We start from the raw sequence: 72,089 nt of genomic DNA on the forward strand, positions 1-72,089 counted from the left end.
TTCTTTAGAAAGTGTTGTTAAGAATTATTTTAGTGTACTTGCTTATATCAAATATTTTTGTTTGTTTTTGTTTCTAAATGTAAAAAAAACAAACAGAAATTAATATTAAGACATATAATAAGTGTATGGTGGTGTTATTTAGAGTTAATTATCTTCAATGAACAATTCCCAATAAAATTGGATAAATGAAACAGATGCAATGTTTTTGAGTTTTGCGGTCGGTCATTTCCAATTTATAAGGTATTAATGAAGAAACGTGCAAAACTACTTAGTACTTATTTATATATATATATATATGTATTAATAATATGATGCAATATATATATATATATAAAGAGAGAGAGAGACGAACTAATAACAGTGACAATTGTTAAAATCTTCTATGTCAGTTGTGTTAAAAGTACCTTTTAAAGTTAACTGAATGGTGTTTGTGGAATAATTTGATGTTGTTTTGATTTTATATATTAAATATAAATAAAAAATATACATAGAAAACCTGTGATAACAGTTTCTATTTAACTCATTGTTCTCTAACGCATTTTTTCATAAAATAGTGATTGTCATAATTCAAAATATTTATTATAATCTACATAAATGATATATCATATTACCTCAGTCGAAGAAATACGCATAACTTTAATTTGACATACGCTTCTTCGCAAATTTAAATTGACTTTATTTGGTAGAAAACAACTTTAATTTTGTGATTATACAGTTTTCTAAACTTGTAAAATGTCTAAAATATTCAATTTATGATTCACAATTGGTCTGCCATTTATTTTTTTCCACTACTCTAGATTTTAAAGATATTTAGCTATTTATGTTACGAAGGATGAAAAATAATTTTGCATGTTATTTGCATTAGCATAAGGTTTCGTCCACGGTTTAGTTCACGTTCGGTTTTGCTTTGAGTGGTTTCTCGGTTTACTGATTTTAACAATGGAGATGTATGTTATAACAACAACTTTTACAGACATTTAATATCTGCAGCGTAATATTATGTGTATTCAAAGTTTACTAGTTTCAACAATGAAGATGTGTTATTTTCACAGCTTGTTATTAAGGGTATTCGGAGTTTACTAATTTGGATAATGGGAAATATGTGTTACAACAATAACAACTTTTACATGTCTTTTACATGTCAATTAATTTCTACAAAAGAAATAATATTTATTTACGTGGAGGTAACTTGTAAAATAATAGTATAACACAAAATGACCAATGCATATGATATACAGTTTCTATTGTAGTATATCTGAGAAAATGATAAAACCTTTTGGTAGTTTTGTGCAGTAATTAAGTCCATCAAATTTTAAAAAAGCATTGTTATTACAAATTCTTTACTCTTGCACTGATTTCCGTTGTATGACATTGAAAGTTTAAAGAAAAAGTGTTCTCTTCAGAATTAAACGTATTTTAACTAAGAGACCATGCGAACTTCATATTAAACATTATCACTTTCCACGGTTTTCAAATATTCTTTATTAATCGAAAGAAAAAAGGAAACGGCAAAGAATTTTTATTTACTTTAAAGTTGTTTTTTTTCAAATGTTTGTCATTTCGTGAAAAACATACAATAAAAAGAATATGTGAAAATATCCTAAAACATGTATAAGACTAATAGTACAAGTTGGATTGAAGACTACGTTTTGATCTATTAGCATATATTGGAATCAGAAGATCTTCTTTAACAGATCAGTATGCTATTCGAAGATCTCGATTAACGGATCAATAAGGCCTAGATTAACATGTTAGCATGCTAATTAAAGACCTGGGTTAACAGATCAGTCAGGCCTAGATTAACATGTTGGTACGTTGATTAAAGATCTGAGTCAATGAATCAGTAAGGCTTAGATTAACATGTTAGTATGCTGATTGAAGACCTGGTTCAACGGATCAGTATGATGATCGAAACCTTGCGTTAACAAATCACATGTACTTCCAAATAATCTCAAGAAGCTAGAGAAAACCTGTTTAACAATCTACAATAAATCTCAATCTTCCACCGAAGAATCGTTCTAGTAATGGAAAGAAATACCCCCCTCCTACTTAAAACAAGGGGAATTAAATAAATACTTTTTATGCAATGAAAGGGAATGCCATCTCTTCCCTGAGAATTAAAGAACTTGTCCCTTATTCTGGCTAACTTAATGAAATATCGGATCTTTTTTTTTATTTATTTACAAACCTCTTGAAGAGGCCTCATAATCACATATATTACATACAAAACAAGTACAAAAATCAAATACACAGTTATATACAATTGAACGCACCTAATACTGTATATTATTGCTCATATCAAAGGATCCACAATAACGTAACGTTGTGAACAAGGACGAACAAGTTTAGAATAAAATTGAAAAAAAGAATTGACATCATTACGAATAACATACCTGAAATAATCAAAACTTATTTTCTTTCTTAACTGACCCTTATGAAATGACAACAGATTTAAATGGATATTTTTGGCTAAAAAAGTTTTTCTAACAGTCATAATACAATATTTAGCTAATGTAATCAAAAACATACATTGTAGGCTGTCATTTTTTCTTAATCCTTCTAGGAAGCCCTGTACAAGAATTCGCCGTTTCTGATTCATTGGTATTGATTTTTGAATGATAAAGGAAATAGTGTCGAAAACTAACGTTCATAAGGGTTGAACCATTGGACACAGGCAATATAAATGTCTCACTGTTTCAGTGTCTTTATCACAAAGCGTACATAAGCCAGTATCATGTTTTTGCATACGAGGGCTGTTCAAAAAATACGCGGACTGTTTGAATTGCGCGGCTCCAGTTGGTTCCAGGGAAATCCGCTTGGTGACGCTAGGTTCGCAAAGATCAGCTGATTACGACGCCATTTCCCGATTGCAGATATCTTCATTTGTGTATTAGCTACGCGGTTTTAAGTGAAGTGCGATTTTTTTCGTTTGGCGGATTTCAGAATGAATGACCTGAAGGAGCAACGACTTGTTGTGAAATTTTGTGTTAAACTTGGAAAATCTGCGACTGAAACTTTTGCTATGCTTAACACGGCTTACGATGATGTTGCTATGAAGCGTACGGCATGTTTCAAGTAACATGAACGTTTTAAGGATGGTCGACAGTCCATTGAAGATGATGAGCATCCTGGACGTCCTTCCACGTCAACTGACGACCCACACGTCGACAAAATCAACACCCTGGTGCGGGCAAATCGACGTCTGACTGTCAGGGAGCTTGCTGAAGAGTGTGGGATATCAGTTGGATCTTGTTACGAGATTTTGACCGAAAAATTGAAGATGCACTGCGTTGTTGCGAAATTCAGCCCTCAGAACTCGTGAGTTTTTGGCCAAACACTCGATCACTGTTCTTCCCCACCCACCCCTACTCACCTGACCTTGCTCCTTACGATTTTTTCTTGTTCCCCAAACTCAAAAGACCCTTGAAAGGAAGAAGATTTGAGACGATTCCCGAGATTAAGGCAAATGCGACGAAGGAGCTGGAGGACATTACAAAAGAAGCGTACCAGGACTGTTTCAACAAGTGGAAACACCGTTGCGATAAGTGTGTGCGTTGGGAAGGAGAGTACTTTGAAGGAGTCCCAGACCTGTAACTTTTAAATAAAGTACATTTTGTTTTATGACGTCAGTCCACGTATTTTTTTGAACAGCCCTCGTATGAACAAGTTTATTGTTCGTCATTAAAGCATTGTGATAAAATAAATAATCCACATCAGCAAAGACAAAGCTTTTAAATGGGTGATAAATATATTTATGTATTATTTTCCAGTTAGTATCTCTTAAAATATCTTTCCATGCAGTAATTTCTTCAGTAGCGAAAATGGAGTTTTGGTATATTAATTTAATCAGTTTTTTTAACAGGAAGATCATTTAAGTGGATAACATTTTCGCCATCTGAATCACACATCTCAAAAATAAATTTTGTCCTACCTGTAATTGGGGAAATTTCTCTTTCAACCAAGTCTTTCCATTCTTCTGGAATACCATCATATAACTTTTTGTAATACTGTCTGACTTGAACAGGTATCACACTTTCAGATACATCCTGACATAACTCAATAAAAGTTTTTGATGGAACCCAACGAGGGACAAATTCGTAAGCGAATTAGTCCCGCGCTAATAAAATTTTTATTATAGAATGTGCTTAATCCCATAGTGGGAACAAAAACATTGAGAAACAGTGGTAGCCGGAAAACAATTTCTGTGTTATTTGGGATCTTTTTGGTTTTCATTGAAGAATTGTATGAACTTTGCCAATCACCTTAATCACGATATTAGCAACGTGACTAAATCGTAATTAATTTATGATGGATTTCTCATAATATTTCTTTACGAAACTAAAATTTAATTAGATTTAAGTCAAATTTAAATACATTAGTTTTGGTAGGAAAAATATTTTGTGTAATCCTAATAGTGTAATTACTCAATTTTTAACGTTGTTATAATGTCCAGAAATGGGAAAGTGGTCGTATAAAGGCTAGGCGCGCGTATAAAAAAAATTAATATAAACGAAAGTTTGCTCTCGAATGTTGCTCTGGAAGGAAACATCGCTTGATGAAGTACATCTAATATTTTTATCATGAGGAACAAAAGAAAGCGATAGATCTAATACAATATCAACAAACTGGTTTTTGAATTTATTTTTATAATTAGAAAAAAGGGGACAAAAGATGAAATGATAGTGAATGTGTTTATATACGTGTGTGGGAGCGTTTTTAGAGTAGAGGCAAATGGGCTATCTGTTGTGTTCACTGTGGGAAATCGAACTCTGGATTTTAGCGTTGCAAGTTTGTAAATTTAACGCTGTTCCATCGGAACACATAAAAGAGTGATATTTATATATAAGCAAAAAATAAAAAGCCCATTAATAACTGTTTCTTAGCAATTGATACCCACATGTTTATCGAAATAGCTTGGGTTAAGTTTCTGTTCATGACTGCAGTACATTTACTGGATTCACTGTACATAATACATTTGCAAATATTATAATGTCAGTATTTAACTCTACCGTCCTACTATTTCTTTAATTTTATATCCAGCTAATACGAGGAATATTTCTTCTATGCAATAACAAAAGCTAATTTAATCTGTAAATTATACTTAAAGAGTTACGAAACGAGATGGATTTCTTTGATTATTTGAATGGTAGTTTTATTTGATTGTATTTGTTAGCATATATCTTAGACCAATGCAATATATTATTTGTTATATCTAGTTTTATATTAATGGGCCTTTTTTGTTGCTGTTATTGTTACAAAATTAATCCAACTTATTTTGAATCATTTATTAAAGTAAAGAACTGAATTTTAAGTTATACAAGTAAATATAGAACAAGAATATGTTTAATGATGTTGCTGGGCATACAAAATATCCAGCCAATTTTTTTTTCAGCCAAAAGCAATGTGACGAATATAGTTATCTTTCTGCATTGTTTAACTTTCTAGCATAGTGGTTTTGTAGAAAGGAGATATATTGGTTTTTACATCAAATCTATGTGTTTACTGTTAACTTGAGTTTCAAATTTGCACATGAAAATCTTGGTAAATTTACCACAAAGTACTGTTTTTGCTATTGTGTTTAGGTGGTCAACGCGTGGCACTATATAAAGCTGTTATTTGTACGTGTCTTCTATTACATGCCATTTAAGTGGTACTAACTTTTGAGAACACATCCGAACAATAAGGATCTCGTTCGGGTTAAAAATATTGTGTCCCTACTGGCTCAGAAGAAAATATGTAGGATTAAGAAGTTTAAAATTGGTTTATGATACCCATGGTGAGAAAAGCACAGATACGCCCATTGTGTTGCTTTGTGCTTAACAGCAACCAAACAAAAAATACAACGATGCAATGAATGGGCATCATACTAAGTATTAAATTATAATGATGTCATTTCCTGTTCTCATAGGACGTGATATTAAAATTTGAAAGCAAAAACTGTAGTATACCCTAATTTTGTTTTGTAATTTTAAATTAAGTTGTTTCTAGTTTATGACAAGTCATCACGCTGTATATCTAATGATAAAAATACAGTGAAAACGATACTCGTTTTACGGGCTACAAAATATTAACGATTTAAACATACTTTATAAACGATTTAAGAATGACATTTTTCTTGTGAAAAGTTACAAAATACAAAGTATTTGAAAAAAAAATTGGAGGTGCTGTAATCGCGCAGAACAATGTGAAAAAATAATCTAAATTTACAGAAATATCAGATCAATCAGAATCTATGTTTTTTGTTTGCCTGGCACGTGTTATGAAAGCATTATAATACTATTCGAGGAGTGTCTGCGCTATCCGTCCCTAATTTAGTAGTGGTAGACTAAAGGGAAGAGACCAACTGGTCATCACCACCCACTACTAACTGTTGGGCTATCTTCTATACCAACGAAAGATGAGATTTACCGTGACTTATACGACTCCACGGCTGAAAGAGCAATCATGTTCAGTGACGGGATTCGAATTCGCGACTTGTAGGTTGTGAGTCGAGTGCTCTTAACTACAAATTCATACTGGGATCCTCTTATTGATAAAAGAAAAATAAAGAGCAGAAGTATAATTAACGACAGTTTAAGGGAAAGACGATTTATGTATGTGGAATAATACTGTTTTGAAACGCCATGTAGTATGTAAAATATTTCTGAAATAAAGCACGTGATTTTCAACATGATGCTGCTGAAACTCTGTTCTCAGGAGTTGTTGGTTTTTTGATACAATCGTTTTAAATGAGCAATCCATTTCACAATCACTCTGCACTATACTGCTTATATCGCGTATGATTTTTGCTTTAAACCAGACAGCAAACATCTATTTGTTTTTGTCAGAGTCACAGATAAGTTGCTGATAAGGAGAGGTGTAATTAAAGTTGCCTTTAAAGCATTATGTTTCGGATGCTCTTAAAAAATGAGTTTTTTTTTCTAAGAAACGTGATTTACCTCTCTACAGCAATAGGTAAATTCAATTTAAAGAGCAATATAAATATTTATATAATGAATTTCCTGACTTGTTGTGTAAATGCCTTTTGTTATAACGTTCACGAAAATGACCTGAATTCTTACTAGTGTAATAATAGGTATACATTTTATGATTTATTTCTAAAGCATTTGATTAAGTAAATGTTACTCATTAACCTGCTAAAATTGATATCTACTAGTGAACTCAAAGCAACACTAGATTTTATGGTATTTTATAAAGAAGCTAAAAATCAAGTTCTACTTGTTTTAGTTTTATTCCCTCAAAGCTCATCAGATTACTATTATCAGGTGCTATCGCTTTGAGTGGAGTGCTTAATTATTTCACGAAAGAAGAACTGTCAAATTTGTGAAATGCTACTCTCGCTATCCAGATGTATAGAAATGTTTTACTTGCTAGGACCTATACTTTGAGGTGGTAAGACTCGAAAATCGAAGTTAAAATGATCGGAAGTGGCGCCGCGATCAGTGTACTCGAACTGTGAAGCCGATGACTGGTTTGTGGTAAAAACGTAATCTGCACTTGGGAGTAATGGGTGCGCTTTTGGAATGTCGGGCAGATCCCACTATTTGATCAGACAAGAGTAGCCTAAAAGGTAGCGGTAGGTAATGTTAACTACCTTCCTTTCTTCTTGTCTACCAGTTAAAATAATGGACTGCTATGCGCAGCTAGCCCTCGTGTAGTTTTGAGCTTAGTTCTGAAACAATCAAAGAAGTAAAATTATATGGAAAAATCTAAAGAAGTGAAGGATTTATTACTGCTAGACACTGTGGTTAATTAATACATAACTGTTTATTTATTTTCGATAGTACAGTTCTCATGTCTTTCAGAAACAAACTCCAGCAAAGTTAAAACCAAGGTGATTATCACATTTTACAAAGTAAACTAAGATTTATCACTAACAAACATCCGAAATTAAGTTTGGTATTTGTAATAATAGAGTTAGTAGCAGTCCAAATATATTCCCTATATCTGACAACTGATAATATGTTAATTATCGTTATATACACATATTTATTTATTAGTAAAAGAATACATTATGGTTTATAAACCTTTTTACGCCAAGAGACTGCTTGCACATATCAATTAACTAATGGTATATAACGTCAAAAATTGCCCAGTATGTATTTCACAATTCTTGCTGAATATTAATATCTATATATTTGATACATTTCACAATATTTGGTCTCGTCTAGTAACTGTTGTATCAGGTGGAGCTTACGATCACGTATTAGTTATCTGGAAGTAACAGATAACGGGAAGTCTATGATAATTGGAGAAGAGGCCAATATTGATTAAATGTTTAGTAAAAAACGGAAGTTAAGCCAGCGATTAAAATTTTCTGTTCTATCCTAATATATGAACTTTAGAAGAAAGCTAAAATCATTGCTTTTTACGATAATAGATGGGTAGAAGGGTACGATTATCTGCTAAGAAGGTAACAGTCTGTTGAAGTGAGGCTCAAGACGAATAAATCTGTATATAATTGAACCAAGACTAACTGTTTGAACGGCAAAGTGTATCTGATCTGAGTGGAACAGATCCCGAAAATTAAGAGTTTACGAATATTTGCTACAATAAAAGTATCACTTTATTGGACCCTAAGATCAACATATTAAAATAAGGCAGTTAAGTGATGCTTAAGGTCACTTCTTTGAAGATAAAGTCAGTTGAAATAAAATATCTTCTTAGACGATAATATTATCTGAACTGGGAGTTAATATTTCATTCTTTGGGAATTAACATTTAGATGAGGTGAAAGCTATGATCTTCTTTCTGGCAGGTTACAGTTAAGTAAGGTAGAAAGTTACGCTTTCTTAAGTAGAGATAAATAACAGCAGAGGTGAAAATTAAGATTTTATTATTGTTAACAGTTAAGGTTAAGATAATCTTCTTAGAGGTTAACAAAGATGAAATCAAAATTCCTACCTGGAAGTTGCAATTACAAAAGGAGTCGCTAAATCCAAAATACACTGAATTGAAGGAAACTAAAAACTTGAGAATCTGCAACAACGATAGGATTTGTTTTATTTCTATTTCATCATGAGGTACATAAAATACTATTCGTTGCTCTAAATTTATCTCTTGACCAAAGTTACCAAAACTGCACGTAGTTAAATGGACATAAATGTAACGCTGAGCATTTAACATTTATTCAGTTTTTGGACACCCAGAATCAAAGTAGCGTGATTTAAATGTTATAATATTAATCTAAATATAACAAGACTGAACTATGTCTCAAGCGTTATCGTATCAGTACAAGTTTAATATGTATGTTTTATCACTTCACACATGTGCACTCATAGTTATGTGTGATAACATTAATGTTAATGTGATAAGCCTGAATTGTGTCTTAAATATTATCAAATCAGTCCAAATTTAAGTCTAAGCTATGTCTTAAATGTTGCATTATCAATTCAACTTTAGTAAACCTGAAGTGTGTCTTAAATGTTTTTGCTGTCAGTTAAACTTTACTAAACCTGAACTGTGTCTTAAATATCATACTATCAATTAAACTTTAGTAAGCCTAAAATGTATCTTGAATGTTATGTAATCCAGTTAGTGGACTCGAAGTGTGTATTAAATGTGATACTATCAGTTTAGCTCTAGTAAACCTAAGTGTATCTTGAATGTTATTCTATCAGTTAAACTTTAGTAAACTCTAAGTGTGTATTAAATATATTACAATTTCAAATAACCGGAAATTTGAACTTAAAGTTAAGTAAATATTAATACGTATTACATATATAATATTTACCGACAGAACTGATACACACAATTTTCTTTTTTTAACACAAATACATTTTAATATACAAAAAACAATGTAATTTATAATAAAGGTTATTATTAATAGTTATTACAAATGATGGTTTGAATTTCGCGCAAAGCTACACGAGTGCTATCTGCGCTAGCCGCCCTAATTTTGCAGTGCAAGACTAGAGGGAAGGCAACTAGTCATTACCACCTACCGCCAACTCTTGGGCTACTCTTTTACCAGCGAATAGTGGCATTAACCTTACCATTATAACGCCCCACGGTTGAAAGGGCGAGCATGTTTGCTGCAACGGTGATTCGAACCCGCGACCCTCAGATTACGAGTCGAATGCTTTAACCAACTGGTCATGCGGGGCTACAAATTATGGTTCATATACAAGAGTTTTACTAGCTTACAAACAATACTGAGTCTTATATCTGGTCTAGAACTAAATATTTTATCGACAATCGAGCTCCACGACGAGTAAATTAATTCTGAGTTGATACTGTGACAACTCGCTTAAGCTAGTTAGTTCGGTTGGCCTAATGCCGCTTATAAACTGATTTTTACCAATGAAGACATTTAACATATTTGTAGAAATACTAACGTCCGAATTTACTGCACTGAAGTTGAACGGTTTGTAATGTTCTAAATCCATAAACGTTAATGGTTACGTTCTATAGTTTTCCGATTAATAGGCGTTAATTTCGAGGCTTATAGCACACTGACTATATAACTGACCAATAATGTTTTTCTGCTGTCTTTCGCTTATCTGGTTTTATACGAATCACGCGAAACCCTAAAACGTTCAGCAAAGTTCAAACACGCTAGCGTTTTCGTAAACCAAATATTGTTGATTCTTACTCTCAAGAATCTTTCACTGTTTACATCCAACAACAGACGTCACAAAAAAAGAAAACTATACTGAAACAAGCGTAAGTATTAAAATAAACGTATAACGGTAAATCCGTTACAGATGTTATACTGTCAGTTTAATTCAATAAACATGAAGTGTGTCTTAAAGGTTAAACTACCAGTTCAAGTGACAGTTCACATGAGGTATACCTTTCATGCTATCTTGTTGCGTACTACATAGTACCTGAACTCTGGTTTAAATACTATATATCAGTTCACCTACAGAAAACTTTGAGCTCCGATTTAAATGTTATAATAACAATTCATGTATAGAAACTTTGAACTCTAATTTGAGCATTATACTATTGTAGGAAGTCTGAGGTTCGTTTTAAATGTTACGTCAACTTGAGGTCTAACACAATGTACAAATGGCATATCAGTTCAATCATACTAAGTTTGATGTAATGTTTAATATATGTGCTGGTATAAAAATGTAGTGAATGAATGAATTTTATGCGAACTTTAACACCTATGATTACAGTTTTCATTCCGACTTCCACTGAGATACTGCGGTTTTTCTACAATGTACTGTCTTCTAATAGTTCTGTAATGGACTTAGCTCGTTGCTGCATGTTTTATAGTTCAATTGTACTGCGTTTTTTTACGTGCTTTAGAATAATCTCAAAAGTTACCGAGTTTTTACAATAAGCACCATTGCTACTGTTTTGTTTTTTTTTCTTTTTCTTCTTTGTGTTACAATTTCGTATTTCTTTCACAGGCGTATTCACCTTTTAACTTTATAAAATGCACTTAACTCGTACAAGACCATACCTGGGGTAAAATATCAAATCTACCATACATCTATTGCGAGGTCGTAAGAACAGAGTTTTGATCGCAAAGCATAAGATTTGCACAGTGATAATTATTTTTTAGAACATGTTCATTTACATAAAAATATATATTACTTTCTAAAAAATATGTACACATGATTCAAATGCAAAGTATACATTTTTTTCCATTTTATGTATTTAGTTTCACCAGATAAAAGCAAAGGTATTGTTGATGAGTTTGGATTATTTTCAAATATTTTTGGTAAAAAACACATAGCCACTAAATACCGATTTGTCAGTTCTTGCCAAACTTTTCCGGAGATGAATGGAGGGAAACAAATATTGAAGGTGAGGTAAATTTTAACTTTATGTATTACTTAATAATAAAGTTCGTAGGAAAACCTGAATTTCGTCCGTTCGTCACACAATAATGTATCATTTCTACTTAATTGTCACCGTAAATATTATACCTCATGACTCAGGTCAGCCAGCTACTCAGCTGTTACTTTATGCAATTGCAATTATGCAAAGAGAATCTTTTCTTTTTATGTTAGACTGACACATATGCCATCTAGTATAAAATCAAATGTGATTCTTACAAATCGAAATATACGTTCTCACTTGGTAAGGCCAGACATGGCCAAGCGGTTAAGGCAATATACTCGTTCGAATCCTCTTCACACCAAACATGGTTGCCTTAACAGCTGTGGGGGCGTTATTATGTTACGGTCAACCGCACTACTTGTTGGTAAAAGAGTAGTTCAAGAGTTGGCGGTGAGTAGTGATGACTAGCTGCCTTCCCTGTAGTCTTACACTGCTAAATCAGGGAGGGATAGCGCAGATAGCCCTCATGTAACTTTGCGTGAAATCCAAAACGAATCAAACCAAATCAACAGAAGAATATAGACGTATCTGAGAGTATTATTCGCGTTTTTTTTTTGCCCCACTAGAAAATTCTTGTCAAGCAGAAAGGTCTTTTTGTGCATAACATGCTCATGCTGTAACTATTATTTTATAGTTGTAAAGATAGACAAAACGATCAAAGATATTTTCATAAAACAATGTATTATGTTTTAGCGTAAGTTACTTATCATGAAGAATGATTGACATATACCACTTTTTATTAAGTGCTAAAAATAAGAAAACAATAATTGACTTTAGTTTGTAAAGAGCGCAAATTGTGTATCATTGTGCTAAAAAACAACAAAAACTTAGTCAAATCTATTGAAAATTGTAACATTAAAAAACGTGTTTTTTTTCTACTGAGAGTCATTCTTTTGTCGGCTAACTTGTATTTCGTAGTTTTTATAACTAAATATTTACTGAAACTTTAAGTTTAGCAAGAAAAAAAAGGTTGGTCGATAAAGATTTAAATAATTACCGTTTGAAAAGTATTCCAAGTCAGAACCATAATTATCAGGTTGTGAAAAATCATGCATTATAAATTACGCAGTAATTCTTTGTTCCTAATAAAAGTTGAATGATTTTAACACCATTTTGCCCGGGAAGTAGATTTTCGGGTTCTAATTCTACTCGATCATAAGTTTTTTTAAATAAAAAGAAATATTATAATTCAGTCTTAAACTCATTTTACTACGAAATAAAATAAACGCATTTGATAATAACGAACGTAATTATGGAGCTCAACAGGTGATTCAGTTTAAGTTTCGAAAAAGAAAGTCAAGTGATAATACCTGGAAAACTTAAATTGTGTTTGCAAACATAGTTAGTGATGACGAGGAAACCCACTTGTAGAGAAATATATATGTAAAAACGGCTGGTTTGGGTTGAGAAAATTTTTATGTAGAGGAGCAAGCAACGTTTCTACCTTCTTCGGTCATGAACATAGCTAGCTTTTCTTATCGTACTTAAGTCTGAAGCTATGAATATAGTTCCTATGTCTCACGGTGGATCATCGTTAAGCTGTCAAGCATATGATGCTAAAATTCACGGTCTGATTTGCGGGGGGGGGAGAACGTACATAATTCAAATAATCCATTGTGGGATTCTGCGCTCAAACAAACAACAACCAGTGTGTATTACTTCATTTTACACATACGTTGGCATATACATCTTTGATTTGAAAATTATATTGTATGTTGTATATGTATATATATATATACACACACATACACTGATTTAAGCATTAATATGTGTACATCGAATTAGGTTATCGTAGTTCAGTTCCTCCCCCCCCCCTTTGGACTTATAATTATGAGTTCGAGACTAGCCTACAGCGTGACATTTTGTTATTGAGAAAGACATTTGTTCCAGTCTTCTCAGCTGTATAACGAGTACCAGATATTAGCAGGGGCTAATGATGGACTACCATACTGTCTAAGAGAGATGGGTCACCATCCTTATTTGTTTCTGCTACTTGTAAACTTGTAATTGGAGTTTGAAGGTACCGGTCCCGTATGTGCTTTGCAAAGGCACAGCAAGGATTTAACACTAACTTTTTAAATATATATATATATATACACTGCTGGCCAAAATCTTAAGGTCAATGAACATAAAGAAAAAATATGCATTTGGCGCTGATAGACTCAACCACTTATTTGAGTAGAGCTTCGAAAGATGAAAATAAGAAAAGAGAAAATAAAAATAAAAAAACGTTTTTCGCATTTAATAGAGAAAATGTGAATACTATGAAATTAGCCTAAATACTAGCTGGTCAAAAGTTAAAGACCATACCAAAAAGAAGTTCTAAACAAGGTAGGAAATGCCCAACAAGAGATCTCAATAGTGAGTTGCATGGCCGTCATTGGAAATAACTGCAAACATTCGCTTTGGCATGGTCGATATAAGCGTTTGCAGAAGGCTGGTTGGAATGTTTTTCCAAGTGGTGAAGACGGCTTCATGCACTGTTTGGAATTGACGTCCATTTCAATAGACTTCCCTTGCCATCCACCCCCAAACATTTTCAATGGGATTCAGTTCGGGCGAACACGCTGGATGGTCCAAAATATTCACGTTATTCACCATGAAAAAGTCCTTTGTCCTTTGGGGCATTATGGGTTGCAACGTTGTCCTGCTGAACGATCCAGTCATTTCCACACAAGCGAGGGCCTTCAGTCAATAAGGATGCACTCTCCAACATGCCAGTGTAGCCAACTGCTGTTTGACGCCCCTGTATAACCTGAAGCTCAATTGTTCCATGGAAGGAGAAAGCACCCCAGATCATGATGGAACCTTCTCCACTGTGTCGTGCAGAAAATGTCTCCGGTTGGATATCCTTGTCGTGCCAGTAACGTTGAAAGCTATCTGGACCATCCAGGTTAAATTTTTTCTCATCAAAGAACAAAATCTTCTTCCACTTTTCTGCGTCCCATGTTTGGTGCTTCTCAGCAAAGTTTAACCGAGCTGTTTCGTGGTGTGAAAGGAGGCGTGGCCTTTGAAGACGTTTACGGTTCTTAAACCCTTTCTCTCGTAGTTGCCGTCTTATTGTTCTTGAGCTGCATTCTGAGTCCGTAAGGGCCTTAATCTGATTCGACGATCGGTTGGTGTTTTGCCGAACAAACCGTCGAATCCTTCTGCTCAACGCCGACGAGATTTTCATGGCCCGACCACTTGAAATTCTCGTTTCGTATCCTTCTAGTCTTTTAAGAAATTTGCAACGCCAGTTTTACTACGCCAAATCTCACCAGCGATGGCACGTTGAGAGAGACCTTACTTCTGCAGCTCGACAATTTTGCCACGTTCAAGATCTGTCAACTTTTTAGCCTTTGCCATGTTTTTACCCAATGCAACACAGGAGATGTCAGTGGGAGATGTTGACAACGCTAATACTTGAACACAAATGACTAAATTTTGTTACGTGTTTACCGATTAACGCTTCGTTTCAGTATGGTCTTAAACTTTTGACCATACTATTTAGGCTAATTTCATAGCGTTCACATCTTCCCTATTAAATGCTATTTTTTTTATTTTCCCTTTTCTTATTTTCATTTTTCGAAGCTCTACTCAAATAAGCGGTTGAGTCTAACAACTCAAATTCATATTTTGTTTTCTTTATATTCATTAGCCTTAAGATTCTGACCAGCAGTGTATGTATACTGGGAACCAAATGTAGTTTCTTCATGGAGATGATCGTTAATGTATATATATATATGTGTGTGTGTGTGTGTGTGTGTGTGTGTGTGTGTTAGTAAAATTAAATAATTACATCCAAATGAAATCAAATGAATGAACAAAATCATGAGGAAGGACTGCGTTTGAAACAGCAAATCCCAACCACTGATTAATTATATTATAACAATAAATGTTTAAGCCATAAACAAACCACATTAACATGAAACAAAATAAGCTGCATATTTTTAAAAAGGATCCTATGGTACAAGCTGTAACGTGGGATTATAAAGTGTTTCCTAGGTTTTGGAGGTGACTGATAATGTAGGACCAACATTCAGTCTATCAGTCTTAACCTCTAATTCGCTAATCCCAGATAAGATGATTAGAAATTGGGAGAGCAAGATGTGGGTGCTCAAGTCCACAACGTCTATATCACTCTTCACTGCCTGCAAATAGTGGTGGGAAGGTGACTGCTCTCCCAGTATAAAATAAGAAAAAGTGAAACATAAAAAGATGAAAAATAAAAAATAAAATCAAATAAATGAAAAATGAAAATAATGTTTCATGTCAATGAGTTTTGTTCATGGCTTAAAATTTATGGTTATACTAACATATGCTTATGGGGATGTCGTTTAAAACAAAAAAGTCTTTCTTTAGTTCTGATCTCTGAATCAGAGCTGATGAAATAACAAACCTGACAGGCTGTTTACAGAGAAAGTTATTTTCATCTTAATATGTGGAATATCTCTCACCCAGATAGAGCCCCCTTCCCTCAGCTGTAAGTCTGAGGGGTTACAACGCTAAAAACTGAGTTTTGATACTTGTGTCAGAGCATAGAACATCCGTGATGTCGAGTAAACCCACTTGTAGAGAAATATATATGTAAAAACGGCTCGTTTGGGTTGAGAAATTTTTTTACGTAGGAGAGTGAACAACGTTTCTACCTTCAGCTATCGTCAGGTTCACAAAGAAAGAAAGAGGTAACTGACCGGAAGCTGACCGCATACTTATACAACAACTTAAGCCCAAAATAAACCAATACGAAAGAACACCTTTATAGCTATATTAAAAAATAATATAAATAATAATAATAAAATAAATAATATAAAATTATATATTCAAACATCTAAGCCCGGCCTCTATATTCCGACACTCAGTTACACAACCTCTTTCAAACATGTGGTCAGCTTCTGGTCAGTTACCTCTTTCTTTCTTTGTGAACCTGACGATGACCGAAGAAGGTCTAAACGTTGTTCACTCCTCTACGTAAAATTATTCTCAACCCAAACGAGCCGTTTTTACATATATATAGCATAAAACATCGTTGTTTTAATTTCTTTTATACCAAACGTAATTCCAAGACTGGTCATACTGGGCTTCTGTGTGAGATCAGTTAGCCAAAAAAAGTAACCATGTTTAAACATCTTCTAACTATCTATGCTTCTAAATATAGCAATGTTGAATAATTATTACAATTTTATTCTTAAGTTTGTATCACTGCCTTGTTATTATATTCTATTAAGTCCGAGGTATAATACATTTTATTTTATAGTGATTTATCTTATCTTTTCATTTTGCTAGCAATAGCAAAATTACATTACAAAGGATATGTTGTCCATTTCATTTACTATCCATCAGAAGGTTTTATTATCGCAGCATTTCCCTATATGTAATAATTTTTTGAAAAAAGAAGTATTTTTAAAGTTTCTTGGAATTATTTTTAATTTTGTGATGATCATTTTATCTGAGTAATTACAGTCTTTTAAACTTTTAAAGTGAATATCAGCTGATGACGAGCAAAAATGTGCTTAATCAATAAATATTTGAAAGATATTACAGTTACATTTTACAAAACTCTTGCATGTGCAAGTAAAATCATATTTTCAATGTTTACAGTATTTCTATAAATGAAATGCGTCCAAAACAACTGAATTTATTTATGATGTATAAATGATGCATCAACCGTGATTTTGATAACAAGGTCAAACATAGGTCAGAGTTGGAAAAAATGCTGAACCAATTGTAAGCAAAATGTTAGAGACAGATTTCAGTACAGTGTTAAAAGATTAATTCCTTAAAATACACATTAGAATATTTAAATATCGATTCGATCACGAACAATATGATGAAAGATTGATCAAAGCATTATTAAGATGTTGGCAACCTGACCTCATTATTATAAAGGTGATTCGAAATAAATACGAGTACAAAAACTGTTTTAAAATATTGATCAATTTAATAAAAATAGAGAAAATATGAGTTCATGTGTGTGAAAGATTTTTATAAATGGATCCGGGTGTGTTAGAGGTGTTGAAACATAGAACCAGGTATTGATAATGTTTAAAAAAAATGAATCCAGGAATTATAAATATTGTTGTATTTATAAGTTTAATATATTGATTTAGATGTTTGTTTGCTACACGAGAGCTAATTATGATGACAATGTGTAATGGTCCAAAAATATTGTGTATTAAGTACAGAATAAGAGTGAGAGAATCTGGAGTATTCACTGTATGAATGAGTACTCAACGAGTGCATCATCGCTTTGTCACTTGGTTTGTTTTATATTCAGTTAATAAGCTAAACAATAATTTAGCTAGAGTGCTTGTAATCGTTGGATTAACGAGGAAATTCTACGAATAAGTTTATTTGTGAGATAGGCGTATATTCGTTCAGAAATTTCTATTGAAACGTTGTTAGTGAAGGTAGATCTACACGTAAACATTCTTTATAACGAACGTTATTGGCGATCTAAGTTAATTCGTTGTAAGTGTATGAACACAGCAATAATATGATATATTAGAAGATACATGTAAATATGAGGAATGTATGTGAAAAATAGTCCAAGTATAAAATAACATAAATATCTACTGAATCAAAAGCAAAACGTTCAAGCATGATCAATGATAGGAATAAGATGTTGAAAGTTAATCCAGACGTACAAAAATATATGAAAACAAATTAAACATGAACACAAATGCGAGCTTGTGTTAAAAATCAAGATATGAGCAATATGTTAAATGCTATGTTTATATAAAAATTATTTAAAATTCATTAATATGTGAGGGAAATATTAAAACATAGATTAATGGCATGAAACAAGACATTAAAAAAAAATTCATGTGAGAAAAATGTCAAAATGTTCAGATGTTAATAATATACAAAAATTTAGATCAATGATTTAGGAATATTTACGTAGATTTGAAAATATATATATATTAAAATAAATATATATGGGGTGGACAAAAAGTATCTCCCTTGAAAATGTTGTTAATGGGTTATATATTTATTAGATAACAGAAAAATATGTAAAACTGTATTTTTTAGGACGAAGGTGCATAACACTTTCTGTGAGATTATATAACTAAAATAATTTAAAGTTCAGGTATTTACGAAAGTCAGTGATAAAATTATATTTGAACAGATCTCACTGAGTGTGAAACTCCTAATTTTCAAAATTTAGTTTTCCACAATATTTATACTTATTTGAAGCCTTCAGTTTCTACTTTTAGCTATTCTGTTATATGTATATTGTTTTCATGTGATGCATATATGTACATTGTTAACAAGTGATTTTGATTGTATTCCTGTACGTCAGTCAGTTTTCTTCTTGATCGAAACTTTTTCATGAGATATTAACTTTTGATTATGGGTCCTTGTTGTGGACAAACAGGTAATTTTTTTCCATAGAAAATAAACAGATCAAGATTGTCATGGAGATTATTTTCGCTTTTTAAGAAAGATGTTTCTGGTCCTTTGTTTGATGGCCTAAATGAGGGTTTTCAAGGCATTTTGTTCATTGTTATATATATTAAAGTAATATTTGTGTTTATATTTTTCTGGTTTTGTTCTCAATATATATCAATCTATTACATGGTTAGAAGTACCAGACATTTAATGATAGATATATTTATATATAGTTCAATAATAAGCCATTTAGATTTTCCACACAGATTAGATGTTTCTTTGCACATCCCAGAGATGGTACTCAAAATAAACAGAACATCTAACGAAACGTTCCATGATTCATTCGGGAATATTTACAATTCCATTCCGGAGCTAGAATGCTATTTAAGCGACATCAGTGGTAAAAAATCAGGTTAGAAATATTCTGTGTTCTTTCTATGTCGCAGTATGTTAGTAGCCATTTAATAAAATAAACAATCGAAAGTATCCGTAAATGTGAATTTTGTGTTTGTTCAATACTTTGCCATTTCGGCTTATTCGGGAGCAGCTCAAATGTATTCGTTGCGCAGTACCTGAAGAGCTCAAAATGGCGGATAATCGAGGAAAAGAATTTTTTACTTTCGAAATTGAAGGATTATTCTCAAGTAAAATACTTATAACTATTATTCTTTCCTTTTTTCTGTTTTCTTAGTTGACAAAGTTTTTTTTCTATAAACGTTTCTTAATTAATGTGAATCAACAAGATACAATGAGAAAATATGGTTAGGTATATGTATTCTTATGTAATTGTTTTCAAAGTTTGTATATATTGTACGATTATAGTATGCCTTCAGGCGTCGTAGTGACAGTACTATCAGTGTCTACAAGATACAAAACTGGTCAGGTATTGATCAATATGTTAAAAATATTCGAATGTGGGATTTTTTGTGATTCTATAAGCAGTTTAAGGTTTGTGTTCAGAATGGCTCTTATAAACAATTTATAATATAGTTGGCCCCTTAACGTAACATCTACAAATAAGTGAGCATAATATACTGAAGTTCTGCATATTTAATTCACTTGATGCTCTTAACACATACAAAAGCGGCTTTCGCTCTCGTCTGTTTGGAAAGGGATAAAAGAGAGACTGGGCATATCTGCAGAAATATGTTACTAATAAAATGTTGTGAAACAGAACATTTCACTTAATTTGAGAGTAAATTTCAAATGTTTAGAGACTTAACAAAACGGTAGGCAAAAAATAAATCAATAATTAATTAATAAATAAAAATTACTAAGAAACTATAACCATATTCGAGTTTATTAATTTTTGTTTTTCCATATAAAACTAAAAACATTTTATTTAAATGGTACAATTTTTTTTAAAAAATACACAATAATCCAATTGTCAAATCACTTAATGCAGGGTTTGTTTTTTCCGCTTCACTAATGAACTAAGAACCAGTTTAAATAAGCAACTGCATCGATTCGTTAATTGTTTTTATTAATAAAAGTTCGACAATTTATCAAATGCCCACCAGGTTCCATTAGAAGCTTTTAGCTAGTCTCTTCCAGCTGTTCTAAAATATGTTTCTCTTAGAATATCGGGTAATTCAACTCAGCCCTAATTGCTAAAGCAGTTATGAAAACTAGTAAAATATTTTCAATTTGCTGGTTGTTCTTCAAAGGAAAACATAAGGTTTGTTGACCACGCATTTCAATCAGTATTTATTCAAGATCGTTTTACCTTTAATATTTCTGTACAAATAAATTCACTTGACGTGTTCACATCTGGAACTCTGGTATTGCTGTGTGTTGAGCAATCACTTTCTATATCACGTTCTACCCTGCTAGTAAACAAAATTTACCAAAAGTGTATCAACTTCTCCTACACATGTTTTCTTTCTTCATATATAAACCTATAACCTGTTGAGGATTCTATATTAGAAAAAATAGACAAGTTTTGATTTTGATGACAGCTCAATACATCGTCAATCGATTTTTAACATGATTATTTCGTAACAAATATTTCGGTAAAAACGCTGAATCAAAAGTTATAAAAAACGTGAATTTATTAGTTAATTTTGGAAGTAGAAAAACAATCATTTGCAGCTAAGATAAGTATTCGCAGTGTGTGTAAACGAATTTTGGTAAAATTGTACTTGTCAACTTCAAATAGCTATCAAGATGAAACACTTCTTTCCATACTGTACTTTAGACCTGCATTGATATTGAATAAAATATTAAATATTTATTTAAATGATATTATTATTTTTGAGAAAATATTTTACACTTTTTTATTAAAAAGAGAAACAAATGTGAAATTAGAATCCAAAAGAGATTTTTTAGAATCCTTACAAGTATTATAAGAAAACAGATATGTCCGAATAGACGAGAAATCATCACTTATAACTAGATGTAACAAATGTGATTTAATTTATTCAAAAATATATTTCCCAAACGCTAAAAGATCTTGTAAATGAATATTATTTGGTATCATTAATTGTTCAGAACAAAATCATCTTAAGGAAACATATACAATTATACAAATTTGCAAGGCCCGACATGGCCAGGTGGCTAAGGCACTTGACTCATAATCGAACTCGCAGGTTCGATTCCTCGTCACACCAAACATGCTCGCCCTTTCAGCCGTGGGGGCGTTATAATGTGACGGTAATATAATCTTACTAGTTGTTGGTAAAAGAGTAGCCTAAGAGTTGGCGGTGAGGGGTGATGACTAGCTGCCTTTCCTCTAGTCTTACACTGCTCAATTAGCGACGGCTAGCGCAGATACCCCTCGTGTAGCTTTACGCGAAAATTAAAACAAACAAACAAACAAATTTGCATCAGCAACTGCTGTTAAAGGTAAGAAACATGATTTTATTGAAGTAACGTTGGTGTAAATAACCATAAACATCTGAAAGCTCTTCTCCTAATACAATTACAGATTTCAAAAGTATTCAGTTTGGAAATAAGAAATACAGAGTGATTCCAGGGTAGAATAATGAAACTTTTTTTTCTGGAAAATATTTCTGTTTTCGATAAAGACACCCAACAAATTCAGTTGTATGAAAATTAAGTCACTCTTTAATACGCACATCAAGCCTATACGGATAGAAATAAACTGACCGGTTTAAAACACTTATTGTCAGAACCATCTGACTTTTCATTCTGCAGCTTCCTAGAGAACATGTATAGTCCGTTAACATTGGCATTGATCTGATGGATCACTTCACAAAGATCTTTGGTGAAACAGAAAAAAAAGAATAAATAAATAAATAGAATCGATAGCATCTTACTCATCTCGAGCCCCATTAGGTTTTAAAAGAAACCTATTATTAAAACTGAATCTGGAACTAATAATATTAGATAAAATAGATGAGATAATGTAAGAAAGTTTGTTCATGTTTATTTTCCTAGCTCTGTATTGGTGTAACAGCGCTGAGATACCATGTATGCTCTTAAAATGTTTTGTTGTTGTTGTTGTTGTCAGTAATATTTGAAATACTAGGAGAAATAAAAAAGACATAAATCTATGTTGCTAATTATGAACTTCAAGCTTTACATTATTGCATTTTTATATTACTGATTATATACTTGTTTTTAATGTTCATGTTATGCATAATTTTATTCATATTGTTAGTAATACGTTATTCGTCAGACAAACCTTGAATGTTTATCGTTTATATTAAAGTCTGTTGAATACCATTTTTCACAACACGTAGAAGCTTCTGATCGCACACTTTACATTATAGAAGCGCATGTATTACTTCTGTCACGGTTTCTTTAAATAGTTGATTCTCTACTATCTTGACAGATAACCTGACGTATTTCTGCAGTGCAGTGTGGGACGGAATCTCTTGTTGGCCACCAACACCAGCTGCCCACTTTGTTGAAATACCGTGTTTTGCAGAATTGAACGGTGTGGCTTATGACAAAGGTCGTGAGTAAACTTAGTGTTTTTTCCTGTTTAACCTGTGGTACATTTCTATTGACTGCGATACGTTTCTGCTCTATTTCCTCAATAAAGATATACATTTTCAACCTCTTGTTTCTCACCGGCTACAGATGCTTGCAAACATTCTGAACTTTACTACTTACATGCGAATAAGCGGTCCGGCATGATCAGGTGGGTAGGGCACTTGACTCATAATCTGAAGATCGCGAGTTCGAATCTCTAGTACACATTTTAAAGGAAAATTATTAAAAGATGTTTGGTACTGAGGAAAGACATGAGAACAAGTCACGTGGAAAGTGATGCTGTTATGGTGCAATAAATGGTAAGTGTTACCAGTGAAGAGTCTGATTGTATTAGAGCTATTTCTCCAGTGATGAACGAAACGAATACACAGCATACGAATGTTAACATTTGAGTGACTACAGATAAGCATTCCTTTATCATTTAACCATTTTTTACAGCCAGATATGGCACAATTGCTTACATATGGGTTAACGGAAAAGCTACAGTAGTCATGGGACATCTGAAGGGAAATGCTTTTATCACATCTAGATAACCTGGATGGCAACATGAAAGTCATTTTAAAAGAGACAGATACTTTTGTGACTTTGTGTTATGGTTGCAAGGCCAACAATCGTCATTTTACTGCTCAATTCAAAGTAGTTGTACTTGTGACAATGTCACAAAATAGTCAGCAGTCCAGAAAAGATCCTTTGGATAATTTGCTACGGATGTGGTAAAGAGAGCAACCTTAATCAACCGCCAGATGCCTTGTTGGATATTTTACAAATGCAACAGCTCCAACCGTTGCAACAACGAATGGACGAAGCTGGTCGAATGTCACATGAAGGTGTTGATAAATATGTGTAACAGCGTATTGTGAATGCTGTAAATGTTACAATTTTAATGTCTTTATGAATAAATCGTGTTATTGGTTTTGACAAGTTTAACGCCGGTACTTGGCGAAATTGAACTTTAAGCATTTAATATGCTAGTATGTACCAATGCTGATAACATTTATCTCATGTACAACTGTCATTGACTAACATTACAGTAATGAATCTGTTGTTTTAAAATGTTTTAATGGTGTACCAGAGTGATATAATGTTTCTTATGACATAGAATATTTGTTCCATTGATAGCTTCCCTGAATTGTACTATACCATCAAGGTATTTATTGATCTACAGTATCATATGGAAAAGTGCTGCTACGAATGTTAACTTATTTTGTCCAGAGTAACAAAATACATGAAAATGTAATTTTTATAACACATATATGGGTGCCAGTGTTGATGTGTTATGCATATTATATAATTTTGAATGATCGTATATGTCTGTCTTCTGTGACTTACTCTGATTCAGACAAAGACGTACATAAAGTACTCCATCCTGTAGATTATATAGGATATATAGGTTCAAGTTTTTCTTGATAGTAATTTCAGTTGTTAATATATCATTTTAATTACATTATCACTAATGATGTAATTTCAATTTCAAATTTGAGTTTTTAGGCACCCTAAACCTAGGTCTAGAGGTCAAAATGTCCACTCTATAACTTTTAGAAGGTGAAAAGTTGCCGTTTGGCAGTCTTGTCAGCCATTATAGGGGTCACCTTGAATTTAAAAGACCTCAAGATTGCTGAAATGATATCCTCAGGATTCATAATCAGTACCTTCGAGTTATGTAAAAACTAACAAGAAACTCCAAAATAATTTTCAGCCTTCTTCAGAGTAAATAGAAACGCCGCGACAGACGGGCGCGAAGATGTAAGATCAAAGGGCACTTTTTAACAGGTTTGTTCTAATGTTGATACTTTGAATTTTTGTAGTTACAAAACAGTTTATTGTTTGTAATTAAGCACGAGGCTACACAATTGGTTATCTGTTCTCTGCCCACCACGAGTATCCAAACCCAGTTTTTAGTGTTCTAAATTCGCAGATATACCGCTGTTCCCAACACTGGTACGCATGCTCTTTCGTGCAATTATTCTAGATAATACGCAACTTGCATATAACATATGGGTTTTCTGGTCTTTGCCGAGAGCATTTAAATGATGATTTAACTGATCGAAATGTAATTTCTAAATGCATCTTTCATTTCAAGTCACATTTGTTATAGATTAATAGATTTCATCCAACCTTACAGAAATGCTCTTGTTTCTGTACGTAAAAAATATCAACGTCTAATTTTTGTCTTAATTAGAAATAGGACCCTGGGAGGACAACAGTAACTCTACGGGCTTGCGACGCTAAAATCCCATTGTGGACACAGCAGATAGCCCAATGTGGCTTTGCTCTAAAACAAAGTAGCATTTTAAAAATAATAAACAGAGCTGATTTTAAAATCGTTTGGTTTTTCATAACATCAATCTTAATTAGTGAAACACGCATTGGCTGTCTTCTCTACTTTTCCTTACCTATACATGCTCGTCCTTTTAGCCGCGGGGGCGTTATAATGTTACGGTCAATCCCACTATTCGTTGGTAAAGGAGTAGCCCAAGAGTTGACGGTGGGTGGTGATGAATAGCTGCTTTCCTTCTAGTCTTTCATTACTAAATTAGGAAAGGCTAGCGCAGATTACCTTCGTGTAGCTTTGCGCGAAATTCAAAATAAACCAAACTTACCAATACATTTCAAACAATGCTTAAAAATGGATTTGGATTCTTCTTCGAAATATTGGACAGCAGTCATTTTACAAGGTCTTAAAACATAAATGACACAGAAAATACTGGAATGGTTTTAGAAACGATTTTCATTCATTAGTTTCACAAAAACAGGAATTATCAAACATCCAAAGTCTTGGGGGGCATGTATAAAAAGGAGAATATTTTCAACCATGATGTCATTAATATTTGGTTTTAACTTTATAAGTAAAGTTTTTTTGTTTGTTTTTTTCATTCCAGAGAACGCTACTCGATTCTGCCGAGAAAACAGCACGTGGGCCTCTCGAGCGAATTATTCGCTTTGTCAACCGCTGACTCTTGATGACGAATTTATTCAGGTTTGCTATAATTTGTCTCCGAAATAATATTAAGTAAATAACAAACGTATGTTTTGCCTCTATACATATGCATCAATTACTGTTACAGTTGTATATATGTGTATATATATATATGTATATGCATTAATTGAAGTTACAGTCGTATACTCACGAAGTGAAATCAGTTGTATTACTTGTACCACCATCTTATCATAACAGGCCTTTCTTTGTGTATTTCATTAAACAAATATAAAAAAACATGTAATGTAGTTCAGGAAAATAATGTACTGCAATAACTTATGTTGATTCTTTGCAACAAGACAGAATCACAGAAATGAAGTAATTTGAATATATTTTCACAAAATTCAAATTTAACTTTTTTGAGCACATGCAGTTTTTACATTCGCTAAATTGTATTTAAAATGTATATAAAATATTCACAGTACAAAAGTTTTTCGGTCAAAGACACTGAATGTGCAACGTCATAGAATGAAGCAGCCTGTCCAGTATATTTTGCGTGTGTACATAATTCAGCGTTACACATGTTCACCAATATAATTTCTATTAAATACGTATGTAGGGTCTGGCATGTCTAGGTCACTGTTAAGACACTAATCTTTCAGATAATGACTTCGGGGAACTCGTGCTACCGATGACAGACCATAGATTTGGACTGCGGTTTGTAAAGTCACGTAACCCTGAAGACCGGAAATGACACCATCACATTTAACATGAACTTATCTTAATGAATTATGTTAGAAAGATAAGATCTATCCTTTGGTAATATAACGGGGTAAGAGTTAACAAAAAATAGTTTTGCAATAAATAAGAGTCAAATGGGATGGAGAGGATGGAAATATATTTAATTACTTAAAGTAAAGCTTTGAATAATCAAATATAATAAACAAAAATAAGAAAAAACATTAAAGGTTACAACCAGCAATGTTAATGAGAGAAATAATACAGTATATGTTTTAATTATGGATTGTTTGTTTGGAATTTCACTCAAAGGTACTCGATTTAGCAGTGTAAGACTAGAGGGGAGGCAAGTAGTCAACACCACCCACTGCCAACTCTTCGGCTACTCTTTTACAAATGAATAGTGGAATTGATCGTCACATTTAAACGCCTCCACGGCTGAAGAGGTGAATATGTTTGGTGGAACGGGGATTCGAACCCGCGACCCTCAGATTACGAGTCGAACGCAGAAGTAAAGTTTTATGCAGTTCTTCCTAAAAAATACCCTATGATGTGCACTAATGGATGCTCATTAAATAGCTTCGGTGGTGTAACTTTAGAGAAACAAGACACCTGAGATAAATTACTGTGACATGTTACTATTATGGTGTGGTATCAAGTTACAAAATAAATAGAAACTAATGTTTGTGAAAGTTCAAAATGATAAATAAGAAATTAAGTGAATACCTGAATCGTACAATAAGTGCTGACTTATAATGTTGATATAATGACGTGAAATATAATAGAACAAAAACAGTGAGCTAAACATAATATGATACATGTCTAATACAATTACTCCATCTTCATTTAACGTCTGTGGCCAAACCCCAGTCAACAGAAGTTCCTCTGTTCCACAGCTATAAATCTGATCGCTTATAACGCTAAACTCCAGGTTTCGATACCCGTGGTAGGCGTAGTCCTGATAGCTCACCGTGAAGCTTTGTGCCTAATTACAAAGAAACAGATAACAAGAAACAATAAATAAAATTAAATGGCTTACGTCATCTGTAAAATGCGAAGGCAATAAGCCTTGAGAAAGTTCGATAATAATAATAAGAAGAAAGAAACGTTACAACAGTCATATATACGACAAATAAAATAAATAATAAAACTAATATAACTAATGATGTAACGTCATACTATATACAATAGTGTTATGTAGCGAGTATTAACTGTAGCTAATAAGAGATTAAAATAATACGAAGTAAATGAGATGGTGGTAAGCGTGCTAAAGCGTATTGCTTTGAACAACTTTCAAAATAATTAAAATGTGAACGAGAAAGCTTTGGAAAAGTTGTAATATTCTGTAAAGCTTCTAAACCCTGTAACATGAAAAACTATACCTCTACAAATTTGTATTGGATACTGTTGCGTATTACCTGTTTATTTTGAATTTCGCGCAAAGCTAAACAAGGGCTATCTGCGCTAGCCGTCTCTACTGTAGCAGTGTAAGACTAGAAGTAAGGCAGCTAGGCATCACCACGCACTGCCAACTCTTGGGCTACTATTTTACCAACGAATAACGTGAATGACCGTCAATTTTAAACGTTCGCACGCCGTGAAAGGGCGAACATGTTTCATGTGGCGGGTATTTGAACCTGCGATCCATGAATTAGGAGTCGAGTGCCTTAACTATCTGGCCATGTCGGGCCCTGTTTGTAATTTATTTCAGACGAATGTCTCATTTATTATGTTATGTACGTTACGTATTACTATTTCAAATAACCGGAAATTTGAAGTTAGAAATTAAATAACCAATTATATGTATCAAATCTGTGGTATTGGTCAACAAGATTCATACACACAACTTTCCTTTTTTAATATATAAACAAACAAATATACTATTTATAATAACGATTATCACTAATAATTATTAGAAATGATGGTTTATATACAAGAGTTTTACAAATTTACAAATAAGTTCTGGTCTGGAGCTGCATCTTTTATCAACGGTCAGGGAAACCAAATTAATTATTTGTTGATACGCCTGTACGTTTCTTTTTACGGCTGGCTAAACTAGCAGAACACATAAGTTTCACTGGCGATAATATCTGATCTCCTCGTAGAAATACTAACGTCCGAAGTTAATTCACTGAAGTTCAGATTTGCGATGTTCGAAACTTGTAAACATTCCTTGTCAAATTTTGTAGTTTTCCGATAAATAGACGTCAGTTACACTTATAACCTTCTAGACATATAGCACACTGATTGTAGTTGTCCATTAATAGTAATACTATTTGTCTCTCGGTACGTCGGTCTTTATGTACGGATCAGGCGAGTTTCTAGAACTTCCAACAATGATTTAGCGCGTTTTCGTAAAACAAATATGTTGATCCTCACAGTCTAGAATCCTCTGCAAATTTGGAGAACAGGTGAGACTTGCGCAATACACAATCAAGAATATACGTCACATATAAAAACGAAAACTATACAGCAACAAGCGTAGGAGCTAAAATAAATGTACAATAGTAATTATGTTAAAATACTGTTAGCAGAAATTACCATATTTGAATGTTATGATAAATTAAACTGAAATTACATTTACACTTTTTTAAATATTGTATTTCAACAGCTTCAACTAAGAAGGATATTTTAGCCTAAAACATATAAAATATCTAGATAACTGTACTATAAAAATACACTCTCTGTGACTATATTAGCATTAAAAAGTACAAAAGAATATTTAAGAATGCTTTTATGTCGTTGTTCCCCTTATCAAGTGTACCGTTCAACAGAATTCCTACCTAGTAATGAAAGAATAAAAATATACGCCATAAAAAAAGACTACATATTTGAGCTTAACTAAACCAATAACCCTTCTTTGATCAAGACTCATGTGTAAAGTTCAAGTATCATTATTTTTGTTTTTAGGAAAAGGTTACCCTTTCCTGGAAAAGCTTGTTTTGTATATCTTGATTAACATCAGTGTAATAAGGTAACCTTTAAACGTCTTTCTGTAGAAATGTTAAAGATGTATATCAGTTCATGTATAGGGCAGATATCAGTTTCTTCGATTCATTAAATGAAAGACAAATAACTAAATTATATGACGTAAATGTATTCCATTTAAAAAAACCAAAACCATAAAAGAGAGGAAAAGTTTTAAACGTTTCCTTACTTCAAAGATTAAGATATTTATGCTTAGAAAACAAAATTTGTACATCTTAAGTCATTTACTACAGTTTTTATCTGTCGTTTAAGTCAGTGCTTCAATACCATCATTTATGCAGTAAATCAAACGAATATTTTTTTAATATTAATCCAATGATATGCTATCTACCTTTTCAATAAAATCTGGCATCGCCAGATGATTAGAGCGCTTGGTCGCATCTAATGGGCGCGGGTTCGAATCCCCGTCATAATAAACATGCTTTACTCTTTTAGCCGTGGATTGTCATAACGTGACGGTCAATCCCACTCACTATTCGTTGGTAAAAGAGTAACTCAAAAGTTGGCGGTGGATTGTAATGACTAGTTTCCTTCCCTATAATCTTACAATGCTAAATTTTGTGTAGCTTTACGCGAAATTCAAACACAAAACAAAAACCTTTTTTCAGTCTAGAAAAGGTCCACTAGGTTTATGAAGATGTCTTAAAATACTTGGAATCAAATGGAATAAAGTGTTAGTTCATTCTATGGTTTATGTGCTGGCACATTGCATTTGTAGATAACAAAACGAGGAAAATAAGTGTTGAAATTATACCTTGTTTTATGCATTTCTAAGCATTAAATATTTTACAATGAGCTTTAGGTTAGTGGATTACATATATTTGTAGTTAAAATAAATAACTGCTCCTGTCTTCTAGTTACTTTTAGATATAAATTTTGTTACATAAAATTAACAAAAATCAAAACATCGCAAAAATTGCAATGACGTAGACGTGACTAAATTTAATAGTTTTCAAAAACTTATCATATTTTTTGAAAATACCTTTCTAGAGGTTTCGACCACTGTACACTCGTAATGATGACATCTAAGTTGATCTTCGTCACATCGTTAACATTACGTCATACTTACATATGATACTGACAATGGCCATTGTTTCATTGAATAAATAACATCATGTTTACATTACTGACGATGAGCATTGTTTCATAGAACCAATGACATCATTTTATATTACTGACGATGAGCATTGTGTCATAGAACAAATGACATCATGTTTACACTAGTGACGATGAGCATTGTTTCATAAAACCAATTGGCATTATATTTACACTAACAGCGATAGGCATTGTTTCATTTAATCCATAACATTTTACTTAAACTATCGATAATGAGCATTGTTGTTGTTTTTTTTTAAATCAATGGCATCACATTTAAACTACTGATGACAGGCATTGTTTCATGGAGCCATTGCCTTTACTGGTAACATACCTTGTTTCATAGAATTAATGACATTATATTACACTACTGGTAACAGACATTGTTGCAAAGAACCAATGACATTATATTACACTACTGGTAACAGATATTGTTTTATAGAATCGACAGTATCTTGCAGTGCTGGTTTTCCCAGCCTTACAGACTTGCTATGCACAACAAACGTTCTGGAAAAAAACATTTACATTCAAGGTCATAGTCTTAAACTCAATAATCCAAAAAGTTTCAGACCGTATAAAAAGCCCATAAAAATGCGTACACAATGCACATACTTCAAATAATGATATGTGAGAGAGTTATAATAGAATACAAACACTGTAGCAGCGGGTGCTTTTGATATCGATGCTGGTGACCTCTATAAGAGACGAAGTACAAAAAGAAATGTCGTACGTAGAAACATTTTTCTATTTCTCATTAAACAAACACGAACTAAATAGAATTGCTAAAGCTTTCTTTGTTTTTGATAAACTGTAGCAATATATACATTCATATTTCTCAAGCTTTGTAGGGTCATGAAACAAATGCTTCTGTTTCGTTGTACATGATACTGTGGTTATACATATGAAAGATATAATAAAACTTCTTAAGGATACATAAACTTGATATGTTTAATGTTTAGTGTCTTTTACAACAAACATCACATGTTTAAAAAAACAACAACATGAAAGACACAAAGAACTGAAACACATTCTCTAACGATGTTGAATTCAACCTTCATCCTGTAAAATATAATACGTACGTGAATTAAACTAAATATTTGGATCTAACCCTAATAATTTACCTAATGTAATGTGAAATGTGTCTCATGAAATGAGTAAGAAAAATATTCTTTGTAAAAGTGTGGTGGAATATATTTCGTTCTTTTTGACAGTTCAGAATATCCATGGCTCTGGATGTCAGTTTTAAAGTTCTTTAGTTTTGAGACGCATGAGTTTGTTTGTTTGGGAATTTCGCACAAAGCTACTCGAGGGCTATCTGTGCTAGCCGTCCCTAATTTAGCAGTGTAAGACTAGAGGGAAGGCAGCTAGTCATCACCACCCACCGCCATCTCTTGGGCTACTCTTTTACCAACGAATAGTGGGATTGACCGTCACATTATACACCCCCACGGCTGGGAGGGCGAGCATGTTTAGCGCGACGCGGGCGCGAATCCGCGACCCTCGGATTACGAGTCGCACGCCTTACGCGCTTGGCCATGCCAGACCCGAGACGCATGAGATTTTCTAGATTTTGCGGATTTTTCACGAACACCTTGTGTTTTAATTTGAGTCAGGATGCACAATATCAGGCTCTGTTGAATTCTTAACTTATCCGTGATTATCTACATTAGACAGATAGAACAACAACGGGTACAATATTATGGACAACATTGTATAATAGATTATATAGTAGTCATAAATACCATTTTGCGCGTCGAATTTGTAGCAAAGTAGCTTACCTTCATTCATTATTCCATTAAGACAGTATTGGCACTGATATTAAAGGGCGTATTTAAGCGAATATGTCTTCGTATTTAGAAAATTCCTTAATGAACTGCCGTAAGTATAGCGTGTATTAGTTTTTGTTTATTTGTCCGTTCTTAAGCACAGACCTGAACGAGAAGATGCCTATGTTCTGACCACCGCGGATATCAAAACCGGATTTTTAGCGTCATAAGAGCTCAGACTTTCCACTGAGCGCCCGGGGAATAACATGCATTGTGAATAAGTATTTTATCGTTTCATGAAGGAACCATATGTAAACCTGTAGATTTGTTTTATGATAAGCGTAATTTGACAGTTTTCGCTTACAGGCGGTAGTTAAGTAACAACTATTTTCTTCAAAACTCATAAAAGCTGGACATCCGTTCAGTATTTTGTAGCGAAGTTGATAATTTACTGTATGACTGTATGAGGAGTCTGATATCGAGCTATTGTTGCTGATGGTAACAGGAATGGTTATTTGATTCAATATTTCTAAACACTTGCAAACAGTTCGGAACTGCTTTACCAATATCGTCTCACACACCACTCATGAACAAGCATTTAGGAAAATGTTTTTAAAAACAACCAAAAACTCAATAGACCAGAAAAAGATAAGTGTCACTTGGTAGATTTTACCACGTGATATCTCGCAATTTCTTATTGGACACAAAGGAGCGGTGCATGCTACTTGATACCACAAAATTTTTAATAACCATTTACAAATGTACTTGGCACTATAATACACACATGTAACTTACGACATGGTTTCAAGAACAGACTAATATTTGGGCTATATATATACTCTTCAAAACAAGAAACGCAAAAAGGATATTTTTGTTATTTTAAAGAGAAATATATGTAATAACGTTACAAGCTCAGAGTATGTGATGTTACATGTGTTAAGGCACTGATTGTCAGACCAAAATGACAATAAAAGTTGTACACTTTGAAAACGGAGAAAAACATCGGATTTTCGCCAAAACACATGCGTGTCCAATAAATTTGTTTGAGAGATCTGCATGTTCTGCAAGTGCAACATGTACAAAATCCCTATAAAAGTGACGGATTCTCGGTTTCCATAGCTCAGTGTTAAGCCACCGACACGCAATACAGTTACGCCAAGACTGACTGAAGCACAACGCAACAAAGCCATTGGTCGCTTGGAAGCAGGCGAATCTCGATCAGATGTTGCCAGAGCTGTGAATGTCCACCCAAGCACCATCACAAGGCTATGGAATCGTCACCAACAACATGGATCAACTCGTGACCGTCCACGATCTGGCAGACCTCGTGTGACCACGCCCGCACAAGATCGCAACATCCGGTTACGTCACCTTCGGGATAGGACCACCACTGCGACGTCTACTGCCTCAACCATACCAGGGCTGCGTAGGATTTCCGATCAGACCGTACGCAACCGTCTACGAGATGCAGGAATCCGACCTCGACATTCAGTCAGAAGCGTCATCCTCACCCAGCAGCATCGTCAAGCACGGCTGCAGTGGACTCGGGCACATCGGGTATGGCCTCATCTACGATGGCATGTTTGGTTCAGCGATGAATCACGTTTTATGCTTCGTAGGCAGGATGGAAGAACCCGTGTTTACTGTCGCCGAGATTAACGTTTTGCAGAAAACTGTGTGCAGAATGTTGACAGATTTGGTGGTGGCAGCGTCATGATGTGGGCTGCCATCGCCTACAATGCCAGAACAGACCTTTTGCCCATTCGAGGGAATCTTACGGCTCAACGATACGTCGACGAGATTCTTAGACCCCATGTGCAACCCATCATGGTGAACGTCAACGACGTTTTTCAACATGACAACGCCCGTTTTCACACAGCCTGACTCACCACTGTCTTCTTGAGACACCACAAATCAACGTTCTTCCCTGGCCCTCCAGATCACCAGATTTAAACCCCATCGAACATCTTTGGGACGAGTTGGACCGACGTCTGCGACGGCGACAACCTCAACCGCAGACTCTACCTCAGCTTGCAGCAGCTTTATAGGCTGAGTGGACAGCCATTCCACAGGATGTGATTCGTCATCTCATCGCTTCCATGGGCAGGAGATGCCAAGCAGTTATTGATGCTCACGGGGGGCATACTCGTTATTGACGTTGAGTGACGTTAAACTTCACCTAGTGATCGTGGACTTTGCCTTTGCAGACTTTGGATGTTCAGTAGTGAATATGCAAAATTTCACATATGTCATACAGAACTACCCTGAATAAACTTGTTAACAATTTGTCTCATATTTTGCCTTTTGCGTTTCTTTTTTTGAAGAGTATATGTTGAAAATCGTGTGATGAAGAGGGTGAAAACATTTTATTTCCACTTGTTCTAGAAGGTTCAGGGAAAAAAAATTAGGTTCACAATACTTTAAGAAACAAGGCTATGGCTGGAGATGGTATTGGAAACACCACGTGACAGAGATCGGCGGCGGAAAAATAAAGTCACTTAGTTTTATGATCTTTGCTGTATGAGGTCAAGTGAAAAGACAGGACTAGAAATATTGTGGTATGCTGGTCCTTCTGACACCAAAAATAAGCAAAGACAAATTATTGTGCATATCGCGCAGCGCGTGTGTGTTTTTCCAGTGCCATATTTTAGACCACACCTAATTCCACTGTTATGAAAGTGTACAGCGTAATTCTCAGCGTGATTGTTAATTATCCATGTTTAGCTTATAGTACATCTACCTACTGACTATTCTATATATTTTCAGGGGTTAAGGATTGCCAAAGAAGCAACATTTATCTATTACTCTGGATATGGGATTTCCCTGGTCGCCTCTCTCATCGCATTTTGGATATTTCTTTACTTCAAGTAAGTGTCTTAGTTAAGGTTTTATTGTATAAATTCACGTGTACATGAGTACGCGGTAAATATTGACACTTGTTTATTGAATGTTTTCACTTTTTGCACATCTCAGACACAATGAGTTCATCATAGTTTGAGATGCAGTGAAATAATTAGTTAATTGTTCACTTTAGGTTGTAGCTTGTAAATTAGATTGGCCTGATATGGACAAAAAGTGAAAATATCCAATCTCCTAATCACCGAACATGTTCGCTCTTTAACCCATGGGGGCGGCATAATCTCACAGTTAATCCCACTTCTCGTTGGTAAAGAGACTGGGGAAGAGACTTTAAACTGGAGAACTGGGGGTAAGCATCTCAGGTAGTGATCCAGTAGCTTTGCGCGAAATTCAACAAATAAGCAAACACACAAACTTCTACTTCGTAGCAACTTGACAACGTCTCTTTAATATTAATGTCAGTTGCAAGCTTGGCCACGTTTAGTGCCGCTTCTCTATTCTTTAAACTGTCGTATATTTTCATTTTCGTCATTATTGCTACAGTTGTTTAACAGTTACGTTGCTAACCAAAATTTTGTAGCGTATGATGATCAGCATTTTAAGGTTTGTAGTAACTGGCTTTCGTTATCCCCAACTGTGTTCATAGAAATTATTTCATTGATATTGCTAATTTCATTTGTAGTAATTGAATATAGAGGGTGGAAAAAATATATAGTTAGTGCTATGTTGGAATCTAGTTAGTACTGTATAGGTTATACTGATGAAAATATTACGAAGACATCTTAAAGCAATTTACTTATTGTTTCTTTCAGAGTAAGACGTTAAAAATTAATTTATATTTTAAATTAACCAACTTTATAGTATCTTTTGTCGCACTGTGTATATACGAATGTGTGCCTGCGTGTTATACAGTTGTATATTGTTGACTATACATTTAACTTTAAGAATTTTACTTCATGTTTAAAACGTTTTCAGCCATTAAGGAATTCATTTTGTTTGTTGTTGTTGTTTTTTTGAATTTTGCACAAAGCTACTCGAGGGCTATCTGTGCTAGTCGTCCCTAATTTAGTAGTGTAAGACTAGAGGGAAGGCAGCTAGTCATCACCACCCACCGCCAACTCTTGGGCTACTCTTTTACCGACAAATAGTGGGATTGACCGTAATATTATAACGCCCCCACGGCTGAAAGGGTGAGCGTGTTTTAAGATTAAGTTTGCTTTGCATATGATACTTATATATAGGCATATAGATCGTTTATGTAGAGTCGAGGTTTTAAAACTACTTTCTTTTGTTTTATTATAGGGAGCTTCGATGTCTAAGGAATATTATACATGCAAACCTGATAGGAACTTTCATCTTGTGTGATTTCACTTGGATTTTGGCAGCGTCTGTACATACGTCACTAAATTCTTCTGGTCCGGCAGCAAAGGTAGTAGTATCTCTTCATATTATACCAAATAATTCTAGTGCGGTAGCAAAGGTATCACTATCTCTTGATATTATACTAAACACATCTAGTACGGCGGCAAAGGTAGTAGTATCTCTTCATATTATACAAAATAATTGTAGTGGACGTTTTCTACTGGACTCTTACTTCACATACCAAAGTACCAAACATTTAGTTTTCCTGAGGTATAACATCTCAAATTTCTTCCTATTTTCTTCTTCGCACCAAAAGTACGGAAACTTTATCTGATATAAAAACACACTCAACTTTTATTGATTTATTTTCAAATTGTTTGCTCTGATACGTTTTTTCAATCTACAATTAGGAATTTAATTTGGCATAAATATAAGCTATATGTGCAAAGTTATTCAACAAAAACCATTCAAATTGGACGAAATTTTTGTGCATGCCTATGCAAAATGCAACATGAAATATCAGTCTAAACATTTCACCACAGCTTCACTTGATAGTGAACTGTTTTAAGTAACTGTTTTGTTACTTTTTTGTAACTTGAATTAAAGACAGTTGATTTAAAGCAGCAAAACTATAGAGGGAAGGACGTGCAGATATGTAAGTATTGGTTAGTTCAAGCAAATTGTATTAGCATTTTCTAGTTTAAGTTTAAAAATGGTTTTGAAAAGTAAATGTCTCTTCTTAATAATAGGGTTGCGATCCTAATACTAATGTAGGTTACTGTCGATTTTCACTGTCTTACTTCCTGTGGTCTGTTGGTGTGTACCGATATAAAACCATAATATGTAATCAAAAACACCTTAAGTGTGAAAAAGTGCGGCAAAAAAAATTCAATGTTTGATTTTAATGAATGGAATCAGAATTGGTGGTCAAACTGGTAGTTATACTTACAGCATTGATAAGAATGTTTCAGCAAATATTAATTCATTAGTTAGCTAGGAGGCGTATATTGTTTTACCCACCATCAAACCCCAAGTTGAACAATTATGCATTATGACTAACTAATAAGTCAATATTTGCTGTAAACTTCTTATCAATGCCATAAATGTAGGTACCAGTTTGTTCACCATTTTTTATTTTAATTCTTTAAGTCGCACACTCAGTTCATTTTTTGGCTAGGTGTATTTGACTACATACAAGTAGCATCTAGGCTGCTGGTATGTTTGTTCTATGTTAACCGGCCCGATGAGTGCTGATATTGGAGGAAAGGCCTTATCGGAGTGCTCTTCATGGCAAATATAGTGTAGTTGCCATATTATTACTTACTTATCAGTTTTTGTGATCAGTAAGCTCAAGTGTAGGATTGTGCTTATGTTACTGTAACTTGTTCATACATCCGAGTGGTATTTGCTATTGCTTTTCATTAGCAAGTCTGGTAGAATTTGGCGGAATTTGAAATTCTCTTAGGCAGAATTAAAGTAAATCAATACGCAATGTCTCGTTTGTTTTTATCCTTTTACTTAACTATAATTTTGTGTGCCAGCAGTACCAAATGTGGGGTGCGGCTATATCCAATTCGATTTTGTTACACATCAGGATCTTTACAAGCCTACCCTTAAATTGAAATTCTTTTAGGCGAGATCAGAGTAACTTAATCTATTGGACCTTGGGCTTAGTTGAATACATCAATCAAAAAGGTTTTACCTTCTGAGTCCAAAACTGTAATTATATCTCAAATCGGTTAAGAACTAAAAATTTGTTCTTAAAGGCCTGGCATGGCCAAGTAGTTAGGGCACTGGACTCGTAACCTGAGGGTCGCGGGTTCGAATCCCTGTCACACCACACATGCTCGCCCTTTCAGCCGTGGGAGTGTTATCATGATACGGTCAATCCCCCTATTCGTTGGTAAAAGAGTAGCCTAATAGTTGGCAGTGGGTGGTGAGACTAGCTGCCTTTTCTGTAGTCTTACACTGCTAAATTAGAAACGGCTAGCGCAGATAGCCCTCGTGTACCTTTGAGCGAAGTTCAAAAACCAAAAATAAATCAACCTTCGTCTTGAAAAAAGAAAAAAAAGAGAAACATTTTATGATTCGCTATGCCATGTCTTAAAAAAAAAAAGAGTAGAAGAACCGATTTTGTTGCAATAATTTGATTTATTTATGCTGTATAGTACTTGAACCGTTACAGGAACGAAGCTTCGCTCTCTATTAGTTCACTAATTATCAACCCATTGAAAAATATTTTACTTAGCCTCTGTTTATTAATTATATATGTTTCAATATCTTTAAAGATATTTTATTTTACATTCTTAGTTATTTTTATACTCAGGTCTCGTGTGTTCTCGTCATATTTTTGACATATTTGATGGGTACCAACTTTTTTCTGGATGTTTGTCGAAGGTCTTTACCTGTTTATCTTGGTTGTGAAGACTTTTTCCACTAAAAGAATCAAATTTTACGTTTACGTTATTATCGGATGGGGTGAGTAGTTTTCAACTATTTATGTCCAACACCAGAAATTAATACATAAATAACGTCAGTTGCTACCAGTCTTACGGTGATTACCTGCCGAGTAAGACCTGGCATGACTAAGTGGTTAAGGCTCTCGACTCGTAGTCTGAGGGTTGCGGGTTTAAATTCCTGTCACAGCAAACATGCTTGCCCTCTCAGCCGTAGGGGCGTTATAATGTTACTGTTAGTCCCATTATTCGTTGGTAAAAGAGTAACCCAAGAATTGGCGGTGGGTGGTGATGTCCAGCTGCCTTCCCTCTAGTCTTACACTGCTAAATTAGGAACGGCTAGCCCTCATGCAGCCTTGCATGAAATTAAAAAAAATACAAACCACTATAGAACATATTGTGGCAGACAATCAAAATAGACAGACAAACTATATCTGTCAAGTATACTGTAAATACCTTTAAAAGTTCACCTACAATACTTAGCTGTTACTCTATTAATAATTTTGGCCGAAGTTACCTGAGTATTCCACAATTCTCGAGAAAAGTATATTCCAAAGAAGCAAACGATTAATAGATTTAGATGTGGAACGCCATGAACTTGAGCGTCTGTATATCTGCTCATAAGTTTGAAAACCTGATATAATATCAGATGTGCAGAGGCTTCCAAGTAAAAGTCATATCTGGTAGATAGTGTATCCCTATATCCATTTTCCAGTGTTAATAGTTATAACTATATCACTATATAGGTTTGTACGAAATTCAAAACAAACCAAACAAATTTCTAACTCGACACATATGATCATTAGATAAAATAATCTAGGCAATGACTAGTTGGGTCAAAAGATAGGTTTGTTTGTTTGTTTGAAAGTAAGCACAAATCCACAAAATGGCTAATGAAACCCGGTTTCTCGCGGTATGAAATCCGCAGACAACCATCAGATGTTATTTTAACATATTCTCATTTAAAATTCGCAATGGAAAAACAAGAATCTGAAATTGAAACAAACAGTCCTAATTATTTTCATCAAAATATTAAGCTCATTGGATTCTAGTTTTTCTTCAGTGTTCAGGCTTTAAACAATAACTCACATTCATGTATTTTTTTCCTTCCAGTTATACCTGCTATGATAGTTTTAATTTGGTCGCCTATAAAAGCCTGTTTCTCTTCAGGTGCCAGTGAGAAGTTTCTTCGTCTCAGGTGAGTAATTAATTTCTAACTTGTTACACTAACGTGTAGAATGAAGCTTCTTAGCTTTGTTCATTAATATGTAGCTTCACATACCAGAGTGTAGAATCAAGCTTATTGTTTTTCTTCAGTAATATGTCACTTCATATACCAGAGTGTAGAATGTAGCCTCTTACCTTTGTTCATTAACATGTCACTTGATATACCAGTATTTAGAACGTAGCCTCTTAGTTTTTAAATATGTCACTTTATATACAAGAGTGTAGAATGTAGCTTCTTAGCTTTGTTCATTAATATGTCATTTGATATACCAGAATGTCGAATGAAGTTTCTTAGCTTTGTTCACTAATATGTTACTTGATATACTAGTGTGTAAGATGAAGCTTCTTAGCTTTGTTCATTAAAATGTCGCTTGATATACCAGAGTGTAGAATGAAGCTTCTTAACTTTGTTCATTAAACTATCACTTGATATACCAGAGTGTATAATGAAGCTTTTTAGATTTGATCATTAATATGTTGCTTGATATACCAACGTGTAGTATGAAGCTTGTTTGCTTTGTTTATTAAGTTGTCGCTTAATATACCAGTGAAGAGAGTGAAGCTACTTAGCTTTCTTCATTAATAAGTCGCTTGATAACCAAAGTGTAGTGTGACGCTTCTTACCTCTGTTCATTAAAATGTTGTTTGATATATCATAGTGTATAATGAAATTTCTTTGCTTTGTTCATTAATATGTCGTTTGATGTACCAGAGTGTAGATTGAAGCTTATTGGTTTTCTTCTTTAGTGTCTTACTTGATATACCAGTGTAGAATGTAGCTTCCTATCCTCTTTCATTAATATGTCACTTGATATAACAGGTTATAGAATGAATCTTCTTATCTTTGTTTATTAATAAGTCGCTTGATATACCAGGGTGTAGACTGAAACTTCCTATCCTCGTTCATTAATATACTTGATATACCAGCATGTAGTATAAAGTCTCTTAGCTTTGTTCATTAATATGTCACTTCATCTACTAGTGTGTAGAATGACGCTTCTTATCTTTGTTCATTAATTTTTCGCTTGATATACCAGTGCATAGAATGAAGCTTCTTAGCTTTCTTCAGTAAGAAGTCGCTTGATAACCAAAGTGTAGTATGAAGCTTCTTAGCTTTGTTAATTAACATGTTGCTTGATATACCAGAATGTAGAATGAAGATTATTAGAGTTCTTCGTTAATTTCTCACTTGATATACCAGGGCGTAGATTGAAACTTACTGGTTTTGTTATTTAATGTATCACTTGATATACCAGAGTGTAGAATGTAGCTACTTAGCTTTGTTCATTAGCATGTCGCTTAGTATGTGAGAGTGTAGAATGATGCTTCTTATCCTCGTTCATTAAAATGTCACTTGATATACCAGATTGTACAATGAATCTTCTTATCTTTGTTCATTAATAAATTGCTTGATATACCAGAGTGTAGAATGAAACTTTCTATCCTCGTTCATTAATATACTTGATATACCAGCATGAGGTATAAAGCTTCTTAGCTTTGTTCATTAATATGTTACTTAATCTACCACTGTGTAGAATGAAGCTTCTTAGCTTTGTTAATTAATATGTCTCTTGATATACCAGAGTGTAGAATGAAGCTTTTTAGTTTTGTTCATTAATATGTCATTTGATATACTAGAGTATAAAATAAAGCTTCTTATCCTCATTCATTAATATGTCACTTGATATACCAGATTGTAGAAAGAAGCTTCTTAGCTTTGTTAATTAATATGTCACTTGATATACCAGATTGTAGAAAGAAGCTTCTTAGCTTTGTTAATTAATATGTCATTTGATATACCAGATTGTAGAAAGAAGCTTTTTAGCTTTGTTAATTAATATGTCGCTTGATATACCAGAGTGTAGAATGAAACTTATTGGTTTTGTTATTTAATGTATCACTTGATATACCAGAATGTAGCTTCTTAGCTTTGTTCATTAATATGTCGCTTACTATGCCAAAGTGTAGAATGAAGCTTCTTAGCTTTGTTTATTAATAAGTCGCTTGATATAAATGTGTGTAGAATGAAGCTTCTTACCTTTGTTTATTAATATGTCACTTGATATACAGGAGTGTAGAATGAAGCTTTTTAGATTTCTCATTAATATGTTGCTTTATATACCAGTGTGTAGAATGAAGCTTGTTAGGTTTGATCATTAATATGTCACTTGAATAACCAGAGTGTAGAATGCAGCTTCTTAGCTTTCTTCATTAATAAGTCGCTTGATAATCAAAGTGTAGTATGAAGCTTTTATTCTTTAGTGTCTCACTTGATATACCAGTGTAGAATGTAGCTTCTTATCCTCGTTTATTAATATGTCACTTCACATACCAGAGTATAGAATGAAACTTCCTATCAAGCTTTATTAATTAATGTGTCGCTTGATATAGCAGAGTGTAGAATGAAACTTACTGGTTTTGTTATTTAATGTATCACTTGATATACCAGTGTTTAGAATGAAGCTTCTTAGTTTTATTCATTAATAAGTCTCTTGATATACCAGTGTTTAGAAGAGGCTTCTTAGTTTTGTTCATTGATATGTCACAATATACCAGAATGTCGAATGTAGTTTGTTAGCTTTGTTCACTAATATGTCACTTGATATACTAGTGCGTAGAATGAAGCTTCTTAGATTTGCTCATTAATATGTCACTTGATATACCAGTGTAGAATGAAGCATTTTTGTTCATTGATATGTCTCTTGATATACCAGAGTTCCCCACTAGTACAGCGGTTAGTCTACGGATTTACAACTCTGAAATAATTGGTTCGATTCCCCTCGGTGTTCTCAGCAGATAGTCTAATGTGTTTTTACTATAATAAAACACCCACACACACACACATACCAGCGCGTAGTATGAAGCTTATTAACTTTGTTCATTAATATTTCACGTGATATACCACAGTGTAGAATGAAGCTTCTTAGCTTTTTTCATTACTTCGTCACTTGTTATACTAAAGTATAGAATGAGGCTTTATGGTTTTGTTAATTAAAGTGTCACATGATTTACAAGAGTGTAGAATGTAGTTTATTTCATTTGGAAGCTAATTTATTCATTAATCCACCGTGAGAAATGGATGTTTCATGGGGTTGATAATTACCTTTTCTACTGGTAAACCAGAGTAGGGAATGATGATTCGTAGGTTGGTCATTAAGTTCAAGGAATCAAAAGAAAAAGTAAATTTAGCGAGAAGTGAATTAAGACAGGAGTTGTAAACCTATCATAGGAGTTTCGTATATGACCATTTCTTTGCTCTCACAAATTCACAGAATATTAATGTTATGAGAGTGTGAACTGTATGAATACATAACGTGCAAATAAATTTGGGTCCAAAAAGTTAACAGACCTGAGTTCGGTAATTATACGGGAGACAGTTCATGGGAATGACGCTTTGAATATTTTCTGTGTCTTTAGAAATATTTTAAAGAAAGGACAGTAACACACCTGTTGTCTTTTATCTTTAGAAAATTATCGAGTAAGCTATCAGCAATTTGTTTTACCATTTATAAGAATTTTCTCTAAAAAATTAATAAGTTTATTTGAGCAAAAGTGTTTCTTGTTTCGACTATATAAAAGAATGCAATATGTGCTTATTTCGCTGTAATTACTTTCTAAGCCTCTTTATGCAGATTTAGCCTTGCTAGCCGCATGTGGAACAGTACTTATAGTAGAAACATGGTAGATACGCAATACATCCAATACAAACTCTTTTCTCATACATACTTTTAATATCAAAAGCTAACAAACATAGATAAGTACATCTGGTGAAAAAATAAGTACCATTTTTCCAAGCCACAAGTTTCGGGGCATAAAATTAATGCTTTAGTTTTGGAACTCCATCTGTAAAATGAGTAATAAATATATTCATTGCTGAGGAAAAGTTTCTAGTATTTGTTTGCATAGTTTATATATCTTGTGCCTTATGTCTGTTAAAAGCGTTCCCACAAACTTTGTTGGCTGTGTGCAAATACATTCAGAGTAAATTCGCTGAAAAAGCTGTCAGCAGTAGTATAACTTCGACAAGTAAGGTCCTACACCTAAACCACCTTTCACTGATCACAAGTTAAGTAATGTTCTCAGCTATAATTAGTTACACTTATTAATACTTGAAATTGCCGATACTAAGTGAAGCTCCACATTCATAAAACTGGAGAAACAAAGACAACTGTTCGTTTCGTGTATATTTTATTTATAAAATACCATCGTCATTCAGTGTTAAATATACAATACGCCTAATAAATCTTAAGCTTAGAAAAGGCGTTTAAATAATAAACGTATTCTTCTTTATTGAAATTAGTGAATAAATATGAACTTTTTTAGTTCAATCATCATTGAACATGTCAGAATACTGTTAATACTATCTTGCTCTTCGTAAGTCTTCAGTCTTTGATACCCGTGATGGCAGAGCACCAATAGCCATAATTATTTAGCTTTACGCTCAACCAACTAACACATCCACTTGTCTAAATAAATTTAACTACTCATTATTTCATCTGTATTTTGATTATTTTTCATTGAAAACAACTTTTTCCCCCCACAACCGGCTATCGACTCAATATTTTACCTTGCGGATTATTCAGGTGTTTGAATGCTATTGAAACCTTAAAACGAAACATCGATTTATTATAACAAATAGTCTTATAGACATAGAAGTTGTAATATGTTTATTTGAGAAGATTGCCGGAATATATTTAATTGATCTATTGTTATTTTTTAAATTAGAAGTAGGTAATTTACATGTATAATGCATTTATGAGGTTTGTTTGAAGTTAAGCACAAAGCAACACAATGGGCTGGCTACCTGTGTTATGCCAACTACGGGTATTGAAATCCTGTTTTTAGAATTGTAAATTCGCAGACATACCGCTGTGCCACTGTGGGCATATTTACAAAACCGAATCATCACTCGATGTTTACGGTGTAACTGATAGTTTGTTTGTATACAACAACTACCAAGGTTAAAACTACAGCAAAGCAGAATTTTTGTTTCAAGACAGTTATTGATAAACACGTTGACAACAACCAATGTGGCAGCACGTTATTTCCCATCATCTGTGAAGTCCGTGCAGTGCACTTTCCATTAATTGGGGTACTTTAGGAGGGCTGGGTTACGCAACTCGCACATCAACCCCCAAAATATTTGACAGCGTTTTCGTGGTTGTCTTGCCTATTAGCGCTGGAATCTGGAAATTTATGGTTTTAAATATTTTGAAATGAAAATAGATGTCTCATCCATCCTTAACGTGATTGTCAATTATGGATATGAAAAAGGGCAAGAAAACAAGTGAGCCATAATTATGTTTGTAAACTATTAAGAATTATGGTGTGGACTGCTTTATACACGTTGGGTAAAGAACATATTTGTGAAGAACTTAACGTTATTAACATCCACGAAAATTGAAAAGCCGTCATTGAATATATTATGGTGTTTAAAACAGCATGATATGACTCCTTCTTAACTAACAGTTGAAAGTAGAAAATAAGTCGGCAATCAGAAAGCATAAAAATCATGAAGAGTTTATACGTTGTTAAAATAATTTAATTTATTGATAGGTGACGTTTCAGACTACCGTCCTTCTTTAAACTTAAATATGAAACGCCACCTCTCATTAAATTATTTTGGAAATATAATAAATCCCATTTTATTTTTATGGCTTCTTACTGTGATTCCTGCCAGGAGTTAATCGTTTTGACCATATAAAGAAATTAATCCGTAGTAATAAATAAATTGTAGTCTCTTCCAGTAGTTATCAACATATCAAGCTTTGGAAACAATAAAGATAGTGAATTACAGAAAACATTTACCTGAAGACATATGGCAGTATTTTCGTAGGAAATAAGTAGCTTTTCAGACTGAGGTCGTCGTTACAATTTTTAAAACGATGATCGTTAAAAACCGTGTATAAGTATAGATATTTTTTTTCACAATCTGTATCTATTTTGATGCAGTTTCTTTTTGTTTTAATTTATTCTTAATAAAATATGGTCTTTCTTTTTCATCTTTAAAAAGCTTGCTTTAGTAATTACAGTTGATTCCTACTTCCTGGCCCGGCATGGCCAAGCGCATTAAGGCGTGCGACTCGTAATCTGAGGGTCGCGGGTTCGAATCCCCGTCACGCCAAACATGCTCGCCCTTTCAGTTGAGGGGGCGTTATAATGTTACGGTCAATCCCACTATTCGTTGGTAAAAGAGTAGCCCAAGAGTTGGCGGTGGGTGGTGATGACTAGCTGCCTTCCCTCTACTCTTACACTGCTAAATTAGGGACGGCTAGCACAGATAGCCCTCGAGTAGCTTTGTGCGAAATTCAAAAAAACAAACAAACAATCCTACTTCCTTGAAAAATATTTCTCGTTGTCTAGCAGTATTAAGACAACTTCGGTCTCGGATACGTCAAGAACAGTAACCTCCTCACAAAACAAAAATGTTGTTTGACTAGTAGAAAAGAACGTTTTTACTTTCTATTTCATTGGAATAACTCGTTTTAGAAAAAGTGAGTCATGAGAACATATAACCATATTTGTTGATAGAAGTTGGATTTCAAATGTTAATGTATTCGTATTTCTCTGTAGGTGTCCCTGGCAAAGTAAAGACAACTTCGACTTTATATTCATCGTTCCTGTCATGTTTGTTCTAATCGTAAGTAATTCAATTGTTTTGTCTGTTTAACAAGAGTAGTGAGATATGTATTGAATGTTTATATTTTGCAACAAAATTATAAGACTCTTGAAAAAAAATATCAAATATTGAAAACTGCTTGAATTATAATTATTGTAAGCATAGCATTCCTGTATACTGGACTCGTGCCAGAGTAAAAAGTATCTATTTGAAAACTTTATGTCTCTCGTGCCTAAAATATCACTGAAACTTGTTGAATTTCAATCAAAGATAAACAAAGGCCGCGTTAGCTGTCCCTAATTTATAAGTAATAGAATGAAGAAAGAACAAGTAGTCACCATACCCGCCGCCAACTCTTGGGCTGCTCTAATCGAATAGTAGAATTGATAGTTCGATTATAACGCCCCAACGTTTGAAAGTGTGAACATGTTCGGTGATAGAATTGGAATTTGTGACCTGTAGATTTCGAGTCGTGCGCCCTAATCACGAAATTATACCAAGCATCATACTGATAAGTCAATGCAAGTGAAATGTTTTTAATGTTTTTTTTTTAGATTTTTTGAAAGATTAACTCCTGATTCTAAAAGTTATAATAAACCGACATAATAAAATATTTATGGCCCATATTTGGGTTGTTTAAGGTTTTTTGGTTTTTTTTGTGAATGTATATGTAACAAAATAAGAGTTTTGTAATAAAACTAACATATTTAGTCAGATATTACGGGTATAAAAAGTCCTAAATGAAACAGTTTAACTTATTTTTTTATGATAAAATTTCTACCATCTCATTATATTTTCATAATGTTTATTTCAATTGTTTCAATCACTTTCTATTGCTACTAATGATTGCTGAAACAGTCAAAATCTGTAAACGAAACGGTATCAAATATATTTATTACCACTGCATATGAATCGCAGACGTTTTATTTAAAGACATTCCGTCCTCCGACGGGACAGAGGTAAATCAAAGGACTTATACATATAGCTCAATGTGGATTTGCTCTAAAACAAACAGAAACATTTTCGTTCTATACTAATTTAAAAGCCATCGAATCTCTCAGAAGCCCACCAGTGGCACAGCGGCGTGTCTGCAGACTCGCACCCCTACAAACCGGGTTTCGATATCCGTGGTGGGCAGAGCACAGATGGCTCGTTGTAAGGCTTTGTGCTTATTTCCAAACAAACAAACATCTCTCAGAAACTTAGGTAAATTAGAACTTTTGTTATGTCTCAGGCTTTCACTGAATCTTTTCGATTGATAACTACGGCACATAAATGTATATAAACATATATTTTTTAATTATTTTGATGTCACAAGGTAAGCCTGTGGATTTATAACGCTAGAAATTAAGTTTTGATACACGTGATGAGCTCGGCACAGATAGCTCATTATGCAACTGTGCTCTTAACTATAAAACAAACAAAATCTTTACTCCCACACTTATTAATAAGGAAAATATTAATAATTATCTCCAAGTCGGTCAGCGATAACTTTGCAGACTTACAACGCTAAAATCAGGAGTTCAATTCCCGTGGTAAACTATTATGTTGCTTTGCGTTAAAATAAATAAGTTGATAAATTTACACGTTTTTACAAGGTACTGACAAAGTTAATATTCTTACTGAATTCTGAGTGTCTCCAGCTCTGGTTGTTTCTTTCTTTTCTAAGGTTTATGGGTCCCCCGCTGGTATAGCTGTAAGTCTGCGGACTTTCAACGCTAAAATAAGGAATTCACTTCCTCTCGGTGTACTCAGCAGATAGCCTGATGTGGCTTTGCTGTAAGAATACATACACACACTCTAAGGTTTATGGCTCACGAAACATTTTCACTTTTTCAAGAATTTATAGCTACAGTTTTCCTCTTTTTGTTTCTTGTGTCGAATAAGCTCCTGTTTCCTTTGTTTTTTTTAAATGAATTGAACAAATTATTTCAGAATTTTGTTAATATCTCTTAGTTCCTAACTTTTTCGCCAGTTTAAAAAACATGTAAGAACAAACGGTTAATCCTGTTATTCGGTGCAAAGAGTTGGTCTAAAAGAACTTTTGGCCTAAAGTACGTTTGGCTAGCTGCACTCTCTCTGATCTTTAGTTCATAATTAAAGATGGCTATAACTGTATCATAAGAATCTTTTATCTGGCAATATAGCTCACGTGCACACTGTTAAAAACTTCATTTCTCTTTAATTGCATACTCTGTCATCTATGGAGAACATTACAAACCATAATCAGTAATGACGAGAAAACCCACTTGTAGAGAAAAATATATATGTAAAAACGGCTGGTTTGGGTTGAGAAAATTTTTTATTCAGAGGAGCGAACAACGTTTCGACCTTCTTCGGTCATCGTGAACCTGACGATTGGCTAGGTGGGTTAAGGTGTTCGACTCTTAATCTGAGGGTTGCGGGTTCGAATCCGGGCGTACCTAACATGCTCGTCCTTTCAGCCGTAGGAGCGTTATAAAGTGACAGTCAATCTCACTATTCGTTGGTAAAAGAGTAGACCCAGAGTTGACGGTGGGTGGCGATGACTAGCTGCCTTCCCTCTAGTATTAGACTGCTAAATTAAGGACGGTTAGCGCAGATAGCCCTCTAGTACCTTTGTGCGAAATTAAAAAAAAAAAGATTCTTAGTATAACCAGACTATGGTACAAAATAGAGAGCAAATAAAACTCGAATGAATGGTTTGTTATATTTTTCTCTAAGCGTAAGCGCTTCAAAAAGAAAAGTCACTTGTAGAGAAAAAAATCACTGGGAGATGTTTTTGATGACCTAAACCTAACAGCCATTGAATATTTGTTGCTGCAAGTTTTGTTTAAATACTGGTTTGTGCAGACATGTATATCATATTAGAATTTAATGTACACTTTAATTGTATACATATACATAAATATATACGTATACATACTTGATACTTTTATTTACAGGTGAATCTTTACTTCCTCGGAAGGATAATGTGGGTCTTAATCAGGAAGATGCGTGTGGCTTCAACCGTAGAGCATCAGCAATACAGGTAGCTTAGTCAAAAAAATCTGATACTCTCGAACTGTACAATGAGTCGTAAAAACATCAAACTTGCACGGTTCTGTGCCATGTAAATGCAAGGCAGAACTTCACTGAGACTTATGAAACTTTTTGTCTTTTTATTTCTTGGAACCCACGCATGTTGATATTTCAACATTATGTTAACCTAGTGTGGGTTCAGTAATTATAGATGAGGTTAATGTCTGTCAATGGTTAGTGTGAGATCATGACATACTAAAAATAAAGCTATTATTACAAAAACTCCGGTACATATTAAAAATAGACCGAGCATTTACTGTAACTTTAGAACGCATGATGTACACGACGTTCGTATTACGAACCGTATAAAATACCCATTAATTTACAAAAAGAAATAGATATCTGATGGTAGATTTGAAACAATAACACATATGTCAGAAATTAAAATAATATCGCAAATTAAAATATTTACTTACATATTGAAAGTAAAGTAGAATGTATAACAATGACTGGTAATCTAGTGCCGACGAGGTCTTTCTCATAATACTAGGGCTCATTGTGGTCTCTTTTTTTATTATTATTTTATTTCTCCACAGGAAAGCTGCTAAAGCCCTTCTCGTCCTGATTCCTCTCCTTGGTGTAACGTATATGCTAGTTATTGTCACCCCAACCCAAGAAACAGCCCAAGTATTCTTTACCTACCTTCAGGCAACCTTACTCTCGACTCAGATATCATCCTTTTACGACAAAGAACTGTTATGTTGTTTATTTTTTAAACAAACACAAGAACGTTTGTGTTAAAACTTGTTTCAATTAGAAACGAAAACAAACACATCCGATTGCGATAGAGGAAAAGGTATTGTAATATAATAACTAAACAAAATATTTAATTTCATTGAACTAGATTTTATTTTTGTAGGAATAACGTCAGATCATTTAATATTAACACAATGAAAATATTTTATAAACATACGTAAACACTTTTAACTTTTATAAAATGTCAGTAGGTCATAATCTTCATTCTAAGTACATACACATATAATTTGAACCTTTGTATGTATACTAAATTATTATGGTATATTATTTTGTATTACACGTTCGAACTAAAGAAAAATGAAAATAAACACTTGCAAAACCACATTTATTTCAGATTTTTACTAATTCGTTTCTTTTCTTTCATAGGGATTTACAGTAGCTTTGTTATACTGCTTTATGAATGCTGAGGTAAGAAATATGTTTAAATTTTTAATCGATAAATGTTTTGCTTTAATTTCAGTGAGGTTGTTTATAATTACTGTTCATTGAGCGCAAAAATACTTTAGAGTTATGTATTATAATAGAAATCACTGTCATAATGGCAAAATATAAGTCTGGCAATATGTATGATAAGCAAAAAATAATTTGTTTGTTTTTGAATTTCGCTTAAAGCTACAGTAGGGCTATCTGCAGTAGCCGTTCCTAATTTTGCAGCGTAAGACTAGAGAGAAGGCAACTAGTCATCACCACCCACCGCCAACTCTTGGGCTACTCTTTTACCAACGAATAGTGGGATTGACCGCTACAATATAACCCAACACCTCCACGGTTGAAAGGAAGAGCATGTTTAGTATGATGAGGATTCGAACTCGCGACCCTCAGTTTACGAGTCTATTACCTTAACCACCTGGCCATACCGGACCCTGTAGATGATAGATTAATCTATTGTTTTGTTAGAAGAAAATAGATACAATTATTGAAATTTAAAATTCTGGATGATACGACATTACTGAAATAGACAAATTAAATTTACAAATCCTTAGAAAATTATACTTATAGCTTTTATTGCGTTTTCTAATATTCTTTAGGTTTTGTTTACATTTCTTTTAATCATGACTTTCCATCATTCAATTTAGGTATTATTGTTTAGGTGTGATTACTTTTTACTGATAAATCTAACTCGTCAACCAGTTACGTATTTATCTTGTTTAATTTTTTAGAATATTTAGGTTGGTAAAGCGAACGGCTTGCAATGTTCGAATGAAATTATTCCTGTTTGATTAAGGATTTGCCAATAAAATGCAATTTTTGCCCTTTTTTTTAGTAAAAATTGTGTATTATAATATATACAAAAGAATAACAATGAACTCAAGCAGTGCTACACTATTTTGTGGACAGTCAAAAGTGAATGTGCTCGTTTCACATCGGTAAACTGCTTAAAGTGATTTTAGAAAAGGAATTGAGTACTGACATAGAAACTAGAGGGAAGGCAGCGAATCATCACCACCCACCACCAACTCTTGGGCTACTCTTTTACCAACGTATAGTGGGATTGACCGTCACATTATAACGCCCCCACGGCTGAAAGGGCATGTTTGGCGCGACGGGGATGCGAACCCGCGACACTCAGATTACGAGTCGCACGCCTTAACACGCTTGGCCATGCCGGGCCCTTATATCAATATAACCTCATCAATTCACAAGTTTAAATGTTTGTTAAATTTTGTTTGGTTTTGGATTTCGCGTAAAGCTATACGAGGGCTATCTGCGTTAGCCGTCCCTAATTTATTAGTGTAAGACTAGAGGGAAAACAGCTAGTGATCACCACTCACCGCCAACTCTTAGACTACTCTTTTACCAACGAATGGTGGGATTGATCGTAACATTATAATGCCCCTACAGCTGAAAGGGCGAGCATGTTTGGTGTAACAGGGATTCAAACCTACGACCCGCAGATTGCGAGTCGAGCGCCCTAACCATCTAGCCACGTCGGGCAATCTGTTAAATAATGGCACCTTAATGTCGTATAAAATAATACTAGTACTATGGGAACTGATTTAGGATTATATATATATAATGTATTTGAAAACGAAAAGGAGACATTATTTGAATGAGTAATATACAAATATATAATAAAATTTATATATTATAAGCAGTATTTGAAAAACCTTTAAAATTTGTTTATAAGAAATTTTGAATTACTATTTATTTATAAATAAAATTTTGCAGCAATTACTTGAAGATACTAAAATAATTTATTTGTAAATTAAAGGGCTACTACTTCTATGTAATTGAACTCTGATAGGGCCGCGAATAATCCAAGTTTGTCTAGAAAGTATAAAGAAACGTCAGAGTATGATTAATAATACTCTCAACTCATAGATCGTCACGAAGAAGTATCGTTTCAATTAGATCTTGTTCTATGGGTGTTATTAACAAAGCATATGTTTTACTTAGAGCTTTTAATGTTAACCCTTATGTAAGTCCAAGTATAATAATTTTATTTCGTAAAGCTATTGAATCATGATAAACTACACTATCACCTTGTCAGCTGTCTCAAAAATTATTCTATTTACTGCAATAAAACTCTGGTCTTTTGTTAACCTTGAATACTTATAATTAAACTTTATATTACAGAATTAAAAGAGAATTCGTTCTGTTTGATAACAGAATATTTTTAGTTTTTAGAGTGTCGAAATTAAAGTTAAATTTATATTATATAATGCTATCATTCTATCTGTTATCTCCTCTCTGTCCTTTCCTTCTGATAATTGGTTAAAATAATTTTAACATAGCGGTGGATAAGCCACTCAACCCATCGCTGTGTTGGTAACAATGAACTTCATAGAAATATAACTTGCATTTTTAGATACATTTATTAAAATAATTCCTAATGGTGACTAAGTAGCACATTGAAACATGCACAGTGTTTGAGACTGCCTGTAGTTGAAGGTTTTATCTCTATACCATATATTATTCAGTAAATGTGTTATTGTATTTTGAGACTGTGAATAGTCTCATATAAAAATGTATATTTGACGCTATTAAACGGTGGCTAATTTCAATAACTGATTTTTAGGAAATTTTACACGAGTATCATTTTAACTTTAATAACTTTAAAGTCAAAGACATTTGACTTACTGGAAGGGGTTCGGTGGCAGGATACTAGAATTATCTCGGAGAATAGAGGGTTGTCTTATGGAAATAAATTAATATCTCATAACTTATTTTGTCTTAAAAAGAAAGGTAAGAGGCAATCTCATTGAAATTTACAACATTATCCAGGAAAATCAATAAGATAAGGGCCTCTGATTTCTTTTTACGGTATTCTGAAGATAATATAACGATAAAACACAAGTTTAAAATTCAGAAAAGACAGGCTAGGCTCCAGCTAACAGTATTTATGGCTTATGATTGTAGTCACGCAGGCCAACACTTTAAAGGAGAATCAACGATATCCTAAAAAAATTAAGTATGGGTTTACCAAAGGAATGTTTGTGTAGTGATAGCCTTGAAGGAGGACCAAATGACTTCTTGTTCTCTGTAATCGGGTAGAATTTGTACCATAAAAGTTTGGTGTTAATATAATTTGTGTAATCAAATTCATAACTTTACGACAAGATTATAATTTCACAAATGTTTAGTTTTCCAGAAAAAGAAAAAAAAAAGAGTTAATGAGAAGTTTTAATTTGATGATTTTCAGGTTGTGAACCAGACGATGACCCGTCTGCTCCTCTACGTAAAAAGTTTTCTCAGTCCAAACGAACCGTTTTTACATATATATTTTTTTCTACAAGTGGGTTTTCACGACATCACTAATGTAAACATATATATTTGCTTTTGTAGGTACGGAACACCCTTCACTATCACTGGAACCGCTGGCGAACTTTGCGTAGTGTGAGAGAGAGGAGTGGCACCGTACGTGCTAGAAACAGTCACTTTGGTGAAAGCAAGAAAACCTTTACCACAGACGTGAAAGAAAACTACAGCTACGCCACTACCACGTCGATTGTTAGTGATGGATACAACTCCATAGAACAGTAAACATTTACCCCAAATAACTATTGATAATTTGTTTGAATACAAAACACTATTACTCATCTAATTTCGGTATTTACATGGAGGACCAAATTGACCATCGATATAAAACTACACGCATTAACAGTAACTTAGAATAGTGACTGGGAAAGATTTCGATAAACAAAACTAAAACTTTGTCCTTAAACACCTTCTAATTCAACTGAAAAATAGAGTTTTAGAGGAAAGAAAATGCTTATAGTTAAGTATGTGTTTATACCAAACGATAATTCTTGTATTTTCTTCGTCGTTGCTACGATGTCCAGTTACTATCATAACCAGCTAACAAAATAGATATTTGAAATAAAAATAAAAATGGACATACATTAGCAACGTATTTTCTACAATTCAAGTTTCATGTGGCAATATTATTTTCAACTCTATTATTTCCTCTATAATGATGCTGTTCTGACGATATCCAACAGAAAGAGGGGCCCGGATTACCACAACATTTTATATGTAGCAAATATATTTTTTCATCGCTTGCACAGCCTCACTTGAACTGTAAATTGTCGTGGTATAAACCAATTTACATTTAGTAATTAATTTAACTTATCAAGATATCTTTAAGAAATGTATATCAAAACGGCTGGTATATGTATTAACACTTTTATTAATAAAGCAGAGAACAACGTTTTGACCTTTTTAGGTCATCTTCAAGTCGAAACGTTGTTCTCTGCTTTATTAGAAAAAGTGTTAATACCCATACCAGTTGCCCTGAGATGCATTTTTATCACAAGTTGGTTTATCGTCATCAAGAAATCTTTAAGAAAGTATTAAAACGCAATCTAATAAACTTTACTCTCTTTTTTTACCATAAGTTCTACTATAATTATAATGAAGCTACACAGGAAAACAGTTTCTATAGTTGTGTGTGTTTGTATATAATCTTTCCAGACAACTAGTTCAAAAACAAACTGGCCAAAAAGAAACAAAAAAAGCAGGCAACTAAAACTAACACACGATTCTACAATTTGGGAAAATGAATTGTACCCTGATAAGACAGGTATTTCCTAAACTATTTATGACACACCCATTAATATGGGTATATCACATATGAAATTTAAACCTATTCACAGTCTCACAGGAGAAATCAATTAGAACTGAAATAAGTAAACTGTTCAGAGCAGAATTGGTGCTCAAATGTACACTCCTACTCTTTAAACTGCTATTCACTGCCAGCAGTTAGTTCTGACAAACCAGTTGCTCCTAATAAAACAGAAGGACAACAAAAAGTAATCCACTAAAAAAAATAAAGATAAAAATCAATATTTTATTTCCTGAAGCTAGATTTCCGCCATAAGTATTGCAGTTACATCATTGTAGAAATAGCAATAATTATTGCTATTAGAAAAATAAAAATTACGTTTGTCCACCACAATCCTGCACCAGTTGTAACTTTGACCAGTTATATTTCTGTAACTTTTACGTACGAAAATGTTTATTTTTTACTACAGCTGTCTGATTATATTGTTGTTATTATTATTATCCGCAATATGAGGAGTGTAATGGTGTTAATATTACGCGCTGTTTCCTCTAGATGTTAATATTAAGGGTTGGGTAAAATTGTAACCTATATAAATATATATAGATTGTGAAAAGAGTAATCATGTTTAATATGTGCGTATGATTATTTTTCGTATCCAATTATCAGCTTTTAACCATTTCTTATGTAAATAACTTGCAGTTCTGGGTAAGAGTACAAATAACAATAAAATATACGGCGCATTTCACTACTATAGGCTCCAGCTTTTCTTCCAGTATGTATTAGTTGTTTTTCCCTTCTTACTTTTGTTACTTCTGGAGTTGTTCTATTTTTATCTTGAATCTAGAAAACTACTGTATTAAATAAGAGAGAAAACAATAAAGTATTAGCTTTTAAGAAAGAAAATTTTCACGAGTATTATATACAGTGGAGCGCCGTTAAGCCGCGGTATTTGGGGGTCAACCTGCTTAACCGCGGCTTAAGTGGTCCGCGGCTTAAACCTTTGTGACTGAAAAGCCGAAGTCGCCAACAGCTCCGCCGAGGAGCCTTATCCGGGCCATTGCGTGATCATTATATCGGATTATCGAATTAAAAATAATACTTTAATTATTGATCACTTTTTCACGGATTTACCGCGGAATAACTTTAATGTATGGAGAGGTGTGATTCGGTAACAATGGCGGCCTCCATAAAGCTGACATAGTGAGCGGATAAGGTAGATTAACGGTCGATTTCTATTGTAATATATTTTATTTATTTCCCAAATTAAAGCAAACACTTTTTCAATATCCCCTTGAAGTTATAAAGCCAGGATTAAATTCGTAAGCCGCGTTTTTACACGTTCTTAAATTAGCGGTGAGCCGCGATAATCCTCGCTCACATCGCTCACAAGACTTGCTACAGCGGCTTAAGCGATTTAGCGGTTTACTGGTCCGCGGCTTAATGGCGCTCCACTGTATTTTAAACTGTTTTATTCAATCATTGTAAATTTCATAATCGCAAACATAAAATCTTACAATAATATTCACTCTGGTTGGTTATCTAAAATTACTTAAAAATTACTATCAACACTTGTTCTAGAGCTCCGTTATTGTCAGTTGTTCTAGATATGAATTATGTACAATTGTTCTAGAGATGACTATGTACAGTTGATCTAGAGATGACTATGTTCAGTTGTTCTAGATATGAATTATGTACAATTGTTCTAGAGATGACTATGTACGGTTGCTCTGGAGATGAGTTACCAACAGTTGTTCTAGAGACGAGTTACCTACAACCTTTCGCGAAACTAGTTATCGATAATTCTTCTAGAGATGAGTTATGTACAGTTGTTTCAGAGATGAGTTACCGACAGTTGTTCTAAGCAGTGCTGGATTATCCAACAAGAACAGTGTCTAAGGCCTACGAAAAAGTTTGGGGCCAACAAAATATTCTTATTTGACTCAAAGATAGGAAAATGAAATTGGTAAATAAAACTTAATAATTTACTTTGATTGACTTACTTTCAAAAACTGTTTTTGTTATTAGAGTATATGTACAAACGTTCAAGTACATACATAAATGCAAGTTTATTTGTTTAAATCTTTAGTCAACAAGCAACATACAGGTATAGGATGTCTTAAGTAAATGTAATTTAAACATTAACTATGTGCCTGTTTTGTTAGCAAAATCACATATTACATCTTCAAATTTCATTTTTTTTACAAAAGCTTATTCTAAATTAAATTAAATGCTTATTCAATTAAAATTTATGATTTCTGCGAGTTGAACATCAAATTTCAGACTTATTTTACTCATAACTGATATATCTTGTATTATACATGGAGAAAATGCATTACGATGAAAGTAGTTCTAATGCTTGTTTCATTTTGTTGGTATTTTTCAAAGTAATACATTGTCTGAAACCAACTATATTAGCACAAGCTCTCATTACGTCACTTTGAAAATATTTTTTGCGTCTTTATATATCGAACGCTGACGTCATACATGAAGAAATGTACAAGTTATGACTGATGCGAAAGTCGTAAATGAAATTATTAATGTTTTGTAAAAAGTTGTTTTTACTTCGTTTCTCATTTTGGACGTATTTGCTATTTATGGTAGTTTCTGATTGCCACTTAGGATAACATATAACCTACATAAAAGACTGTGTGCGTTACGTAATGTTTGATTTCTCAAAGTAGAGAGAGTCATAAAAGCCAAAACGAATTTATCCAAGTAGAATATCCGATGAAATGTCTGCCCATGACGAATTTATTTACAGGATTACAAGGGGACCGTGAAGGGCATGTCATGAAACCTTATAAGTGTGATGAGTGCTGAGATAATAAACCTAAAATGAATACGTAATATGGGATTATCTACCAATGGAGACTAAATCAACAAATCGATAGATATTTTTTTCAGTTTTGTTGCCTATATCTTTCGTTTTATACGTTCAGTAAATAGACTAATAACAATATTAGATTACAATTTTGTTGTTAAGCTACATAGCATAAAAGCTATTGTTGAAACGTAGTGTTACCAAAACGCACTACCTTTTCTATATATTCAAAGTTGTTAACCTAATTGAATTTTACTAATAATTATTCTATGAATGCCCCACGAATGATGTTAATTTTAATGCGCTCACAGAGGATTAGTTAGGTTTGTTTTGAATTTCGCACAAAGCAACTCGAGGGCTATCTGCGCTAGCCATCCCTAAATTAGCAATTTAGAGAAGGCAGCTAGTCATCACCATCCACCGCCAACTCTTGAGCTACTCTTTTACCAACGAATAGAGGGATTGACAGTCACATTATGACGCCTCCATGGCTAAAAGGACGAGCATGTTTGGTGTGACGGTGATTCGAACCCGCGTCCCTCAGATTAGGAGTAGAGTGTCTTAACAACCTGGCCTTACCAGGCCCTCACAGAAGAACTTATTGGCGTTTAACTTCCTCGAGTGCATGTTTCTGCCTCTTTGTTGATCAAGCTTGATTCCGCAAAATTTATTTCAGTAATCAGTGAAATTACGGTATACAAAATGGTGGGGTGGAAGTACTTGCCCCTTCATTTTTTCCAGGATATACACGAATATATATATAAAACATGCTAAACCTATATTATGTTCACAATGCATATTTTATTAGGTTGTCGTCAATGTATTTTTAACGTATACTTATATATATGTTTTCATTTATATGCAGTTGTATTTTTGACTACTCAGAAACATTGAGGTTTATAGAATGTACAAATTTAAAACAAACCTTACAGTTTGTTTCATTTACTCATTTTTGAAATTATGTGTGTGTGTTTTTTCTTATAGCAAAGTCACATCGAGCTATCTGCTCAGCCCACCAAAGGTAATCGAATCCCTGATTTTAGCGTTGTAAATCCTTAGACTTACCGTTGCACTAGCGGCGGACTATCAAATTGTGTTAAAATTAACATGTGATTTGCCTTAAACAATTATGCAAAGCGAGTTCGCATATTATACTCATTTGAGCATAACTGAACTTTACGTTCACAAATTTTTAGTATTTCTCTTTAAGAAACAGGGATGGCCCCAGCCTTTTCCCGAAGGATGGCTATATGAAACATAGGGGGAGACGGCTGCAACCTACATCATATGGTGCATCTGATGCAGTATTTATGAAGTGAGCCAATTTCAACAATACACATTGTTCTCTGAGGGAGAGGCTACAGGGGAGATTAAGATGAATTTGGGGTAGCTTCAGCCCCAGGAACCGCCCGTATTAAGAAATTTCCAAGAAATGTACCTATACATAACCTTTCTTTAGCTTTGGTAATAGTGTAGGTAATTGTGTAGAGAAGTGTTTAATTAACAAATAAACACTATCTGCCCCCAACGCTCTATCTGTTATAAACTGGGTTTCGATGCCCGTGATGGGTTACACGTATAACTCTTTGTGTAACTTTGTGACTAATAACAAATACTATCCAAATATAATGGGGTTAAAAATCTCGCCAAAGTTTGCAAAGTGATGTGAACGTATTTACATCTTGTTATCTCAAAAGTTAAACAACTGCTTAATAATAACGACGAATAAGGATTGTATATTGTAAGGTGTTTTATTTTATCTTTTTCATCCAATAGGATTTTTAAAGCAGCGGTGAAAAATCATAATATTCATTAAATACAAGAAACAAAGTATCACAGAAACACGTCTTAAATAACGCCGAGCTGTATTGTATTTGATTGTGTTAATAACAAAATATTTTTGTGTTTCTTTATTCCTTGTTTCATCCTTATCAAGTGTCTGAAGATTATGATAAGTTAAAGGTTTCAAACAGGAAACTTTATTTTTATTTCTTTGAAACCTGTCTAATTTGATTAACTCAAAAAATAAGAAAAATACAAAGTTTCCGACATCTTCATTATCAGGGTTAACGTGTACATGTAAGAAATACACCCGTACGTTAAAAGAGGATTAATACTGAATGAGGTTGAGTTTTTGATTTCGCTTTATTTCTTCTTGGATTAGTATCTAATAGCTTGAAGAGTACATGACCGCTTTTCACTCTTCGATGTCATAGTTTCTTCTCATCCTAGTTGTTACATGAAATAAAGAGTATTAACATTGAGCTAAGAGCTAAGAGCTAAATACAACAGTAAAACTGGCTTCTTAAATCAATCATTCATTAAAAACAAAGCACTAATCTAGCTATTTGATAATACCTGATTTGATCAATTTTGTTTTTATGATAAATTTAGGTGGTATAATAAATGCTATAAATAAGCCATTTGTGATAGAAATAGCTTTGAAAACCTAGACTCTTTCACCTAAGTGTCTCTCCAGGAAGGTTGTTTCTTTTTCAACATGGTTTTCATCACAAACCTTTATGGCTCTGTCAAACACGTTTAATATAAATTCCATGTCGTCCCATTTTCATTTAAAATTTAGTTGCAGCTCTTTACAATTTTCAAACTTACTGCGTTTGCTCCGCCTAAAGTTCCACTGAAACAATAGTTGTCCTTCCGTCTTAAAAACGTTATGGTTAACGTTTTTTTACTTATAAACTAAATAGTTTCTATAGGTTAAAAATTTGATATTTGTATAGCAAAATTTATTATGCAATTCAAAACTAACTTCCAAAATCCCCTCTTGAAAATCAAAGTAAAACTCTGTCAAACATGTTTTATTTACTTTACGTTCATTTTCTTGAACTTTAGTACAAAAATCATCAGTCAGCTTTTCTTTAGACAATGATTAAGATAATTAATATACGTGTTTTCGATATTATAGTACAATATTATTTCTTTGTTTTGATGGAAGTAATTCACATTGTTATATAGTGCTGTTAAAGACATATATATGTAACTATGTAAAACCATTCAAAAATTAGGTTTCTTATCAATCTGAAACAAAAATATACAATCAAGAAAGTAATAATTTTGACCATTCTCGACGTTCAACTTTATAATAGATCTTATTGAATTCCCTATGTAAAGATACAAAACGGACTAATGTCTGCGTTCTTGATTTCATTACTTAGTTGATATGTTCATACACCATCGTGGTGGTTATTTAGATAAATATTTAATAGTATAATAACAACATTCCAAAGTTTGTGGCATTAGAATGAGGTGCAGAATATATCAAAGGTTATATAGCGTAGTCGCAAATTATGTTTTGTTGACTTTGTACGTTGCACAAAACGAAAGTTAATTAAGTTTAAATATGTTCAATAATTATTAGCTTCATTTAAAGTTTGCTTAGGAAACTAGAATGTAATTTAATATCCTGCTTGTATCATTTATTTATGTTTAGGCATAACATATTATAAAATTGCCGGGTTTTTTAAAAGGATAATTATTCCTATTCTTAGAAATTTTGCTTACGTTTTGTCAACATTTCAAAAGTGCAACAAAACTTCTTTCTCCATAATTATGTTTACTAAGAGAAAAGAAATAAAAAATAAAAGAGGAAATTTGAATTCTTTTATATAATCAATTATTTTTTAAAATGAATATCGTATTTATGGCATATAAATATTTGTAATTTTGATTGCGGTGTAATATCCGTTAATATTACACTGAGCTCTAAATTAATGTCGACTTAATATCTTTAACGTTCCAAGATTGGGATAGTTTAATATTTAAATAATCACGTCACTGATATTCAAAAATGTTTTTAATCAAAATTTATTCTTATTTTTTGATTGTAACTTATCTATATTTTCTTTACACTTTAGTAAATATATTCAATTTTATGTTTATATAGGTAGTTGGTAGATAGAATATCGGTAGGTAGCGACACAGTCGTCATTATGGCCATTTAACGAGAGTTTGCGTGAGTATAACATAAAAGTAGGGTAGTCGAAGTGAGGAGGGTGAGGACGGCTGCTGTTATGTTCGTAGAAATTATGGTGTGGTGTGATGTGTTTTGTTTTGTAGTGCCGTTTTTAGGTTCTGATTTATTTTGTATTGAGTATTATTTTTTAAGAATATTTTAAAAAGATATTTGAGTAGGGTATTAGGTCAGCTCCAAAGTCTTCCAGATGAATAGCTTGCGAATATTTTGTACAACATTTTTAAAGTATTCATATTTTTTTTTAGGTTTGAGTCTTGGAATAGGTTTAGCCGTGTTTCTATCATTTACTGGTGCTTCAGGTAATATAAACAAGTGCCTTTCGAATGCTTATATTCTACGAGAAAATACTGCGAAAGGATGGGATCTGCGAAATCATTTTAGTATATTGGAAAACTACGATGATTATGAGCCAATAATTGACTTGCAAAGGAAACCAAATAAGCCACCACAACAACAAGAAAAACTTAATCGTTTCAGACCAAGATATTATTCCACTGAGCTTAGCATCAAAGAAAAGCTGTTTGTTGGTATCTTAACTAGTTCTCAAACTGTTGATATTCTTGGAGTAGCTTTTAATAGAACTTTGTCAAAACATGTGAAAACACTTGTGTATTTTTTGAAAGAGAGTCATCCTGAAAAATTGAATAATATCCTCTCTTTACAAACAGTTATTGGATTCAAAGAAGTATCTGACGAAAAGGTACAGTTTCACGTACTCAAATACATATTGGATACTTTTGTCAATGAATATGATTTCTTTTTTCTGGTTCAAGACACAGCTTATATTAGAGGGTCAAAATTACTTGACTTTGTAAATCATTTAAGTATCAGTCAAGATGTTTATACTGGCCATGTAATCCATGATGAAATAGAATTGAATGACTATTGCTCTTTAAATGGTGGTCTGCTCCTGAGTAGCAGTGTGATTAAAAAAGTTGGACAAAGTTATTCTTCCTGTCTAAAACAATCTGCTTTCAGTAACAGTCAGGATGCTTTAGGAAGATGTATAACTTATGTAACAGGAATATCTTGCAAAAAAGAAGTTCAGGTCAGTATAATATAGCATAAAATTTAAGGACAATAAGGAACCTATTGATCCATCTCTTTCACTTAACAAACACTCAATTACAACCCTTCTTATTGAAATGTTTTCTTAAACTTACTTAAATCTGTTATGTTCACCACATCTATCGGAAGGTAGCCCATTTCAAAGACAAAGCAACATGTTATTAGTGTTAGAAAAATAAGAAGTTCTGTCTTTGTTGAGAACAGCTTGTACCCTACCCAAATTTATATATTTGTGCTCTCTTGACTTGTGATTCTTGAATGAAAAAAGAGGATTCTATATGCTTCATCCAGGTCATCCCCAACTCATTTTTCAAAAGAAAATTTTGGGGATCTTAACCAATTCTTTTGTAATAACCTTTCCATCCTAGTAGCTCTCCTTTGAACCCCTTTCAACAATTGATTGTTCATTTTGAGGTAAGAATTATAAATATAAGTGCAATACTTCAAATGTGGCCTAATAATTTACCTATAAAATGTGATTATTACCACTTTAGATTTGTGCAGTATTTCTGTAGATATAACCCAAAATTCTATTTACTCTACTACTTACAATGGAACACTGCTCAGGTGATTAAAGAGACTGATCAATCAGAACATCAAGGTCTTTTTACTTTCATAACACTGTTAAGGTTATTTGCACTGAAATTGTAGTTATCATTGAAATTGGCATAATCCACACCCATTATTGTAAATTTTTTTATGTATGGGTATGATTGTGTATGTTGAATAATGAATAACTGTACATTTATTATAACTAAAAATAATCTGTCATTTATTTAGCTAACTTTTCAAATAACTCAAATTCTTTTGTAAAGCATCACCAAAATCCTCAAACTTACCAATATATGAGATCTTAATATCATCAGAAACTTTAAGTAATATAGTGACTATTCTTTCATCTATCTTGTTGATGCAAGTAAAAAAAAACAACAGAACTCCTAACATTAAGCTTTAAGGTATCCCACCACTTACTTGTTCATTAATCCAGTTTGACTGAATTTCATTAATAACAACTGTCTGACTTCTTTCATCTAACCAGTTTTCTATTCAATAAGCTATCCTATACCCTGTGCCTATAGTTAACCTTTTAACAAGGCTTTTATGCTACACAATTTCAAATGTTTCTGTACACCCAGAAACTGTAACCTCTTCATAAAATGTAAAAAGATTAGTAAAGCAAAATTTTCCCCTAGTGAATAATCCAAAATAGTTTTAAACATTCTTAGATAACTTTGCAAATCATTGTTTATGATATTTTTGGAAACGTTTTTCCATCACCAACGTAAGATAAAAAGGCCAATAATTACCAGGACAAAAAGAGTAACATTAGCCAACTTTTGGCCTTCTTGTAAATGTCCACTACTTTGCAAAGAAAGAAAAGAAAAAAGTAGAAGCAAGTGGCTTGCATATCCAATCCTTAACCTCCTTCAAAACCCTTGGGGAAGTATTATGAACCTTTTCATCCTTTTAAACTTCCTAATTTTTCTTAACAACCTTAATGTTGATTTTTAACTATATTTCCATTTAACAACTGTATAGAATGAGGAATATTGCTTAAATCTTTATTGATAAAAAATAAAATAAGAAATGTAGAATTTAGCAGCTCATCTATCTCATAATCATTAGTAATGTCCTGTTTTAACAACTTTCATGATCTCCTGTAATTCAAGTTTCCCCTAATAGCACTCAATTTGAACTTTTAAAATTTATAATACTTTTCTTTAATTCTATCCATAATACACTTTGTGAGCCAACCTGTGTACTATGTGTAGCCACCTGTTTTTTTTTCTGTAAAGAATGAGTTTACCTGAATGTTTAAACCTTTGTTCAAACAAAAACATTAGCCATTTTGATATATCAATAAGAACAAGTAGAGCAACAAAAGAGGGAAAGTTTTCATATCAAGAAAAAAATTGGGAAATTTAAAAAATAGTAAGGCTACCGAACCATATAATAACCAATTACTTTGCTTTAAGATACTACGGTTTTGGGTGTTAATAGCTGTGAAGAAGATGCTAGAAGAATTTAGATTATTTGGTGAGTTTGGCAAATAGATGACAGATGGCTTTTAATTATTAGTAAATGCATATTAGTTATAATAGTTTCACTGAAAGGAGGCAGTCACAAAGGATCACCTGTTTCAACCAGCTGCACCATTATACAGTAATGTTCTGTCTGTCAGTCACTCGGTAGGCACTGAAATGATGTTACATAAAGATGCTTAACAGGGTTTGAAATTTTCTATTTAAAGCCGGACATGTTTGTTAAAAAATCAAGTTTGACCACCACTTTCCCATCTATCACCTGACATCATGACCAGTGGTCATATTCCTAACGTATCAGACACAAATACATCATCCCCTCAAAAATAAGTGAGGCAAAAGCTGTGTATGCACAGCCCAAAGATTTTGCTTAAAAGTATATTCTATAATGAGTGGAAAATAACTTGCAAAATTTAAGATTTAATTTAAGACAAAAATAAAGCAAATTTTAAAGAAACTGTTGTGAATGCTCGCAAAATGCGCTTTTTAGATTGCCTTATCCGTGCCGTCCAGGATAGTCATGTGACTGCCAAACATTCACAACGATCTGACCATGGCATCTGATAGTAAAAATACGGGAAAGTCTCACGATCTATTTCATTTTGGCTTCACGAGCAAGACTAATGAATCAGAAGACAATACTATGGAACCCTGAGTGAAAAAACCCAAGCTTATTGACCCAAAGTGTTGAAGCAAAAACTGTTATTGCTAGTACTGGCATGAAGCCTACTTGCCGTTTCCAGGATGAATGGAATAGAAGCTGACCATAGCTGGAGTATAATAATGCTACTGGACTGATGTTTTGCTCAATTTGTCAGGAATATGACCAAAATAGTGGAAGGCAGAAGAACACCTTCATAATAGGATCTTCCAACCTGAGAGCAAGTGCTGTGAAGGAGCATGAAAACAGTTGCGCCCACAGTCTAAAATTGTCAAGCTAAGATACCAATATAAACACCTGATTTAACTCCCATGATGAAAGAATTGAGCAAACTTAACCAGACCAAAAAAGATTGTTTGCTTGTGCTGTTCAGGACTGCCTTTTATATGGCTTTGAATGCCAAACCATTCAGCAATTTTCAAGAGCTTTCGTTGCTGCAGGAGCACAACTTTGGTATGAACTTAACAGAACATTATGCCAATGACAAACAAGCAGTTATCTTTACAAAGTATATTGCAAATACAATTAGAATTCATGTCAGATCTCGTTTGCACACCTCATTATTCTTTGGCATTATGACTGATGGCTAAACAGATACTGCTAACATTGAGCAGGAGATAATCTATGTAAGATACTTGGACAGTAACCCACTTCCTGTGTCTACAGTCAGTTGAGAAGGCTGATTCTGAACACTTGCTACAGGCATTTAGTTCAGGTAGAAATTTCTTAATTACCTGGGATGAGAATTTTCTGGATTTATCCTGAATTCCTAATTAAGAAAAATTAAAATGGACAATATTTCATGTACATTTGTGTTTTAATTCCGGGTTACATTGTCATTCCATTATTAATGTACATCAGTGAAAACTCGAGCATTTTTCAATTGATTTAAACCAAGAAGAACCATGTATTTACCACTTCCAGAATTGGGCTTAACCTAGCACAACTAGTGTAATAGATAATGGAGCAATTGAATTTTCCAAAGTACAAATTTACATTTTGTTGGTTTTTTTATACAGAAAGTAACTAATATTGGGTACTAATTTTTGTACTTGTAGCATTGTCAAATATATGGCAAGTTTCCTGACTGGCTTGAATCAATTGTATGCCTGACAGCTGATGGGGCAGCTGTCAATTTTGGCACAAATAAAGGACTTGTCAACAGATTGAAAGCACAAAAACTTTATTTGATAGGGATCCACTGTGTTAGTCACAGATTGGAACTTGCAATTAAAAAGACCATCAAGGACATCCCTTACCTTGATAGTATCCAAACCTTTTTAAAAACCTATGGAAGTTTTATGACAATTTGCCACAGAACTGGGCTGGCCTCAAAGAAGCTGGTAAAGCCAACAAAAGGGACAGGAACCTGGTTTCTCATAACTGGCCAGCTTTAGTGGAGCATTTGTATCAAGTAAAGCTGCATGACAAAGGGGAACATGGACAGAAAGCTGCAGGATTATACAGTACTTTGACAAGTCTTAAATTCAGCCTGTACATGGACATACTCTTGGCAGTTCTGCCAGTTTTGACATCTCTTAGTCTTAAAATGCAAGACAATTCTGCTACTGTGAACATTGTTTCTGACATACTTGCTGTTTGCAAAGAGAAGCTGGGCAATCTGAATCATGTTGAGAGATCCCAGAAAATTGTTAATGAACTCGCAACATGTGAACAAACTGGCAAGTGGTTACTTAGAGGAAAGGTGATTGCTATTAGTGGTTAGACAAGGGCCAGAAGCTCAAAAAGTGCCACAAAAGAGACAGTTGCTCAATCTTTGGCTGAAGAAACTGCCATATTCATAAGTAACATTGTCACATACCTGAATGAGAGATTTGAAGAATTTGAAAAGGCTTTTATTGGTGCCTTTCAAATATTTGAACCGAGCAACTGGCCTAAAAGCAAAGAAGCATTGTCATCTTATGGCCATAATGAGCTCCAGACACTATTGGACCACTGTGGTGCTCTGCTAGAAGTTAAGGGTTTCAACATTGCAGCTGATATTTGCCAAGCTGACTTACACGAGACACTGCTTAAAGCCACAAGATTTGCCAAATCAGATGAGTCCCTGGCTAGTAGTGCAAGTAAATTGTGGGCCCACATGTTAGGTACTGTTGAGAATGGTAAACCTTTCTCTGGATCATCAGTGTTGGCCTTGGTATGTCTCATGCAGGTGATTTCCATGTCATCTGCTGAACCAGAACGTGGATTTTCCCATATGGCAGTTATTAAGGATGACTGGCAGTCCAAACTAATAAATGATTCTCTTAATGACTTGATGACAATAAAATTAGCTAAGAATAAGACCTGTGATCTTGCAAACACAGGATTACTGTGCAAGTCTGTAGAATCCTGGTGGAAGGACAGTAAAAAAAACAGATGATTTGTGAGTCCACATGGAACTCACACATGTAAAGACAATAGAGATTCTGAGTCTACATCAGCTGATGTCTTAGTGCTGGATGACTAAATCTACCAGTTTGATTGATTTGTCATTTTTAATGGATACAAGGCTTGTTGCCACTTGCTTTGAAATAATGTTTCAGTGCTATAAATAAAATGATTGTTTTATATAATAATTGTCTCTACTTGATTTATTGTTTTTGGTAACATCCGGTGACACTTTTGTGGTGTCCTGCTAAAATTTCAAATGTGTGGCAAGTTTCACTGTCCAGCAGGACATGTCCTGCTGAAAATTTAGAATATTTATACACCTGCTTAACATCTCAATTTTTACTGTCATGGCGTCAATAAAATGTGTGCATGCTATGAATCACAAGATTTGTGTACTTTGTATATTACAATATAGTATGGCATATGAACTTCAAAAGCAAGAAAAAATATTAGTATTTATTTATTCTTGAAGCAGAACACTTTTGGGGACCCTGAGGAAGTGCATTTAGTTTAAACTATAAGTACAAGTATGAGACTCTCCTTCACAGTGTTAAGGAACTAAAAATTGGTGCTTTTGTTGATCAATCTTCTTGAGCAATCCAAGTGATACAATAAGACAAGTAGAATTTTGTGTTGTATCTACAGAAATATTGTATAGGTCACTGGTTAGGCTTTATTTGGAGTACTGTATTCAGTTTTGGGCTCTTTGACTATGATATTGAATTATCAGAAAAGGTTAAAAAATGGAAGATTTGCCATATGATGTCAGATCAGGATCTCTGAAATTGTTTTGAAAAAGAAAAGCTAAAATAGATCTGATTGAGGAGTACAAGATTATTACATGTTTAATGGCAAAAATGTAGGACAGTGGGACATAAATTTTGGCAAAATTGGAGTCATCTTCAGCTTAGAAGGTTTTTATTTTCTAATAGGTAGTTTTCCTATGTAATAGTTTGCCTTCAAGTGTAGGGAATGCAGTTAATATAGTAAAAGGTTCAATAATTTTTTTTAAATTATTAAAGCCAGATTTTTGTTGTTTCTTAAGTGTATGAGACAGCCTTGATGAATTAACAAACCCATTTTTACTCCTTAAATGTTGATGTTCATCCAGTCAGGGTTACCCTTCATGAAAAAATAAAAGTGAGTTTAAATTGTTACTGTTTCCAAGTTGTCTTAGTTCTTATGCATTTAGTACTATATAAACTGGTAGATAAAATGCTGCTAAGTAATGGCACAGTCATCACTTTGTCCTTTTAATGAGATTATGGGAATGTAACATGAATGTTGCAAGATAATTACATCATCTTGTTCTCTTATCCTATTACCTTCACTATTCAAAATGTAATGCAAAGAAGTCAGATTTTTCCTATTAATCCACCAGATAATGTTTTAAACTTCAGTAATATCACCTTTTTTCTAAACAGAAAATAAGTTGGGAAATCTTAACTGTAACTATTAAAATAAATATTCCATCTCTTGCAGTGATCTTTCTGCTCCCCTGAATTCTTTGCAATAAGTCAATATTATTGTATAGGTGAGACAAAAACAGTATATGGAATTTGAAATAAGGCCTAATAAGTGATATATGTAAAGAAATAATTAACTTCTTTATTTTTCATTTTTATTTTAATCAGTATGTCTATAAATATACCTTAATTCTGTTAGCTTTGATACTAGCAACAAAACACTGCCTCAGTGGGTTTGAGTGACTCATCCACACTATGACAAGTTAGTTTTTTTTCTGTCACGCTATTGAATGAATTCCTATTTATCTTAAACACTTCATACAAATTATAGGTGAATTATCTTACTCTTACCATACAGATAGGTCTTTTTCCTAATATTTGTCCAACCACCCAATCATTTAAAATAGTTTTGTAGCATCTTAATATTTTCAATACATCTAGAAGTACTCAATAGGCTGTTGTCATTCACAGATTTTTCTATCTTATCAATTACTTTTATCAGTGTCACTAACATAAATAAAAGAATTTCAAAGTACTTATCTTTTAGTGATGAGGATTTAGTTTGACTGTATTCAATAACAACTTAGTTTTTCTCATTCATCCATCTTACTATCAAAATTATTAGTCTTTCCCAAATCCTAACTGATGTGATTTTCTTAACTGATCTATTCTGTGACAGAACCTCATCAAAAGCTTTTTGAAAGTTTAAATACATCTTGCTTTATTTTTGTTACAAGAATTAACAAGTGTATTATTTCAATGGGGCCTTTAAAATGTTCAACATGAAACTTGGTTAATGTCATAGGTGTGTATGTATAATATTTATTTATATAAATTTAACAAAACTTTCTAAAGCTTGCTTTTGAAGAATTAAAATGTTGATTTTTTTATAGAGTTCTATAAAACTAAAGACCTTTTCTTTAATTTTCTGTCATGTTAATTTTATTCTGGGCCTAGGATTTCCATGGAAAGGTCTTGTTACTTATTTCTATTACTGACATGTTATATAGATATCCACCACTTAGCACATATAAATAAGAAGAAACAAAATTATAAACAGCTGTTGAACAAACATAATATACTACTGCCAAAAAGTCTTCCTAACCAATAATATAATTATTTTTCTTTACACTCTTTGCTCTGAACTTAACACCATATAGAAATGGAACTGTTTATTCATCATCTGTGAGAGATTATTTTAAGAATAAATGATTTACATAGTTAAAAATTCTAAAATAGCTTTTGCTGAGACATTGCCAGTGATCAATCACAAAATAAGTTAATTATCAAGTCTGTAAAAAACTGATCTCAGCTTTTGGCTGACTGCTTTTACAGTAGGTTACTTAATATAATAGTGTTAGTTCATAATGTCAGAAAAACACATAGGTTCAGTAGGTCTTGATACAAAATGACAAAAACCCTCTAACCCAAGTTCTTTTGAAAGATGAATATTTTTTCAGGAGCAAACTGTAGTAGTTATTACTGTGTGTGTGTGTGTGTGTGTGTGTGTGTGTAGAAAAATGATGAGAAAAAATTTAAATTGTCATGTTTTTCTTTCACAATATTTAGAGAAATAATACTTGCTGTGTGTGTGTCTTTTTTTTGTACTTTTTCAGCATATTTTTGTTTCTCTTTTTAGGGAAAAACCTTTCATACATATGT

At 33.4% G+C, this 72,089-nt stretch overlaps 1 protein-coding gene and 1 pseudogene across 2 annotated transcripts in view; both read left to right on the forward strand.

Moving 5' to 3' along the window:
• Positions 1-19,759: 19,759 nt before the first annotated feature.
• On the forward strand, positions 19,760-56,435 carry LOC143247906 (diuretic hormone receptor-like; annotated as a pseudogene). The gene is made up of 14 exons (XR_013026741.1): positions 19,760-19,817; positions 22,970-23,095; positions 23,802-23,960; positions 26,013-26,124; positions 35,412-35,504; positions 36,799-36,925; positions 39,185-39,336; positions 40,428-40,505; positions 46,685-46,694; positions 47,115-47,181; positions 50,085-50,170; positions 50,757-50,887; positions 51,341-51,384; positions 54,763-56,435. The product of XR_013026741.1 is annotated as a diuretic hormone receptor-like (transcript).
• A 6,329-nt stretch (positions 56,436-62,764) lies between these two features.
• The window catches only part of Chpf (Chondroitin polymerizing factor), a 12,930-nt gene continuing 3,605 nt past the window's right edge, over positions 62,765-72,089 (forward strand). Inside the window, exons 1-2 of the mRNA XM_076492506.1 lie at positions 62,765-63,844; positions 72,067-72,089. The exon at positions 72,067-72,089 is cut by the window's right edge and continues 3,605 nt beyond it. Coding sequence (XP_076348621.1) covers positions 62,984-63,844; positions 72,067-72,089 — 884 coding nt within the window. The 5' untranslated portion in view covers positions 62,765-62,983. The remainder of the gene's footprint in view (positions 63,845-72,066) is intronic.

The sequence above is a fragment of the Tachypleus tridentatus genome, chromosome 3, assembly GCF_004210375.1.
Source record: "Tachypleus tridentatus isolate NWPU-2018 chromosome 3, ASM421037v1, whole genome shotgun sequence".
Classification (NCBI taxonomy): Eukaryota; Metazoa; Arthropoda; class Merostomata; order Xiphosura; family Limulidae; genus Tachypleus; species Tachypleus tridentatus.